General features: G+C 52.7%; 1 protein-coding gene across 2 annotated transcripts; it reads left to right on the forward strand.

Annotated features, from left to right (window-relative positions):
• Positions 1 to 6,627: 6,627 nt before the first annotated feature.
• On the forward strand, positions 6,628 to 55,519 carry LOC139253818 (von Willebrand factor A domain-containing protein 5A-like). Of its 2 annotated transcripts, XM_070873580.1 has the most exons (20): positions 6,629 to 6,881; positions 12,575 to 12,624; positions 15,976 to 16,178; positions 17,663 to 17,885; positions 21,662 to 21,828; positions 22,549 to 22,663; positions 24,653 to 24,822; positions 30,354 to 30,442; positions 33,006 to 33,150; positions 34,950 to 35,029; positions 36,150 to 36,264; positions 37,880 to 38,038; positions 39,550 to 39,653; positions 40,856 to 41,067; positions 44,054 to 44,143; positions 45,843 to 45,971; positions 47,318 to 47,443; positions 51,033 to 51,154; positions 52,716 to 52,842; positions 55,140 to 55,519. In XM_070873580.1, exons 2-20 carry the CDS (start codon positions 12,582 to 12,584, stop codon positions 55,217 to 55,219), a joined length of 2,499 nt encoding a protein of 832 aa, XP_070729681.1. In that variant the 5' UTR covers positions 6,629 to 6,881; positions 12,575 to 12,581; the 3' UTR covers positions 55,220 to 55,519. The 2 variants fall into 2 exon arrangements, with proteins under 2 accessions (XP_070729682.1, XP_070729681.1); XM_070873581.1 differs by lacking the exon at positions 44,054 to 44,143 and having other exon boundaries at positions 6,628 to 6,881.
• The last annotated feature ends 16,420 nt before the right edge of the window (positions 55,520 to 71,939 follow it).

Here is a 71,939-nt window from a genome sequence, read left to right on the forward strand (position 1 = left end):
TCTAAGGGACCAACATTTACTTTAACCACTCTTTTCCTTTTTATATACCTATAGAAACTCTTGCTATCTGTTTTTATATTTTGTGCTCGTTTACTTTCATAGTCTTATCTTCCCTTTCTTAATCATTTTTTTGAGTCATTCTTTGCTGGCTTTTAAAAGCTTCCCAATCTTCTGCCCTCCCACCAGTTTTGGCCACTTTGTATGCCCTTGTTTTTAATTGGATACCGTCCTTTATTTCAAACCTGCCGGGTTCACCCGCTCCCCCTCAAACAGTCCACCCACCCGTCTTCTCCAGATTTGCTCGCACTTCCCTTGCTCTGTCCCCTCCTCACCTCTCCCAAAAACTCTCAGAATCCTTGACTCATCGAACGGTTACAGCACGGGAGGAGGCTATTCGGCCCATCCGAGCCCGTGCCGGCTCCCTGCAAGAGCACCTCAGCCAGTCCCACTCCCCCCGCCCTTTCCCCGTAACCTTGCTAATTTTTTTTTCCTTCAGCTACTTATCCCAACTCCCTTTTGAAAGCCGCGATTGAGTCAGCCTCCACCATCCTCTCAGGCAGCGCATTCCAGATCCTAACCACTCGCTGCGTAAACACAGTTTTCCCTCGTGTCGTCTTTGGTTCTTCTGCCAATCGCCTTAAATCTGTGTCCTCTGGTTCATGACCCTTCCACCAATGGGAACAGTCTCTCTCTATCTACTCTGTCCATACCCCTCATGACTTTAAACACCTCGATCAAATCTCCTCTCGACCTCCTCTGCTCCAAGGAGAACAACCCCAGCTTCTCCAGTCTATCCCACGTCACTGAAGTCCCTCATCCCTGGAACCATTCTCGTAAATCTGTTCTGCGCCCTCTCTAAGGCCTTCACATCCTTCCTAAAGTGCGGTGCCCAGAATTGGACACAATACTCCAGTTGTGGCAAAACCAGTGTTCTATAAAAGGTTCATCGTAACCTCCTTGCTTTTGTACTCTGTGCCTCTATTTATGAAGCCCAGGATCCCGTAAGCTTTGTTAAACCACGTCCCCAACCTGCCCTGCCACCTTCAGAGATTTGTGCCCATATACCCCCCCAGGTTCATGCTCCCCCTTTAGAATTGTATCTTTAGTTCCGACCAAAACATATCAGAGGCAGTCCCTCGGAGTCGAGGAAGACTTGCTCCAACTCTAACAGTGAGTTCTCAGGTGGCTGAACAGTCCAATACAGGAATTACAGTCCCTGTCACAGGTGGGACAGACAGTGGTTGAGGGAAGGGGAGGGTGGGACTGGTTTGCCGCACGCTCCTTCCGCTGCCTGCGCTTGCTTGCTGCACGCTCTTGGCGACGAGACTCGAGGTGCTCAGCGCCCTCCCGGATGCACTTCCTCCACTTAGGGGCGGACTAGTCTTTGGGCCAGGGACTCCCAGGTGTCGGTGGGGATGTTGCACTTTAATCAGGGAGGCTTTGAGGGTGGTCCCTTGTAACGTTTCCTCTGCCCACCTGGGGCTCGCTTGCCGTGTAGGAGTTCCGAGTAGAGCGCTTGCTTTGGGAGTCTCGTGTCGGGGGCATGCGGACAATGTGGCCCCGCCCAACGGAGCTGGTCGAGTGTGTGGTCAGTGCTTCGATGCTGGACCTGAGCGAGGACGCTAACGTTGGTGCGTCTGACCTCCCAGGGAGGACATCACCTCTTGTTTGAATCTCTTCACCCTGGTCACAGTACAGACACGAATTTGCTCCAGATCACCAGCGACGGCCTTTGTGATTGAAAATGAGGGTAAAACACACAGGCAAACACCATCCACTAACACACACACGCATGCCCAGACATACAGGCACACACCAGACACACATATGCAGACCACACGCACACACACCGCATAATCGCAAACCACAGCGCACATGAACAACACCAACTGTGTATTTATATAGCGCCTTTAACGTGAAACATCCCAAGGTGCCTCACAGAAGTGTTATGCGATAAAATATTTGACTCTAAGCCGCATAAGTAGAAATTAGGGCAGGCTTGGTCACAGAGGTAGGTTTTAAGGAGCGTCTTGAGGGAGGAAAGAGAGGCGGAGAGGTTTAGGGAGGGAGTTCCAGAGCTCGGGGCCCAGGCAACAGAAGGCACGGCCACCGATGGTGGAGCGATTATAATCAGGGATGGTCAGGGGGGCAGAATTAGAGGAGTGCAGACATCTCGGGGGGTTGTGGGGCTGGAGGAGATTACAGAGATAGGGAGGGGCGAGGGCCGTGGAGGGATTTGTAAACAAGGATGAGAATTTTGAAATCGAGGTGTTGCTTAACCGGGAGCCAATGTAGGTCAGCGAGCACAGGGGGTGATGGGTGAGCGGGACTGGGTGCGAGTTAGGACACGGGGCAGTGAGCACAGGGGGTGATGGGTGAGCGGGACTGGGTGTGAGTTAGGATACGGGGCAGTGAGCACAGGGGTGATGGGTGAGCGGGACTGGGTGCCAGTTAGGACACGGGGCAGTGAGCACAGGGGGTGATGGGTGAGCGGGACTCGGTGTGAGTTAGGATACGGGGCAGTGAGCACAGGGAGTGATAGGTGAGCGGGACTCGGTGCGAGTTAGGACACGGGGCAGTGAGCACAGGGGGTGAGCGGGACTTGGTGCGAGTTAGGACACGGGGCAGCGAGCACAGGGGGTGAGCGGGACTTGGTGCGAGTTAGGACACGGGGCAGCGAGCACAGGGGGTGATGGGTGAGTGGGACTCGGTGCGAGTTAGGACACGGGGCAGTGAGCACAGGGGGTGATGGGTGAGCGGGACGTGGTGTGATTTAGGACACAGGTCAGTGAGCACACAGGGTGATGGGTGAGCGGGACTTGGTGCGAGTTAGGACACGGGGCAGTGAGCACAGGGGGTGATGGGTGAGCGGGACTTGGTGCGAGTTAGGACACGGGGCAGCGAGCACAGGGGTTGATGGGTGAGTGGGACTTGGTGCGAGTTAGGACACGGGGCAGCGAGCACAGGGGGTGATGGGTGAGCGGGACTTGGTGCGAGTTAGGACACGGGACAGTGAGCACAGGGGGTGATGGGTGAGTGGGACTTGGTGCGAGTTAGGACACGGGGACAGTGAGCACAGGGGCTAATGGGTGAGCGGGACTCGGTGTGAGTTAGGACACGGGGGCAGCCGAGTTTTGGATCACCTCTAGTTTACATAGGGGAGAATGTGGGAGGCCAGCCAGGAGTGCGTTGGAATGGTCAAGTCTTGCGGTAACAAAGGCACGGATGAGGGTTTCAGCAGCGGATGAGCTGAGGCAGGGGGCGGAGACGGGCGATGTTACAGAGGTGGCAATAGGCGGTCTTAGTGATGCTCAGTTATGTGGCCGGAAGCTCATTTCAGGGTCAAATATGACACCAAGGTTGCGAACAGTCTGGTTCAGCCTCAGACAGGAGTTGGGGAGAGGGATGGAGTCAGTGGCTGGGGAACGGAGTTTATGCTGGGAACGCACGCTGCACGTACGCACACACCCCACATATATCCACACCACGTACGCACACACCCCACATATATCCACACCACACATATATCCACACCACGTACACACACACCCCACATATATCCACACCACACACACACAGCACATATATCCACACCACACACACACCCCACATATATCCACACCACACACACACCCCACATATATCCACACCACACACACACACACCCCACATATATCCACACCCCACACACACACACCCCACATATATCCACACCACACACACACAGCACATATATCCACACCACGCACACACACACCCCACATATATCCACACCACACACACACAGCACATATATCCACACCACACACACACCCCACATATATCCACACCACACACACACACACCCCACATATATTCACACCACACACACCCCACATATATCCACACCACACACGCACACACCCCACATATATCCACACCACACACACACCCACCCCACATATATCCACACCACACACACACCCACCCCACATATATCCACACCACACACACCCACCCCACATATATCCACACCACACACACACACACCCCACATATATCCACACCACGCACTCACACACAGCACATATATTCACACCACACACAGCACATATATCCACACCACACACACACAGCACATATATCCACAGCACATATATCCACAGCACACACAGCACATATATCCACACCACACACAGCACATATATCCACACACACACACACCACATATATCCACACACACACACACCACATATATCCACACACACACCACATATATCCACACACACACACACCACATATATCCACACACACACACCCCACATATATCCACACCACACACAGCACATATATCCACAACACACACACACACAGCACATATATCCACACACACAGCACATATATCCACACACACACACACACCACATATATCCACACACACACACCCCACATATATCCACACCACACACAGCACATATATCCACAACACACACACACACAGCACATATATCCACACACAGCACATATATCCACACACACACACCCCACATATATCCACACCACACACACACAGCACATATATCCACACCACACACAGCACATATATCCACACACACAGCACATATATCCACACACACACACAGCACATATATCCACACACACACACAGCACATATATCCACACACACACACAGCACATATATCCACACACACACACAGCACATATATCCACACACACACACAGCACATATATCCACACACACACACCCCACATATATCCACACCACACACACACAGCACATATATCCACAGCACATATATCCACAGCACACACATCCACACCACACACAGCACATATATCCACACACACACACCGCACATATATCCACACCACACACGCACACACCCCACATATATCCACACCACACACACACACACAGCACATATATCCACACCACACACACACACACAGCACATATATCCACACACACACACACACACAGCACATATATCCACACACACACACAGCACATATATCCACACACACACAGCACATATATCCACACACACACACAGCACATATATCCACACACACACACAGCACATATATCCACACACACACACCCAGCACATATATCCACACCACACACAGCACATATATCCACACACACACACAGCACATATATCCACACACACACACCCCACATATATCCACACCACACACACACAGCACATATATCCACAGCACACACAGCACATATATCCACACCACACACAGCACATATATCCACACACACACACCCCACATATATCCACACACACACACCCCACATATATCCACACCACACACAGCACATATATCCACACCACACACGCACACACCCCACATATATCCACACCACACACACACACAGCACATATATCCACACCACACACACACACACACAGCACATATATTCACACCACGCACGCACACACAGCACATATATCCACACCACACACACCCCACATATATCCACACCACGCACGCACACACAGCACATATATCCACACCACACACACACACAGCACATATATTCACACCACACACCCCACATATATCCACACCACACACACACACACAGCACATATATCCACACCACGCACACAGCACATATATCCACACCACACACAGCACATATATCCACACCACGCACAGCACACAGCAGATATATCCACAGCACACACAGCACATATATCCACACCACACACACAGCACATATATCCACAACACACACAGCACATATATCCACACCACACCACGCACACACAGCACATATATCCACACCACACCATGCACACACAGCACATATATCCACACCACACACAGCACATATATCCACACCACACACACACACAGCACATATATTCACACCACACACCCCACATATATCCACACCACACACAGCACATATATCCACACCACGCACAGCACACAGCAGATATATCCACAGCACATATATCCACACCACACACACAGCACATATATCCACAACACACACAGCACATATATCCACACCACACACACACAGCACATATATTCACACCACACACCCCACATATATCCACACCACACACACACACACAGCACATATATCCACAACACACACAGCACATATATCCACACCACACACACACAGCACATATATCCACACCACACCATGCACACACAGCACATATATCCACACCACACCACGCACACACAGCACATATATCCACACCACACCATGCACACACAGCACATATATCCACACCACACCACGCACACACAGCACATATATCCACACCACACCATGCACACACAGCACATATATCCACACCACACACAGCACATATATCCACAGCACATATATCCACACCACACACAGCACATATATCCACAGCACATATATCCACACCACACACAGCACATATATCCACAGCACATATATCCACACCACACACAGCACATATATCCACAGCACATATATCCACACCACACACACCCCACATATATCCACACCACACACACACACACCCCACATATATCCACACCACACACACACACACCAGGCAAGACCCAAGAGGAAGTGACCTAGAAAAATGCATTGAACAGGAAACAGGAAATGGTGAAGAGGCTGTCGTGATGTTATTGTAAATAAAACTGCAGTGATTGAGAGACGTTCCCTACAGTTAAAGAGGCTGCGCCAGGTCAGCTCGGGAGAGAGAGAGGGAGCAGCCCGTGGGGTGCACCAGGCACTGTTTACATTGCAAGGACGGAGGTTGAAACTGTCCGGAGCGACTGGACACAGCGACAGAGTGAGGGAAGAGCGATAGTAAGAGGTGGACAGAGAGGACACGAAAGGAGAGAGAGAGAGAGAGAAGGTAAAACATTCTTTGGTTGAAACCTTTAGGTTTTGAGCTGCGTGTGATTTGCCCAGCCCAGTTACAGAAACACTCCCCGGAGCACAGACACGCCCCAGTTACCAAATGCCTCGTGTGACAGAGTCCCTCATCGGGACAGAGAGCCCCAGCCAGCGACACAGAGACCTCCCCAAGTTACAGAGACCCCCGCAGCTACCGAGACTCCCCTCAGTGGAGCAAGTGCATCCGGGAGGGCGCTGAGCATAGAGAATAGGTGCAGGAGCAGGCCATTCGGCCCCTCGAGCCTGCACCGCCATTCAATGAGTTCATGGCTGAACATTCAACTTCAGGACCCCATTCCTGCTTTCTCGCCATACCCCTTGATCCCCCGAGTAGTAAGGACTACATCTAACTCCTTTTTGAATATATTTAGTGAATTGGCCTCAACTACTTCCTGCGGTAGGGAATTCCACAGGTTCACAACTCTCTGGGTGAAGAAGTTTCTCCGCATCTCGGTCCTAAATGGCTTACCCCTTATCCTCAGACTGTGACCCCTGGTTCTGGACTTCCCCAACATTGGGAACATTCTTCCTGCATCTAACCTGTCTAAACCCGTCAGAATTTTAAACGTTTCTATGAGGTCTCCTCTTATTCTTCTGAACTCCAGTGAATACAAGCCCAGTTGATCCAGTCTTTCTTGATAGGTCAGTCCCGCCATCCTGGGAATCAGTCTGGTGAACCTTCGCTGCACTCCCTCAATAGCAAGAATGTCCTTCCTCAAGTTAGGAGACCAAAACTGTACACAATACTCCAGGTGTGGCCTCACCAAGGCCCTGTACAACTGTAGCAACACCTCCCTGCCCCTGTACTCAAATCCCCTCGCTATGAAGGCCAACATGCCATTTGCTTTCTTAACCGCCTGCTGTACCCGCATGCCAACCTTCAATGACTGATGTACCATGACACCCAGGTCTCGCTGCACCTCCCCTTTTCCTAATCTGTCACCATTCAGATAATAGTCTGTCTCTCTGTTTTTGCCACCAAAGTGGATAACCTCACATCTATCCACATTATACTTCATCTGCCATGCATTTGCCCACTCACCTAACCTATCCAAGTCACTCTGCAGCCTCATAGCATCCTCCTCGCAGCTCACACTGCCACCCAACTGAGTGTCATCCGCAAATTTGGAGATACTACATTTAATCCCCTCGTCTAAATCATTAATGTACAGTGTAAACAGCTGGGGCCCCAGCACAGAACCTTGCGGTACCCCACTAGTCACTGCCTGCCATTCTGAAAAGTACCCGTTTACTCCTACTCTTTGCTTCCTGTCTGACAACCAGTTCTCAATCCACGTCAGCACACTACCCCCAATCCCATGTGCTTTAACTTTGCACATTAATCTCTTGTGTGGGACCTTGTCGAAAGCCTTCTGAAAGTCCAAATATACCACATCCACTGGTTCTCCCTTGTCCACTCTACTGGAAACATCCTCAAAAAATTCCAGAAGATTTGTCAAGCATGATTTCCCTTTCACAAATCCATGCTGATTTGGACCTATAGAAACATAAAAAATAGGTGCAGGAGCAGGCCATTCAGCCCTTCTAGCCTGCACCGCCATTCAATGAGTTCATGGCTGAACATGAAACTTCAGCACCCCATTCCTGCTTTCTCACCATACTCCTTGATCCCCCGAGTAGTAAGGACTTCATCTAACTCTCTTTTGAATATATTTAGTGAATTGGCCTCAACAACTTTCTGTGGTAGAGAATTCCACAGGTTCACCACTCTCTGGGTGAAGAAGTTTCTCCTCATCTCGGTCCTAAATGGCTTACCCCTTATCCTCAGACTGTGACCCCTGGTTCTGGACTTCCCCAACATTGGGAACATTCTTCCTGCATCTAACCTCTCTAAACCCATCAGAATTTTAAACGTTTCCATGAGGTCCCCTCTCATTCTTCTGAACTCCAGTGAATACAAGCCCAGTTGATTTAGTCTTTCTTGATAGGTCAGTCCCGCCATCCCGGGAATCAGTCTGGTGAACCTTCGCTGCACTCCCTCAATAGCAAGAATGTCCTTCCTTGTCACCTCTTTCCAAATGCGCTGCTATGACATCCTTAATAATTGATTCCATCATTTTACCCACTACTGAGGTCAGGCTGACCGGTCTATAATTCCGTTTTCTCTCACCCTCCTTTTTTAAAAAGTGGGGTTATATTGGCTATCCTCCACTCTATAGGAACTGATCCAGAGTCTATGGAATGTTGGAAAATGACTGTCAATGCATCCGCTATTTCCAAGGCCACCTCCTTAAGTATTCTGGGATGCAGTCCATCAGGCCCTGGGGATTTATTGGCCTTCAATCCCATCAATTTCCCCAACACAATTTCCCGACTAATAAGGATTTCCCTCAGTTCCTCCTCCTTACTAGACCCTCTGACCCCTTTTATATCCGGAAGGTTGTTTGTGTCCTCCTTCGTGAATACCGAACCAAAGTACTTGTTCAATTGGTCTGCCATTTCTTTGTTCCCCGTTATGACTTCCCCTGATTCTGACTGCAGGGGACCTACGTTTGTCTTTACTAACCTTTTTCTCTTTACATATCTATAGAAACTTTTGCAGAAAGCAAGCGCAGGCAGCGGAAGGAGCGTGCGGCAAACCAGTCCCACCCTCCCCTTCCCTCAACCACTGTCTGTCCCACCTGTGACAGAGACTGTAATTCCCGTACTGGGCTGTTCAGTCACCTGAGAACTCACTTTCAGAGTGGGAGCAAGTCTTCCTCGACTCCAAGGGACTGCCTATGATGATGAGTTACAGAGAGACCTAGCCCCTCCCCCCCTCCCCTAGATACAGAGACCCCCCCCTCCCCTAGATACAGAGACCCCCCCCTCCCCTAGATACAGAGACCCCCCCTCCCCTAGATACAGAGACCCCCCCCTCCCCTAGATACAGAGACCCCCCCTCCCCTAGATACAGAGACCCCCCCCTCCCCTAGATACAGAGACCCCCCCCTCCCCTAGATACAGAGACCCCCCCCTCCCCTAGATACAGAGACCCCCCCTCCCCTAGATACAGAGACCCCCCCCTCCCCTAGATACAGAGACCCCCCCCTCCCCTAGATACAGAGACCCCCCCCTCCCCTAGATACAGAGACCCCCCCCTCCCCTAGATACAGAGACCCCCCCCTCCCCTAGATACAGAGACCCCCCCCTCCCCTAGATACAGAGACCCCCCCCTCCCCTAGATACAGAGACCCCCCCCTCCCCTAGATACAGAGACCCCCCCCTCCCCTAGATACAGAGACCCCCCCCTCCCCTAGATACAGAGACCCCCCCCTCCCCTAGATACAGAGACCCCCCCCTCCCCTAGATACAGAGACCCCCCCCTCCCCTAGATACAGAGACCCCCCCCTCCCCTAGATACAGAGACCCCCCCCTCCCCTAGATACAGAGACCCCCCCCTCCCCTAGATACAGAGACCCCCCCCTCCCCTAGATACAGAGACCCCCCCCTCCCCTAGATACAGAGACCCCCCCCTCCCCTAGATACAGAGACCCCCCCCTCCCCTAGATACAGAGACCCCCCCCTCCCCTAGATACAGAGACCCCCCCCTCCCCTAGATACAGAGACCCCCCCCTCCCCTAGATACAGAGACCCCCCCCTCCCCTAGATACAGAGACCCCCCCCTCCCCTAGATACAGAGACCCCCCCTCCCCTAGATACAGAGACCCCCCCCTCCCCTAGATACAGAGACCCCCCCCTCCCCTAGATACAGAGACCCCCCCCTCCCCTAGATACAGAGACCCCCCCCTCCCCTAGATACAGAGACCCCCCCCTCCCCTAGATACAGAGACCCCCCCCTCCCCTAGATACAGAGACCCCCCCCCTCCCCTAGATACAGAGACCCCCCCCCTCCCCTAGATACAGAGACCCCCCCCTCCCCTAGATACAGAGACCCCCCCCTCCCCTAGATACAGAGACCCCCCCCTCCCCTAGATACAGAGACCCCCCCCTCCCCTAGATACAGAGACCCCCCCCTCCCCTAGATACAGAGACCCCCCCCTCCCCTAGATACAGAGACCCCCCCCCTCCCCTAGATACAGAGACCCCCCCCTCCCCTAGATACAGAGACCCCCCCCCTCCCCTAGATACAGAGACCCCCCCCCTCCCCTAGATACAGAGACCCCCCCCCTCCCCCTTCTGCCAAAATGGAGAACCTCACATTTTCCCGCATTATACTCCATCTGCCAAATGTTTTCCCACTGACTGAGCCTGTCTATAGCCCTTTGCAGATTTTTTGTGTCCTCCTCATAATTGGCTTTCCCACCCATCTTTGTATCGTCAGCAAACTTGGCCACATTACACTCGGTCCCTTCATCCAAGTCGTTAATGTAGGTTGTAAATAGTTGGGGGCCCAGCACTGATCCCTGCGGCACCCCACTGGTTTCTGGTTGCCAACCGGATGATGACCCACTGAGCCACGGCTGGGGGTGTACGAGCTCTGCACCAACCACACATGGCCCGGGGACAGAAGGTCACGCCTGTAACATGGGAGGCTGATGCCCCGGGGACAGAAGGTCACGCCTGTAACATGGGAGGCTGATGCCCCGGGGACAGAAGGTCACGCCTGTAACATGGGAGGCTGATGCCCCGGGGACAGAAGGTCACGCCTGTAACATGGGAGGCTCTCACCTTTGACCTCTTATTCTGCTGTGGCATTTTGGGGGAATTTCCAGAATGGTGACGATGGAGAGGTTTGAAATTCCTCCACATGATTGCAGTTCCTCCGTCCCTCTGGGCCCTAATGCCCCGAGTGTTCGTTCCAGTATCACAAACCCCAGTGGGCCCCCACACAGCTGGCGTTGGGTCGTTTGTCTGTCACATACGCAGAGGCTGCTGACATCCCGAGCTGGTGAACGCGTCTCGCCCCCCCCAACCGCTCGGTGACTGAGAGCCCCGGCTGGGATGGTGCTGGGCCCCACAGAGCAGGGAGGGCCCAGGGACAGGTGCTCTGCTACCTGGGGCCTGGTACCTGGAGCTTGGTACCTGGGGCCTGGTATTTGGGCCTGGGGCCTGGTATTTGGGCCTGGGGCCTGGTATTTGGGCCTGGTACCTGGAGCTTGGTACCTGGGGCCTGGTATTTGGGTATGGTACCTGGCGCGTGGTATTTGGGCCTGGTATTTGGGTACAATACCTGGGGCCTGCTCCCTAGGACTCTGGTACATGGGTCCTGGTATTTGGGGCCTGTTACCTAGGGCCTGATATCTGAGATCTGGTACCTGAGATCTGCCATCTGGGACCCTGAGGCCTGTTACCTAGGGCCCTGGTACCTGAGGCCTGATATCTTAGGCCTGGTACCTGAGGTTTGCCATCTAGGACCCTGAGGCCTGGTATTTGGGGCTGTTACCTAGGTACTGGTACCTGAGGCCTGGTACCTCAGGCCTGATATCTGAGATCAGCGACCTGGAGCCTGATATTTGAGACCCGAGGGAACTTTCAGTGACCCTCTGCAGTCTCTAAACATGGTCTTTGTCAGCAAGCATTCACGGCTAATACCTCGACGACACAACCTTGCTCCTGGTGTGACAAGGCTCTGAGTGAGTCCGTGGTGGCCAAGCTTTGTGGCTTGCAAAGGTGGGTTATAAACGGGGAGACTGATGGGGAGTGCCCAGATTCAATGCCCACGCTACTCACGTCTTTTTCACATTCCAGCCGCACCATGGAAAGACCCTGTGGACTGTTGACGTTGAAGAACACCCCAGGTAAAGGATCTCCCAGTTACTGGTCGGTGGGCACCAGGCCGGCAACGGGCTGGGCCCATTGGGGTTTTGAGGAGAGCTTACACAAACCAAGCTCATAATCCCTGCAATATCGCCGGTTGTGGGGTCGATTTGATTGAGGTTTTCAGGATTTTGAAAGCAATGGCTACGGGTAGATGGAGAAATACGTTTCTCCAGTGGTGGGGGGGTCGAGAGCAAGGGGGCGTAATCTTCAAATCAGAGCCAGACCATTGAGGAGAGGTCAGGAAACACCTCTTGTCCCAAAGGGTGATAGAAGTGTGGAACACTCCCGGAAAACGCAATAGATCTTAGCTCAATGAGTGATTTTTAAAATCGGAGCTTGATCCATTGTTGCTAGCCAAGGGTATTGGGGGATATCAAGAAAGGAGGGAGAGAGAAAACTGGGAACTACAGGCCAGTTAGCCTGACATCAATCCTCGGGAAATCCATTGTTAAGGAAGTGGTATCGGGGCACTTAGATCATCATAACATGATTCGGCAGAGGCAACATGGTTTTATGAAAGGGAAATTGTGTTTGACACATTTATTCGAGTTTGTTGAGCATGTAACTAGCAGGGTAGATAAAGGGGAACCAGTGGATGTAGTATATTTGGATTCCAACAAGGCATTCGATAAGGTGCCCATGTAAAAGATTATTATTACGCGAGATAAGGGCTCATGGGATTGGAGGTAGTGTATTCGCATGGGTAGAGGATTGGTTAACGGACAGAAAACAGAGAGTAGGGATAAACGGATCATTTTCAGATTGGCAGGCGGTAACTCGTGGAGTGTCGCGAGGATCAGTGCTGGGGCCTCAGCTATTTACAATCTATATCGATGACCTAGATGAAGGGACCGAGTGTAATGTATCCAAGTTTGCTGATGATACAAAGCTCGGTGGGACAGTAAGCTGTGAGGAGAACACAAAGCGTCTACAAAGGGATATAGATAGACTGAGTGAGTGGGCAGTAAGGAGGCAGATGGAGTATAACGTGGGGAAATGTGAGGTTATTCAATTTGGTCGGAAGAATAGAAAAACAGAATGTCTTTTAAATGGTGAGAAACTTTGAAATGTTGGTGTTGAGGGAGATTTGGGGTGTCCCTTGTGCAAGAAACACAGAAAGCGAGCATGCAGGTACAGCAAGCAATGGGGAAGGCACATGGCACATTGTCCTTTACTGCAAGGGGGGATGGAGTATCAGAGTAAGGAGGTCTTGCTACAATCGTACAGGGCCCTGGTGTGACCACACCTGGAGTATTGTGCACAGTTTGGGTCCCCTTATCCAAGGAAGGATATACTTGCCTTGGAGGCGGGGCAACGAAGGTTCACCAGACTGATTCCTGGAACGAGAGGGATTGTCCTATGAGCAGAGATTGTGTAGAACGGGCCGATACTCTCTGGAGTTTAGAAGAATGAGAGGTGATCTCATTGAAACATACAAAATTCTTACAGGGCTTGACAGGGTAGATGCAGGGAGGGTGTTTCCCCCCCGGGCTGGGGAGTCTAGAACCAGGGGTCACAGTCTCAGGATAAGGGCTCGGCCATTTAGGACTGAGATGAGGAGAAACTTCTTCACTCAGAGGGGGGTGAATCTTTGGAATTCTCTGCCCCGGAGCGCTGTGGAGGCTCAGTCTTTGAGTATATTCAAGGCCGAGATCGGTAGATTTTTGAAGTCCAGGGGAATCAAGGGATCGGGCGGGAAAGTGGAGTTGAGGTCGAAGATCAGCCATGATCTTATTGAATGGCAAAGCAGGCTCGAGGGGCCGAATGGCCGACTCCTGCTCCTAATTCTTATGTTCTTGTGAGCCAAGGTGGATGGACAGGTCAGCCCCGATCTCATGAATGGCAGAACAGGCTCGAGGAGCTGAATGGCCTCCTGCTGTTCCTATGTTCCCAATATATCTTGGGCACCACACTTTGGGGAGGATATCAAGGCCTTGGCGAAGGTCCGGAAGAGATTTGCTGCAATCGTACCAGGGATGAGGGACTTCAGTTAGTGCATAGGCTGAAGAAGCTGGGGTTGTGAGGAGGATGCAAAGAGGCTTCAAGGGGATATAGACAGGGTAAGTGAGTGGGCAAGAACATGGCAAATGGAACATAATGTGGAGAGATGTGAAGTTATCCACTTTGGTAAGAAAACTAGAAAAGCAGAGTATTTTTAAATGGTGAGAGATTGGGAAATGTTGGTGTTCAGAGGGACCTGGGTGTCCTTGTACACCAATCACTGAAAGTTAACATGTCGGTACAGCAAGTAATGAAGAAAGCAAATGGTATGTTGGCCTTTATTACAGGAGGATTTGAGTCTAAGAGTAAAGACGCCTTACTGCGATTATATCGGGCCCTGGTGGGACCACACCTGGAGTATTGTGCACAGTTTGGGTCTCCTTACCTAAGGAAGGATATACTTGCCACAGAGGGAGTGCAACGAAGGTTCACCAGACTGATTCCTGGGATGGGGGGATTGTCCTATGAGGAGAGATTGAGTAGACTGGGCCAATATTCTCTAGAGTTTAGAAGAATGAGAGGTGATCTCATTGAAACATACAACGTTCTTACAGGGCTTGACAGGGTAGATGCAGGGAGGGTGTTTCCCCCGGGCTGGGGAGTCTAGAACCAGGGGTCACAGTCTCAGGATAAGGGCTCGGCCATTTAGGACTGAGATGAGGAGAAACTTCTTCACTCAGAGGGGGGTGAATCTTTGGAATTCTCTGCCCCAGAGGGCTGTGGAGGCTCAGTCTTTGAGTATATTCAAGGCCGAGACCGATAGATTTTTAGGGAATCGAGGGATATGGGGACAGTGCAGGAAAGTGGAGTTGAGGTCGAAGATCAGCCAATGGGAGTGAATGGGAAGGGGTTGGGTCCATTGGGATTGTGTACAATGGGAGTGAATGGGAAGGGGTTGGGTCCATTGGGATTGTGTACAGTGGGAGTGAATGGGAAGGGGTTGGGTCCATTGGGATTGTGTACAATGGGAGTGAATGGGAAGGGGTTCGGTCTATTGGGATTGTGTACAATGGGAGTGAATGGGAAGGGGTTGGGTCCATTGGGATTGTGTACAATGGGAGTGAATGGGAAGGTGTTGGGTCCATTGGGATTGTGTACAATGGGAATGAATGGGAAGGGGTTGGGTCCATTTGGATTGTGTACAATGGGAGTGAATGGGAAGGGGTTGGGTCCATTGGGATTGTGTACAATGGGAGTGAATGGGAAGGGGTTGGGTCCATTGGGATTGTGTACAGTAGGAGTGAATGGGAAGGGATTGTGTCTATTGGCCCCCTGTGCTGACTCTCCTCACCGTGCTGTTCTCTTTCCCCCCCCTCCCCTTGTCGTAGTCCCCCTGAGGAAGATCTCGGTGGAGTTGGAGGTGACGGGCTTCGTGGCCGATGTCACTGCGAGCCTCGAGTACAGGAATGAGGAGACCAATCCCGTGGAGGCCGTCTTCGTCTTTCCCATGGACAGCGACGCCGCAGTCTACAACTTCCAGGCCACGGTGGATGGGAAGAGGATTGTGGCCGAGATTAAGGAGAAACAAAAGGTGGGAGATTGGTTGGGGGGGGTGGGGGGGGAGCGAGGGGGGAGGTGCGGTGGGGTGGTGCGGTGGGGTGGTGTCTGAGGCGGTGAGGGGTTTCCTGATGTGTGGGGTGTTCATGAGGTGGGCGGGGTTCCTGAGGTGTGGTGAGGGAGGGGTTCCTGTGGGGGAGTGGGGGTTCCTGAGGTAGGGAGGAGGGGGGGGGTTCCTGAGGTGTGGTGAGGGAGGGGTTCCTGTGGGGGAGTGGGGGCTCCTGAGGTAGGGAGTGGGGGGGGGGGTTCCTGAGGTGTGGTGGGGGAGGGGTTCCTGTGGGGGAGTGGGGGTTCCTGAGGTAGGGAGGGGGGGGAGTTCCTGAGGTGTGATGGGGGAGGGGTTCCTGTGGGGGAGTGGGGGTTCCTGAGGTAGGGAGGGGGGGATGTTCCTGAGGTGTGGTGGGGAAGGGGTTCCTGTGGGGGAGTGGGGGTTCCTGAGGTAGGGAGGGCAGGGGGTTCCTGAGGTGTGATGGGGGAGGGGTTCCTGTGGGGGAGTGGGGGTTCCTGAGGTAGGGAGGGGGGTGGGGTTCCTGAGGTGTGATGGGGGAGGGGTTCCTGTGGGGGAGTGGGGGTTCCTGAGGTGGGGAGGGGGGGATGTTCCTGAGGTGTGGGAGGGGGTGGTTCCTGTGGGGGTTCCTGAGGTGTGGAGGGGGGGGGGGGTCCTGAGGTGTGGGGGAGGGGTGTTCCTGAGGGGGAGTGGGGGTTCCTGAGGTGTGGAGGGGGGGGTGGTCCTGAGGTGTTGGGGGGGGGGGGTTCCTGTGGGGGAGTGGGGGTTCCTGAGGTGTGGAGGGGGGGGGAGTCCTGAGGTGTGGGGGGGGGGTTCCTGTGGGGGTTCCTGAGGTGTGGAGGGGGGGGGGTCCTGAGGTGTGGGGGAGGGGTGTTCCTGAGGGGGAGTGGGGGTTCCTAAGGTGGGGGAGGAGGGTTCCTGAGGTGGGCGGAAGTTCCTGAGGTGGGGGAGGAGGGCTCCTGAGATGCACGGGGGTTTCCTGAGGTGGGAGGAGGGGGGAGAGTTCCTGAAGTGTGGGAGGGGTGGGTTCCTGAGGTGTAGGGGATTCTTGAGTGGGGGGCTAATGTGGTGGGGGGAGGGCGGGGATTATTTATGCAGGGGTTCCTGAGGAGGCAGGCGAGGTTCCTGTTGCGGTGGGGTTTATGAGTTGGGGTTCCAAGTTAGGATTCCTGGAGACTCCAAGAGTTTGTGATCATCTCTTTACTAACCAAGGGTTCCTTCTTCCTCCCTCCCTCCCTTCTCCCCCCTCCCCCTCCTCGCACTTTCCCCCCTCCCTCGCCTCTCCCCTCCCCCTCCCCCTTTTCCCCCTCACCCATCTCCACCCTCTCCCCACCCCCCTCTCCCTCACTTCCCCCCCTCTCCCCCTCACCCCCTCCCTCTCCCCCTCCCTTCCCTCTCCTCTCCCCCATCTTCCCTCCCCACCCCCCCTCTCCCTCCCCCCACCCCGACAGGCCAAGGACGAGTATGACGATGCCATCTCCTCGGGACACCAGGGCTTCCTGCTGGAGGAGGACGCCAGCAGCAGCGATATCTTCACCTGCTCGGTGGGGAACCTTGCCCCCGGTCACAGCGCCAGCGTCTCCTTCTCATTGGTCCAGGAGCTGGCGCTCGAGGCCGACGGTGCTCTGCGCTTCGCCCTGCCCGCTGTTCTCAACCCCCGCTACACGCCGGCAGGTGAGGCTCGGCTCATCGAGTTATACCAGACTGGGAGGGTCACCATCCAACGCACCCGGGGCAGGTACAGGGGGTTAGATACAGAGTAAAGCTCCCTTTACACTGTCCCATCAAACACTCCCAGGGCAGGTACAGCACGGGGTTAGATACAGAGTAAAGCTCCCTCTACACTGTCCCATCAAACACTCCCAGGGCAGGTACAGGGGGTTAGATACAGAGTAAAGCTCCCTCTACACTGCCCCATCAAACACTCCCAGGGCAGGTACAGGGGGTTAGATACAGAGTAAAGCTCCCTCTACACTGTCCCATCAAACACTCCCAGGGCAGGTACAGGGGGTTAGATACAGAGTAAAGCTCCCTCTACACTGTCCCATCAAACACTCCCAGGGCAGGTACAGGGGGTTAGATACAGAGTAAAGCTCCCTCTACACTGTCCCATCAAACACTCCCAGGGCAGGTACAGGGGGTTAGATACAGAGTAAAGCTCCCTCTACACTGTCCCATCAAACACTCCCAGGGCAGGTACAGGGGGTTAGATACAGAGTAAAGCTCCCCCTACACTGTCCCATCAAACACTCCCAGGGCAGGTACAGGAGGTTAGATACAGAGTAAAGCTCCCCCTACACAGTCCCATCAAACACTCCCAGGGCAGGTACAGCACGGAGTTAGATACAGAGTAAAGCTCCCTCTACACTGTCCCATCAAACACTCCCAGGGCAGGTACAGGGGGTTAGATACAGAGTAAAGCTCCCTCTACACTGCCCCATCAAACACTCCCAGGGCAGGTACAGCACGGAGTTAGATACAGAGTAAAGCTCCCTCTACACTGTCCCATCAAACACTCCCAGGGCAGGTACAGGGGGTTAGATACAGAGTAAAGCTCCCCCTACACAGTCCCATCAAACACTCCCAGGGCAGGTACAGGGGGTTAGATACAGAGTAAAGCTCCCTCTACACTGTCCCATCAAACACTCCCAGGGCAGGTACAGCACAGGGTTAGATACAGAGTAAAGCTCCCTCTACACTGTCCCATCAAACACTCCCAGGGCAGGTACAGCACAGGGTTAGATACAGAGTAAAGCTCCCTCAACACTGTCCCATCAAACACTCCCAGGGCAGGTACTGTGTCCCTCTCTGTCTGGGGTGAAAGGTCAAGACATGAGCTTTGCCCCACCGAGCCCCCAGGAATCTGTGTCCTCATTACATGAAAAGTCTCGATTACAGACTCATTGCATCCAGCGCTCACTGGGACCCGTCCTCTATTCTGACACAGTGCGATATATCAGACACTGCTCTTCTCTGGGGTCCGTCCTACTCCAAATAGGAACAGGAGGAGGCCATTCAGCCCGTCGGGCCTGTTACACAGGAGCAGGAGTCGGCCATTCGGCCCCTCGAGCCCGCTCCACCATTCAATAAGATCACGGCTGACCTTCGACCTCGGGTCCACTTTCCTGCACTGTCCCCATATCCCTCGATTCCCTCAATATCCAAAAATCTATCGATCTCTGTCTTGAATATACTCAAAGACTGAGCCTCCACAGCCCTCTGGGGCAGAGAATTCCAAAGATTCACCCCCCTCTGAGTGAAGAAGTTTCTCCTCATCTCAGTCCTAAATGGCCGACCCCTTATCCTGAGACTGTGACCCCTGGTTCCAGACTCCCCAGCCCGGGGGGGAAACACCCTCCCTGCATCTACCCTGTCAAGCCCTGTGAGAACGTTGTATGTTTCAATGAGATCACCTCTCATTCTTCTAAACTCCAGAGAATATCGGCCCAGTCTGCTCAATCTCTCCTCATAGGACAATCCCCCCATCCCAGGAATCAGTCTGGTGAACCTTCGCTGCACTCCCTCTGAGGCCAGTAAGCCCCCTCGCCTGTTCCACCATTCAATCCCATTATGGTTAATCTTTATTTTAACTCCATCTACCCTCTTACAGAAGGCAGGTACTGCAGGTAATTTAATGGCCAGAGTGATCTCCTGGACTAGATTCCATCGCCTGGATGGGTCGGAGAGGAATTTCACAGATTTTTTCCCACAAATTGTCCTGGGTTTGTTTAACCTGGTTTTTTGCCTCTCCCAGGAGATCACACGGTTTGGGATGGGGTGCAGGGTATGTGTTGTGATACACAAGTCATCGCAATTGTGTGGGACAGGCTCCATCAACCAGATGGTCTTTACCTGTCCGTCATTGTCTGTAAACTTCGTAGAACCACGGTTCCGTTACCTTTAATACCCTTGCCCAACAAAAATCGGTCAATCTCAGTCTTGAAATTTTCCGTTGGCCCAGCCCCGCCCGGCCTCAATAGCTTTTTGGAGAGAGTCCCAGATTCCCATGACCCTTTGTGTGAAGAAGCCTTTCCTGACATCACCCCTGAACGGCCTGGCTCGAACTTTAAGGTGATGTCCCCTTGTTCTGGGCTCCCCCCACCAGAGGAAATATTTCTCTGGATCTACCCTATCAAATCCGTTAATCATCCTAAGCGCCTCGAAATGGATCGCCACTTAATCTTTTATACTCTGTCATTGAATATATTTAAGGTGGAGATAGGTGGATTTTTGAGCGATAAGGGAGTGAAGGGTTATGGGGAGCGGGCGGGGAAGTGGAGCTGAGTCCATGATCAGATCAGCCATGATCTTATTGAATGGCGGAGCAGGCTCGAGGGGCCGAATGGCCAACTCCTGCCCCTATTTCTTATGCTCTTCTTCCATGTACTCGAGGGAATACAAGCTCAGTCTAGGCAGCCTCGCCTTGTACGTTAAACCTTTGAGGCCCGGTATCGGGAACCTGGGGCGAAGGACCTTCGGCCCAATGAGCTGAAGGGAAGATGGGGTCAATGCAGGAATGGTCAGGTGATGCCTGAGATGAGGGGGTTGTCTTTTGAAGAAAAGTTGAGCAGGTTGGGCCTCTACTCATTGGAGTTCAAAAGAATGAGAGGTGATCTTATTGAAACGTATAAGATTCTGAGGGGGCTCGACAGGGTAGATGCAGAGAGGATATTTCGACTGATGGGGGAGACTAGAACTAGGGGACCGAGTCTCAGAATAAGGGGCCGCCCATTTAAAACTGAGATGAGGAGGAATTTCTTCTCTGAGGGTTGTAAATCTGTGGAATTCTCTGCCCCAGAGAGCTGTGGAGGCTGGGTCATTGAATATATTTAATGCGGAGATAGACAGATTTTTGAGCGATAAGGAAGTGAAGGGCTATGGGGAGCGGGCGGGGAAGTGGAGCTGAGTCCATGATCTTATTGAATGGCGGAGCAGGCTCGAGGGGCCGAATGGCTGACTCCTGCTCCTATTCCTTATGCTCTTGAGCCAAGCTTGGATTATAACGGATTGTTGATGGACGGGGAGCCCCAGGAAGATACAGCGAGCCGGTTCCAGGTTGAGGGAGGGAGTAATCGCTGTAGGAGATTGTTGATGGACGGGGAGCCCCAGGAAGATACAGCGAGCCGGTTCCAGGTTGAGGGAGGGAGTAATCGCTGTAGGAGATTGTTGATGGACGGGGAGCCCCAGGAAGATGCAGCGAGCCAGTTCCAGGTTGAGGGAGGGAGTAATCGCTGTAGGAGATTGTTGATGGACGGGGAGCCCCAGGAAGATACAGCGAGCCAGTTCCAGGTTGAGGGAGGGAGTAATCGCTGTCAGAGATTGTTGATGGACGGAGAGCCCCAGGAAGATGCAGCGAGCCGGTTCCAGGTTGAGGGAGGAGTAATCGCTGTCGGAGACGGCTAGATCGTGGGAGGACTGGAGTCTAACCCTATCACCTTTAACCCTCCCAGGTGCCCAGGCTCCCAGCGTGACCCACGACCTCCCACGGGTAACTGAGCCGCCCTACACATTGTCTCTCGGGGCCCGGATCCACTGCCCACTCGGGATCTCCCGCGTCCAGTCCAACTGTTCTCTGACCGCTCTGGAGTTCCTGACCCAGGACAAGACATCGGCCAAGGTGAGAGGGTTCAATGCAGGGGCCCAGGGATCGGGAGGTGGGCCGTGGCCACCCAGGTAGCAGAAAGGCCTCACATCACATCAAACCCCTAATGTATGGGCCGGAGCAGGAGAGGGGCCGATTGGTTAACCCAGAAACCATGACTGGTGTCTCTCAGTCCCTCTCCTTCAGGGAGGTATCTGCACACTGACTGGTGTCTCTTAGTCTCCCTCCCTCAGGGTGATATCTGTACACTGACTGGTGTCTCTCAGTCCCCTCTCCCTCAGGGAGATATCTGTACACTGACTGGTGTCTCTCAGTCCCTCTCCCTCAGGGAGATATCTGTACACTGACTGGTGTCTCTCAGTCCCTCTCTCCCTCAGGGTGATATCTGTACACTGACTGGTGTCTCTCAGTCCCTCTCCCTCAGGGAGATATCTGTACACTGACTGGTGTCTCTCAGTCCCCTCTCCCTCAGGGTGATATCTGTACACTGACTGGTGTCTCTCAGTCCCTCTCTCCCTCAGGGAGATATCTGTACACTGACTGGTGTCTCTCAGTCCCTCTCCCTCAGGGAGATATCTGTACACTGACTGGTGTCTCTCAGTCCCCTCTCCCTCAGGGAGATATCTGTACACTGACTGGTGTCTCACAGTCCCTCTCCCTCAGGGAGATATCTGTACACTGACGGGTGCCTCTCGTTCTGGGTCTGATTTGCGGTTTCTGATCCTCTCCCCTCAGCTGTCTATGACGGAAGGACACCGGTTTGATAAGGATGTTGAGCTGCTGGTTTACTACGATAATGTTCACAAACCGAGCGCCATCATCGAAGCCGGGGTAGATACTGCGGCACCAGGTAAACGGGCAAGGGTCGGCCCGATCTGTACATGGTGGTGGGGGGGGGGCAGGGGCAGAGTGGGCAGGGGTGGGGGCTGTATGGGGTGTGACGGGCTTAGGGACCGAGTGTGACGGGCTTAGGGACCGAGTGTGACGGGCTTAGGGACCGGCTGGAGGGAGAGGCTGGGTTAGGGACAAGGTGGTTTTGGGGTGTGCTGGGAGGAGAAGCTGTGTTATAGATGGGCCTGGGTCAGGGGTTATGCTGGGGTCAGGTGAGATGGATGGATAGGCTGGGTTATAGATGGACCTGGGTCAGGGGTTATGCTTGGGTCGGGTGAGATGGATGGATAGGCTGGGTTATAGATGGACCTGGGTCAGGGGTTATACTAGGGTCGGGTGTACGGATGGATAGGGTGTGTTATAGATGGGCCTGGGGCAGGGGTTGTGCTGGGGTTGGGTGAGATGGATGGATAGGCTGGGTTATAGATGGGCCTGGGTCAGGGGTTATGCTAGGGTCGGGTGTACGGATGGATAGGCTGGGTTATAGATGGACCTGGGTCAGGGGTTATACTAGGGTCGGGTGTACGGATGGATAGGGTGTGTTATAGATGGGCCTGGGTCAGGGGTTGTGCTGGGGTTGGGTGAGATGGATGGATAGGCTGGGTTATAGATGGGCCTGGGTCAGGGGTTATGCTGGGGTCGGGTGTACGGATGGATAGGGTGTGTTATAGATGGGCCTGGGTCAGGGGTTGTGCTGGGGTTGGGTGAGATGGATGGATAGGCTGGGTTATAGATGGGCCTGGGTCAGGGGTTGTGCTGGGGTTGGGTGAGATGGATGGATAGGTTGGGTTATAGATGGGCCTGGGTCAGGGGTTATGCTAGGGTCGGGTGTACGGATGGATAGGCTGGGTTATAGATGGGCCTGGGTCAGGGGTTATGCTGGGGTCGGGTGTACGGATGGATAGGCTGGGTTATAGATGGGCCTGGGTCAGGGGTTATACTAGGGTCGGGTGTACGGATGGATAGGCTGGGTTATCGATGGGCCTGGGTCAGGGGTTGTGCTGGGGTCGGGTGTACGGATGGATAGGCTGGGTTATCGATGGGCCTGGGTCAGGGGTTGTGCTGGGGTTGGGTGAGATGGATGGATAGGCTGGGTTATAGATGGACCTGGGTCAGGGGTTATGCTGGGGTCGGGTGTACGGATGGATAGGCTGGGTTATAGATGGACCTGGGTCAGGGGTTATGCTAGGGTCGGGTGTACGGATGGATAGGCTGTGTTATAGATGGGCCTGGGGCAGGGGTTGTGCTGGGGTTGGGTGAGATGGATGGATAGGCTGGGTTATAGATGGACCTGGGTCAGGGGTTATACTAGGGTCGGGTGTACGGATGGATAGGCTGTGTTATAGATGGGCCTGGGTCAGGGGTTGTGCTGGGGTTGGGTGAGATGGATGGATAGGCTGGGTTATAGATGGGCCTGGGTCAGGGGTTGTGCTGGGGTTGGGTGAGATGGATGGATAGGGTGTGTTATAGATGGGCCTGGGTCAGGGGTTATACTAGGGTCGGGTGTACGGATGGATAGGCTGGGTTATCGATGGGCCTGGGTCAGGGGTTGTGCTGGGGTTGGGTGTACGGATGGATAGGCTGGGTTATCGATGGGCCTGGGTCAGGGGTTATACTAGGGTCGGGTGTACGGATGGATAGGGTGTGTTATAGATGGGCCTGGGTCAGGGGTTATGCTGGGGTTGGGTGAGATGGATGGATAGGCTGGGTTATAGATGGGCCTGGGTCAGGGGTTATGCTAGGGTCGGGTGTACGGATGGATAGGCTGGGTTATAGATGGGCCTGGGTCAGGGGTTGTGCTGGGGTCGGGTGTACGGATGGATAGGCTGGGTTATAGATGGGCCTGGGTCAGGGGTTGTGCTGGGGTTGGATAGGCTGGAGAGAGGGAGCCCGTGCTTCGAGGAGCTCCAATTCCGGTCCAGTACAGTCCTGTTTGCTCTTTATTCAGGGACCCTGATGGGAGACCCCACAGTCATGCTCACCTTCTATCCCAGTTTTCCTGAGAAATCCTCCCAGGTTACATCGGGGGAGTTCATCTTCCTCATCGATCGTTCCGGAAGCATGGATTGCCGAATGTCACACTGTGGCAGAGAGACCACCCGTATTCAAAGCGCCCAGGTAATGTGTGTGGGGGAGGGGGGGACTCTGTGTGGGTGAGGGGGGGGGGATCTGTGTTAATTAGCAGCGTAACGGTCACTCACTGTGTAACTGTACAGAGTCACTGTTTATTCAGGGTAAGGGTCACTCACTGTAACTGTACAGAGTCACTGTTTATTCAGGGTAAGGGTCACTCACTGTAACTGTACAGAGTCACTGTTTATTCAGGGTAAGGGTCATTCACTAACTGTACAGAGTCACTGTTTATTCAGGGTAAGGGTCACTCACTAACTGTACAGAGTCACTGTTTATTCAGGGTAAGGGTCACTCACTAACTGTACAGAGTCACTGTTTATTCAGGGTAAGGGTCACTCACTAACTGTACAGAGTCATTGTTTATTCAGGGTAAGGGTCACTCACCATCTGTACAGAGTCACTGTTTATTCAGGGTAAGGGTCACTCACTGTAACTGTACAGAGTCACTGTTTATTCAGGGTAAGGGTCACTCACTAACTGTACAGAGTCATTGTTTATTCAGGGTAAGGGTCACTCACTAACTGTACAGAGTCACTGTTTATTCAGGGTAAGGGGTCACTCACTATAACTGTACAGAGTCACTGTTTATTGAGGGTAAGGGTCACTCACTAACTGTATAGAGTCACTGTTTATTCAGGGTAAGGGTCACTCACTAACTGTATAGAGTCACTGTTTATTCATTGAAACATAGAAACATAGAAAATAGGTGCAGGAGCAGGCCATTCAGCCCTTCTAGCCTGCACCGCCATTCAATGAGTTCATGGCTGAACATGAAACTTCAGTATCCCCTTCCTGCTTTCTCTCCATAACCCTTGATCCCCCGAGTAGTAAGGACTTCATCTAACTCCCTTTTGAATATATTTAGTGAATTGGCCTCAACTACTTTCTGTGGTAGAAAATTCCACAGGTTCAGCACTCTCTGGGTGAAGAAGTTTCTCCTCATCTCGGTCCTAAATGGCTTGCCCCTTATCCTCAGACTGTGACCCCTGGTTCTGGACTTCCCCAACATTGGGAACATTCTTCCTGCATCTAACCTGTCTAAACCCGTCAGAATTTTAAACGTTTCTATGAGGTCCCCTCTCATTCTTCTGAACTCCAGTGAATACAAGCCCAGTTGATCCAGTCTTTCTTGATAGGTCAGTCCCGCCATCCCAGGAATCAGTCTGGTGAACCTTCGCTGCACTCCCTCAATAGCAAGAATGTCCTTCCTCAGGTTAGGAGACCAAAACTGTACACAATACTCCAGGTGTGGCCTCACCAAGGCCCTGTACAACTGTAGCAACACCTCCCTGCCCCTGTATTCAAATCCCCTCGCTATGAAGGCCAACATGCCATTTGCTTTCTTAACCGCCTGCTGTACCTGCATGCTAACCTTCAATGACTGATGTACCATGACACCCAGGTCTCGTTGCACCTTCCCTTTTCCTAATCTGTCACCATTCAGATAATAGTCTGTCTCTCTGTTTTTACCACCAAAGTGGATAACCTCACATTTATCCACATTATACTTCATCTGCCATGCATTTGCCCACTCACCTAACCTATCCAAGTCACTCTGCAGCCTCATAGCATCCTCCTCGCAGCTCACACTGCCACCCAACTTATGTGTCATCCGCAAATTTGGAGATACTGCATTTAATCCCCTCGTCTAAATCATTAATGTACAATGTAAACAGCTGGGGCCCCAGCACAGAACCTTGCGACACCCCACTAGTCACTGCCTGCCATTCTGAAAAGTACCCGTTTACTCCTACTCTTTGCTTCCTGTCTGACAACCAGTTCTCAATCCACGTCAGCACACTACCCACAATCCCATGTGCTCTAACTTTGCACATTAATCTCTTGTGTGGGACCTTGTCGAAAGCCTTCTGAAAGTCCAAATATACCACATCAACATGTTCTCCTTTGTCCACTTTACTGGAAACATCCTCACAAAATTCCAGAAGATTTGTCAAGCATGATTTCCCTTTCACAAATCCATGCTGACTTGGACCTATCATGTCACCATTTTCCAGATGCACTGCTATGACATCCTTAATAATTGATTCCATCATTTTACCCACTACTGAGGTCAGGCTGACCGGTCTATAATTCCCTGTTTTCTCTCTCCCTCCTTTTTTAACAAGTTGGGTTACATTGGCTACCCTCCACTCCATAGGAACTGATCCAGAGTCAATGGAATGTTGGAAAATGACTGTCAATGCATCCGCTATTTCCAAGGCCACCTCCTTAAGTACTCTGGGATGCAGTCCATCAGGCCCTGGGGATTTATCGGCCTTCAATCCCATCAATTTCCCCAACACAATTTCCCGACTAATAAAGAATTCCCTCAGTTCCCCCTCCTTACTAGACCCTCTGACCCCTTTTATATCCGGAAGGTTGTTTGTATCCTCCTTAGTGAATACCGAACCAAAGTACTTGTTCAATTGGTCTGCCATTTCTTTGTTCCCCGTTATGACTTCCCCTGATTCTGACTGCAGGGGACCTACGTTTGTCTTTACTAACCTTTTTCTCTTTACATACCTATAGAAACTTTTGCAATCCACCTTAATGTTCCCTGCAAGCTTCTTCTCGTACTCCATTTTCCCTGCCCTAATCAAACCCTTTGTCCTCCTCTGCTGAGTTCTAAATTTCTCCCAGTCCCCAGGTTCGCTGCTATTTCTGGCCAATTTGTATGCCACTTCCTTGGCTTTAATACTATCCCTGATTTCCCTAGATAGCCACGGTTGAGCCACCTTCCCTTTTTTATTTTTACGCCAGACAGGAATGTACAATTGTTGTAATTCATCCATGCGGTCTCTAAATGTCTGCCATTGCCCATCCACAGTCAACCCCCTAAGTATCATTCGCCAATCTATCCTAGCCAATTCACGCCTCATACCTTCAAAGTTACCCTTCTTTAAGTTCTGGACCATGGTCTCTGAATTTACTGTTTCATTCTCCATCCTAATGCAGAATTCCACCATATTATGGTCACTCTTCCCCAAGGGGCCTCGCACAATGAGATTGCTAATTAATCCTCTCTCATTACACAACACCCAGTCTAAGATGGCCTCCCCCCTAGTTGGTTCCTCAACATATTGGTCTAGAAAACCATCCCTTATGCACTCCAGGAAATCCTCCTCCACCGTATTGCTTCCAGTTTGGCTAGCCCAATCTATGTGCATATTAAAGTCACCCATTATAACTGCTACACCTTTATTGCATGCACCCCTAATTTCCTGTTTGATGCCCTCCCCAACATCCCTATTACTGTTTGGAGGTCTGTACACAACTCCTACTAACGTTTTTTGCCCTTTGGTGTTCTGCAGCTCTACCCATATAGATTCCACATCATCCAAGCTAATGTCTTTCCTAACTATTGTATTAATCTCCTCTTTAACCAGCAATGCTACCCCACCTCCTTTTCCTTTTATTCTATCCTTCCTGAATGTTGAATACCCCTGAATGTTGAGTTCCCAGCCCTGATCATCCTGGAGCCACGTCTCCGTAATCCCAATCACATCATATTTATTAACATCTATTTGCACAATTAATTCATCCACCTTATTGCGGATACTCCTTGCATTAAAACACAAAGCCTTCAGGCTTGTTTTTTTAACACCCTTTGTCCTTTTAGAATTTTGCTGTACAGTGGCCCTTTTTGTTCTTTGCCTTGGGTTTCTCCGCCCTCCACTTTTCCTCATCTCCTTTCTGTCTTTTGCTTTTGCCTCCTTTTTGTTTCTCTCTGTCTCCCTGCATTGGTTCCCATCCCCCTGCCATATTAGTTTAAATCCTCCCCAACAGCACTAGCAAACACTCCCCCTAGGACATTGGTTCCGGTCCTGCCCAGGTGCAGACCGTCCGGTTTGTACTGGTCCCACCTCCCCCAGAACCGGTCCCAATGCCCCAGGAATTTGAATCCCTCCCTGCTGCACCATTGCTCAAGCCACGTATTCATCTGCGCTATCCTGCGATTCCTACTCTGACTATCACGTGGCACTGGTAGCAATCCCGAGATTACTACTTTTGAGGTCCTACTTTTTAATTTAGCTCCTAGCTCCTAAAATTCGTTTCGTAGGACCTCATCCCTTTTTTTACCTATGTCGTTGGTACCAATGTGCACCACAACAACTGGCTGTTCTCCCTCCCATTTCAGAATGTCCTGCACCCGCTCCGAGACATCCTTGACCCTTGCACCAGGGAGGCAACATACCATCCTGGAGTCTCGGTTGCGGCCGCAGAAACGCCTATCTATTCCCCTCACCATTGAATCCCCTATCACTATTGCTGTCTCACTCTTTTTCTTGCCCTCCTGTGCAGCAGAGTAAGGGTAAGGGTCACTCACTAACTGTACAGAGTCACTGTTTATTCAGGGTAAGGGTCACTCACTAACTGTACAGAGTCACTGTTTATTCAGGGTAAGGGTCACTCACTAACTGTACAGAGTCGCTGTTTATTCAGGGTAAGGGTCACTCACTAACTGTACAGAGTCGCTGTTTATTCAGGGTAAGGGTCACTCACTGTGTAACTGTACAGAGTCACTGTTTATTCAGGGTAAGGGGTCACTCACTGTATAACTGTACAGAGTCACTGTTTATTCAGGGTAAGGGTCACTCACTAACTGTACAGAGTCGCTGTTTATTCAGGGTAAGGGTCACTCACTAACTGTACAGAGTCACTGTTTATTCAGGGTAAGGGGTCACTCACTGTATAACTGTACAGAGTCACTGTTTATTCAGGGTAAGGGTCACTCACTAACTGTACAGAGTCACTGTTTATTCAGGGTAATGGTCACTCACTAACTGTATAGAGTCACTGTTTATTCAGGGTAAGGGTCACTCACTAACTGTACAGAGTCATTGTTTATTCAGGGTAAGGGTCACTCACTAACTGTACAGAGTCACTGTTTATTCAGGGTAAGGGTCACTCACTAACTGTACAGAGTCATTGTTTATTCAGGGTAAGGGTCACTCACTAACTGTACAGAGTCACTGTTTATTCAGGGTAAGGGTCACTCACTAACTGTACAGAGTCACTGTTTATTCAGGGTAAGGGTCACTCACTAACTGTACAGAGTCACTGTTTATTCAGGGTAAGGGTCACTCACTGTGTAACTGTACAGAGTCACTGTTTATTCAGGGTAAGGGTCACTCACTTACTGTACAGAGTCACTGTTTATTCAGGGTAAGGGTCACTCACTGTAACTGTACAGAGTCACTGTTTATTCAGGGTAAGGGTCACTCACTGTAACTGTACAGAGTCACTGTTTATTCAGGGTAAGGGTCACTCACTAACTGTACAGAGTCACTGCTTATTCAGGGTAAGGGTCACTCCCTGTAACTGTACAGAATCACTGTTTATTCAGGGTAAGGGTCACTCACTGTGTAACCGATGGGCCTGTCACTGCCCAGGCCTGACTCACAGTCTGGGGCTGGAGCAATGGATAATGTGGGGGACTCCCCTGCAGAGTGGGAGGTTGGGAACATGTGAGCCAGAAGCTGATACTGAGACTAACGGGGCGTTTGCTCCCGCAGGATACCCTGCTCCTTCTCGTGAAGAGCCTGCCCGTGGGATGCTTCTTCAACATTTACGGATTCGGAAGCCGCTTTGACTCCTTCTTCCCGTAAGTGGCAATTTCCGGGGTGTAACGGGAAACCGGGCTTCCGCCCAAGGAGAAGTTCGCACGGGTTGAGAGGTCGCCTGCACGGAGCATGTCCAGATTCTGACCTTTCACCCTTTGGCACCTGGGATGTCAAACCCTGCCCTGGACAGAGGAGGATGAAGGTCCTCTCTCTCTCTGATGGAGGATTGAGTGGGGCAGTGGGGCAAATCCTGACCTTTCCTCACACTGAGTGTAAGGTGTACGTCGCCACCGGTGATTTCCCCCAAGTCCCTCGGCTGTGTAACTGCTTTTTCCCCCTGGTGGTTTCGAATCACCCCTCTTACAACAGTTCTGGACTTCGGAATTATAGTCGTGAACGGTAATATACAGTCGTCAACAGATCCTTTCGGTCTCCACCGTCACAGTGCTTTTATTCAAGTTGAAACACACACCTGCACCCAGTAAAAGCACATCCTGGTAGTTCAACACAAACAAATACAGCCTGGCCCGTCTAAACAGGCCCCTAATGCGAAGTACCCACGTCTAAAACACGCCTGCTCGGATTCAAAATTGCACCACTGAAATCTGTCCAACAGAATGTGCGTACGCTTATGCTCCTTGCAAAAACCTCCCCACTAAAACCCTTAAGGCTTGGTCGGGACACACGACACCCTTTCACACTATGCGGTGGTGTTAAAGATGTGTGGGCTGGGAATAAGTGCTCACCCATTACCCCTCTGGCTGCTTCTCCCGATGAGGCGTGTCTTCAGGTCCAGTCTCAAGGACAGCTTCCCCGTCGAAGTAGCGAGGCTCTCTGGTGTTTCTTCTCTCCGTTCCCAGACGGAGAGCTCAGCCCTTGTGCGTTGGACGAAGCAAGCGGGCGTAGAAGAGGGGAGAGCGAGAGAGAGAGAGAGACACGGCAGCTGTGATATCTTCACAGAGCACAGCACACACGGCTTCCTGACACGCACGCAACTCTCGAGGGAAAAACTGCCTGTTGCTTAATGATTAACTATGCAGCTGCAGTACACAATACGGACACATCCACAGTTTGGAGCTACAAGCATTACAAGCTTGCAGACATTACACCAGCCAAAACTGCCTCGCTCATACTTGCAAAAATGCTTCTTGCATAAGAACCTAAGAATTAGGAACAGGAGTAGGCCATCGAGCCCCTCGAGCCTGCTCCGCCATTCAACAAGACCATGGCTGATCTGGCCGTGGACTCAGCTCCACTTACCCGCCCGCTCCCCGTAACCCTTAATTCCCTTATTGGTTAAAAATCTATCTATCTGTGACTTGAATACGTTCAATGAGCTAGCCTCAACTGCTTCCTTGGGCAGAGAATTCCACAGATTCACAACCCTCTGGGAGAAGAAATTCCTTCTCAACTCGGTTTTAAATTGGCTCCCCCGTATTTTGAGGCTGTGCCCCCCTAGTTCTAGTCTCCCCCACCAGTGGAAACAACCTCTCTGCCTCTATCTTGTCTATCCCTTTCATGATTTTAAATGTTTCTATAAGATCACCCCTCATCCTTCTGAACTCCAACGAGTAAAGACCCAGTCTACTCAATCTATCATCATAAGGTAACCCCCTCATCTCCGGAATCAGCCGAGTGAATCGTCTCTGTACCCCCTCCAAAGCTAGTATATCCTTCCTTAAGTAAGGTGACCAAAACTGCACGCAGTACTCCAGGTGCGGCCTCACCAATACCCTGTACAGTTGCAGCAGGACCTCCCTGCTTTTGTACTCCATCCCTCTCGCAATGAAGACCAACATTCCAGTCGCCTTCCTGATTACCTGCTGCACCTGCAAACTAACTTTTTGGGATTCATGCACAAGGACCCCCAGGTCCCTCTGCACCGCAGCATGTTGTAATTTCTCCCCATTCAAATAATATTCCCTTTTACTGTTTTTTTTTTTTCCCAAGGTGGATGACCTCACACTTTCCGACATTGTATTCCATCTGCCAAACCTTAGCCCATTCGCTTAACCTATCTAAATCTCTTTGCAGCCTCTCTGTGTCCTCTACACAACCCGCTTTCTCACTAATCTTTCTTCTCGCGGCAAAAAGTCCAACTGTCCTTGCCCCTGAGGTTGTGCAACTCAAACGTAAAATCAAGACTCTGGCCCGTTCCTTTGTCAACTGGGCTGTGTACCGCGCGATGTGTGGCTCCCGACGACTCTGTGGTCGAATAGCTATCCTTTGTCTTTCGATGGCCTGAAACCCCGGCCACTTTACTTAATGTCTCACTGATTGGGAGACAAAAGGCCTGTCCAGCAAACATCCCTGTCCATGATTCCTCATCCAGCTGATGTGTATTCCTGAATGTTTTCGCCGAATCTTACAGCTGAGAGCGAGGGTCGGACAGGATGATGGATTTGCCGGGGTGGGGGTGGGGGGGGGGGGAAAGGCATTGGGAGCCAGGCTGACACACTCTGAACCGTAGCGTCCTGGTTACACCGGGTCAAGTGGCTCCACGTGTCATCATCCCGCTCCCACCTCTAACCCGAGCTCTCTCTCTCTCTCCCTCTCCCTCTCCCTCTCCCTCTCCCTCTCTCTCTCTCTCTCCCTCTCGGGCAGGGCGAGTGTCGAGTACAATCAGGAGTCGATGAAGAGCGCGCTGGAGAAACTGAAGGGCATCGAGGCGGACATGGGCGGGACCGAGATCCTCCAGCCCCTCACCGCCATTTACAGCAGGCCGTGTAAACCTGGGCACCCGCGGCAGGTAACGGCTCAGGTGGAATGTGTGCCGGGAGGTAACCGCTGTAAGATTAGGGTCACAGGTCACACACACACACCCCAAAGGGTCTTGGGAGTTTTATAAGGCATTTTATTAAAGGAGCGGCGGTTCAGATGCAGTCAATCACAACACACAATCAGGATACGACCATGACAAGTAGCTGGTACTAGTCCCGATATTTATCCCTCAACCAACATCACCAAAAACAGATTATCTGGTCATTTCTCACATTGATGTTTGTGGGATTTTAATGGTTAAGAACTCGAGCGTATATGTGTGTGTGTGTGTCCGTCCCAGGGTACAGGGGGTGCCTGAGTGTGTGTGTGCCCCCAGGGTATGTGTGTGTCCAGGGTACAGTGTGTGCCTGTGTCTGTGTGTGTGCATGTGCGTGTCTGTGTGTCCATCCCCAGTGTGTGTATGTGTGTGTGTGTGTCCCCAGGGTATGTGTGTGTGTGTGTGTGTGTGTGTTGTGGGGGGGGGAGCAAGGGATGTGAGAATGGCTGTGTGTGTGTGTGTGTCGGGTGTGAGCAACCATGTGAGAGGTCGGGGGTCGGTGGGGTGGGGTCGGTGTGGGTCGGGGGGCGGTGTGTCGGGGGTCGGTGGGGTGTGGGTCGGGGGTCAGTAGGGTAGGGGTCGGGGGGGCCGGGGAGCTGGACTCCAGATGCGGACTCCATGTCCAGACACCAGACAGTGGTGGAGGAAGTTCGAGGGGTCAAAGTGTGAATATTTCTCGGGCCTACACAACCCCTCCCCCTCCCCCTTCCCCGAGTAACCCTCCCTCTGCTCTCCCCTCCCCCTGCTCTCCCTTCCCCCGAGTAACCCTCCCTCTGCTCTCCCCTCCCTCTGCTCTCCCCTCCCCCGAGTAACCCTCCCTCTGATCTCCCCTACCTCCGCTCTCCCCTCCCCCCGAGTAACCCTCCCTCTGCACTCCCCTCCCCCCGAGTAACCCTCCCTCTGCTCTCTCCTCCCCCGAGTAACCCTCCCTCTGCTCTCTCCTCCCCCGAGTAACCCTCCCTCTGCTCTCCCCTCCCCCGAATAACCCTCGCTCCGCTCTCCCCTCCCCCGAGTAACCCTCCCTCTGCTCTCCCCTCCCTCTGCTCTCCCCTCCCCCCGAGTAACCCTCCCTCTGCTCTCCCCTCCCTCTGCCCTCCCCTCCCCCGAGTAACACTCCCTCCGCTCTCCCCTCCCCCACGAGTAACCCTCCCTCCGCTCTCCCCTCCCCCACGAGTAGCCCTCCCTCTGCTCTCCCCTCCCCCGAGTAACACTCCCTCCGCTCTCCCCTCCCCCACGAGTAACCCTCCCTCCGCTCTCCACTCCCCCACGAGTAACCCTCCCTCCGCTCTCCCCTCCCCCACGAGTAACCCTCCCTCTGCTCTCCCCTCCCCCGAGTAACCCTCCCTCCGCTCTCTCCTCCCCCGAGTAACCCTCCCTCCGCTCTCTCCTCCCCCGAGTAACCCTCCCTCCGCTCTCCCCTCCCCCGAGTAACCCTCCCTCCGCTCTCCCCTCCCCCGAGTAACCCTCCCTCCGCTCTCCCCTCCCCCGAGTAACCCTCCCTCCGCTCTCCCCTCCCCCGAGTAACCCTCCCTCCGCTCTCCCCTCCCCCGAGTAACCCTCCCTCCGCTCTCTCCTCCCCCGAGTAACCCTCCCTCTGCTCTCCCCTCCCCCGAGTAACCCTCCCTCTGCTCTCCCCTCCCCCGAGTAACCCTCCCTCTGTTCTCCCCTCCCCCGAGTAACACTCCCTCTGCTCTCCCCTCCCCCGAGTAACCCTCCCTCTGTTCTCACAGCTCTTTGTTTTCACGGACGGCGAGGTGTCGAACACGAAGATGGTCCTCGCCGAAGTTAGAAAGAACGCCCACAGTCACAGGTAACGGGTGGGTGGGGGCTGTGTCCCCGGGGTGGGTGGGGGCTGTGTCCCCGGGGTGGGTGGGGGCTGTGTCCCCGGGGTGGGTGGGGAGCCCTGTGTCCCCGGGGTGGGTGGGGAGCCCTGTGTCCCCGGGGTGGGTGGAGAGCCCTGTGTCCCCGGGGTGGGTGGGGGCTGTGTCCCCGGGGTGGGTGGAGAGCCCTGTGTCCCCAGCACCCCCCCCCCCCCCCACTTCCAGAGCACAGGCGGTGGGCCCTGAATCTCCCAGGGTGCACTTCAGGCGCTGAGCCATCCCACTGGGAGCAGACACGGGGGCGGGGTCATCGCCATTTCCCAACACACGCTCGCAAGGCCGCTCCACCAATGGTGTGTGCGACTCAAAGGCCCAGCCCTCCCCCGACCTTCGCCCTCTGGTCCCAACCTCCCTCCACGACCTCCCCTCACCGACCTTCGCCCCTGACCTCCCTCCTCGACCTTCGCCCCTGACCTCCCTCCTCGACCTTCGCCCCTGACCTCCCTCCTCGACCTTCGCCCCTGACCTCCCTCCCCGACCTTCGCCCTCGGCCTCCCTCCCCGACCTACCTCCCCGACCTTTGCCCCCACGACCTTCCCCCTCTGTCCTTGCCCGCTCCTCACCCTTTCATTCCTCTGTGCTCCCCCAGTGCCTCTCACATTCTCGCCTTGGAGTCAGAAGGCCGTGAGTTCGTGCCCCCACTCCAGAGACTCGAGCCCCCACAATCCGGGGGTGACATTCCGGAGGGAGTGCTGCACTGTCGGAGGGGCCGTCTTTCAGAAGTGGACGGAAATGATCCCAGAGTCACTATTGGAAGAGGAGCGGGGGAGTTATCCCCGGTGCTCAATCAACATCACCAAAACAGATTAACTGCTCATTATCCCATCGCTGTGTGTGGGAGCTTGCTGTGCGCAAATTGGCGTTTCCCACATTACAACAGTGACATCACTTCAAACAGTACTTCATCGGCTGTAAAGCCCACTGGGACGCCCGAAGGGGGTGAAGTGGGCTGTGGAACTGCTCGATATTTATACAAGTGCCTAGCGGTCCGCTCCCACGGGCCTGGCCGTTGCCCTGGCACCTACCAAACGCTTCCCTCCTGTTCTCCAGGTGTTTCTCCTTCGGGATTGGCCAGGGGGCCTCCACAGAGCTCATCAAAGGCATCGCCAAGGCCGGTTCGGGGAGCTACCAGTTCATCACCGGGGAGGAGAGAATGCAGCCAAAGGTACCGAGAGCTGGGACGGTGTGTGGGGGGGGGAGACCCCGAGCCCCCCGGAATGGGGGGAAACGCCGAACCCCCGGACTGGAGGGAACCCCAGAACCTCGAGCCCCCGGACAGGGGGGATCCCCCAACCTACGTACTGGGGGGAACCCCAAGCCCCCTGTACAGAGGCGAACCCCCAACCTACGTACTGGGGGGAACCCCGGAACCCCGGACTGGGGGGAACCCCCAACCTCCGTACTGGGGGGGAAACCCCGAGCCCCCGGACTGGAGGGAACACCAGAACCTCGAGCCCCCGGACTGGAGGGAACCCCAGAACCCAGAGCCCCCGTACTGGGAGGAACCCCGAAACCCCGGACTGGGGGGAACCCCCAACCTACGTACTGGGGGGATCGCCGGACCCCCGGACTGGAGGGAACCCCCAACCTACGTACTGGGGGGAACCCCGAGCCCCGTACTGGGGGGAATCCCGAGCCCCCGTACTGGGAGGAACCCCGAGCCCCCGTACTGAGGAGAACCCCGAGCCCCCGTACTGGGAGGAACCCCGAGCCCCGTACTGGGGAGAACCCCGAGCCCCCGTACTGGGGGGAACCCCGAGCCCCGTACTGGGGAGAACCCCGAGCCCCCGTACTGGGGAGAACCCCGAGCCCCCGTACTGAGGAGAACCCCGAGCCCCCGTACTGGGAGGAACCCCGAGCCCCCGTACTGGGGAGAACCCTGAGCCCCCGTACTGGGGAGAACCCCGAGCCCCCGTACTGAGGAGAACCCCGAGCCCCCGTACTGGGGAGAACCCCGAGCCCCCGTACTGGGAGGAACCCCGAGCCCCCGTACTGAGGAGAACCCCGAGCCCCCGTACTGGGGAGAACCCCGAGCCCCCGTACTGGGAGGAACCCCGAGCCCCCGTACTGAGGAGAACCCCGAGCCCCCGTACTGGGGAGAACCCCGAGCCCCCGTACTGGGAGGAACCCCGAGCCCCCGTACTGAGGGGAACCCCGAGCCCCCGTACTGGGGGGAATCCCGAGCCCCCGTACTGGGGAGAACCCCGAGCCCCTGTACTGAGGGGAACCCCGAGCCCCCGTACTGAGGGAGTGCCACACTGCCGCCTATCGGGTGAGACGTTAAACCCAGGCCCCGCCTGCCCTCTCGTGTGGACAGGAATGATTGCACGGGTTCTATGACGAGAAGTTCTCGTCGGAGAGGTGATCTTATTGAAACGTATCAGATTCTGAGGGGGCTGGAGAGGGTCGATGGGGGAATCTGGAACTAGCGGGGGCATAGTTTCATCATCGGATCAGCCGTGATCTCATTGAATGGTGGAGCAGGCTCGAGGGGCCGAATGGCCGACTCCTGCTCCTATTTGTGATGATGTTTTGTCCTGGGGCCAATATTTATCCCTCAGCCAACGTCACTAAAACCTGACGGTTGATCACGGCGCTGTTTGTGGGATCTTGCTGTTCGTCAATGGGCACGCTGCGTTTCCTGCACTGCCCACAGAGGGCGCACTTCAACAAAGCATCTCATTGGTCGTGCAGCGCTTTGGGAGTTGCCCTTTGGGATGGTGAAAGGCGCTATTGAAATGCAGGCTCTGTCTCTCTCTCTCTCTCTCTCTCCCCTGTAGGTGCTGCAGAGTTTGAAGTTTGCCCTCCAACCAGCCGTGACAGGCCTGGCCATCAGCTGGGCCCTGCCCCCAGGCCTGGAGGCCGTGCTCTTATCCCAGACCCCCTCCGCGGTCTTCAACGGGCAGAGGTCCATCATCTACGCTCAGCTGAAGGGGAAGGTGAGGGACCGGGGGGGTGGGGGTCGGAATTTGGGGGAGTGGAGGGGGGGGTGCTCAGGGTGGGTGGGGGGAGGGGTGGGAGGGTAATTTGGGGCAGGGTGGGTTCGGGGGGGGTGGATTGGGGGGGAGTGGGACGTGGGGAAGGGATGGGGGGAGGGGAGGGGGAGTGGGACGGGGGGAGGGCAGTAAAATGTCTTTGATGCGGGAAAGAAGCCCTACAGTATCTTGGAGGTGGGTCTCACACTCGGGGACCCCTTTTCTAGAGGCGGGGGGGGGGCGGAACTGGGAGTGCAGGGGCTGTGGGTTTTCCCGGGCTGGGAGTGCAGGGGCTGTGGGGGGTTTCCTGGGCTATGAGTGCAGGGGCTGTGGGGTTTCCCAGGCTGGGAGTGCAGGGGCTGTGGGGGGTTTCCTGGGCTATGAGTGCAGGGGCTGTTGGGGGTTTCCCGGGCTGGGAGTGCAGGGGCTGTGGAGGGTTTCCTGGGCTATGAGTGCAGGGGCTGTGGGGTTTCCCAGGCTGGTAGTGCAGGGGCTGTGGGGGGTTTCCTGGGCTATGAGTGCAGGGGCTGTTGGGGGTTTCCCGGGCTGGGAGTGCAGGGGCTGTGGGGGGTTTCCTGGGCTATGAGTGCAGGGGCTGTAGGGGGTTTCCCGGGCTGGGAGTGCAGGGGCTGTGGGGGGTTTCCTGGGCTATGAGTGCAGGGGCTGTGGGGTTTCCCAGGCTGGGAGTGCAGGGGCTGTGGGGGGTTTCCTGGGCTATGAGTGCAGGGGCTGTGGGGGGTTTCCAAGGCTGGGAGTGCAGGGGCTGTGGGGGGTTTCCTGGGCTGGGTACGCAGGGGCTGTGGGGGGTTTCCTGGGCTGGGAGTGCAGGGGCTGTGGGGGGGTTTCCTGGGCTGGGTACGCAGGGGCTGTGGGGGGTTTCCTGGGCTGGGAGTGCAGGGGCTGTGGGGGGTTTCCTGGGCTGGGAGTGCAGGGGCTGTGGGGGGGGTTTCCCGGGCTGGGTACGCAGGGGCTGTGGGGGGTTTCCTGGGCTGGGAGTGCAGGGGCTGTGGGGGGGGTTTCCCGGGCTGGGTACGCAGGGGCTGTGGGGGGTTTCCTGGGCTGGGAGTGCAGGGGCTGTGGGGGGTTTCCTGGGCTGGGAGTGCAGGGGCTGTGGGGGGGTTTCCCGGGCTGGGTACGCAGGGGCTGTGGGGGGGTTTCCTGGGCTGGGTACGCAGTGGCTGTGGGGGGTTTCCTGGGCTGGGAGTGCAGGGGCTGTGCGGGGTTTCCCGGGCTGGGTACGCAGGGGCTGTGGGGGGTTTCCTGGGCTGGGAGTGCAGGGGCTGTGCGGGGTTTCCCGGGCTGGGTACGCAGGGGCTGTGGGGGGTTTCCTGGGCTGGGAGTGCAGGGGCTGTGCGGGGTTTCCCGGGCTGGGTACGCAGGGGATGTGGGGGTTTCCCGGGTGACAGTGCAGGGGCTGCAGTAAAGCGTGATGACCTTTGCCCTATGATGTAACCTGTGTTCTTTACCTCCCTCAGGTTGACCCCAGTCTGGAGGTCGAGGCGTCCCTGAAATATTCACTTGGAGACCAAATCGTCCAAAACAGCGCCAAGTTCGGCCTTCAGGCCGACAAGACCGGGAGGTAACTGGGCCCCAACTCAGCACCTGCTGTACCCAAGCCCCAGGCCCCAATTCAGGGCCCACTCTACCCTGGGGAACCAGGCCCCAATTCAGGTCCCACTCTACCTCATCTCAGCCCTAAATGGCCGACCCCTTATCCTGAGACTGTGTGACCCCTGGTTCTAGACTCCCCAGCCCGGGGGAAACACCCTCCCTGCATCTACCCTGTCAAGCCCTGTCCGAATGTTGTATGTTTCAATGAGATCACCTCTCATTCTTCTAAACTCCAGAGAATATCGACCCAGTCTGCTCAATCTCTCCTCATAGGACAATCCCCCCCATCCCAGGAATCAGTCTGGTGAACCTTCACCGCACTCCCTCGATGGCAAGTACATCCTTCCTTAGGTAAGGAGACCCAAACTGTACACAATACTCCAGGTGTGGTCTCACCAGGGCCTGATATAATCGCAGTAAGACGTCTTTACTCTTAGACTCAAATCCTCCTGTAATAAAGGCCAACATACTTTCTTCATTGCTTGCTGTACCTGCCTGTTAACGTTCAGTGATTGGTGTACAAGGACACCCAGGTCCCTCTGAACACCAACATTTCCCAATCTCTCTCCATTTAAAAATACTCTGTTTTTCTATTTTTCCTACCAAAGTGGATAACTTCACATCTCTCCACATTATATTCCATCTGCCATGTTCTTGCCCACTCACTTACCCTGTCTATATCCCCTTGAAGCCTCTTTGTATCCTCCTCACAACTTACATTCCCACCGAGCTTTGTATCATCAGCAAACTTGGTGTGATACCCCAATACTGGGGGTCCCTGTCAGTGATACCCCAATACTGGGGGTCCCTGTCACTGATACTCCAATACTGGGGGTCCCTGTCAGTGTGATACCCCAATACTGGGGGTCTGTGTCAGTGGGATACTCCAATACTGAGGGTCCCTGTCAGTGTGATGCCCCAATACTGGGGGACCCTGTCAGTGTGATACCCCAATACTGGGGGTCCCTATCAGTGATTCCCCAATACTGGGGGTCCCTGTCGGTGTGATACCCCAATACGGGGGGTCCCTGTCAGTGTGATACCCCAATACTGGGGGTCCCTGTCATTGTGATACCCCAATACTGGAGGTCCTTGTCAGTGTGATACCCCAATACTGGGGGTCCTGATGACACCGAGCCCCTCTCCGAACCTCTCTCTCTGTTCCTTCAGGTCCACCATTCACCACCTGGCAGCAAAGACCATGATCGGGAGCCTGGAGTCGGGCAGCGATCGAGACACGGAGGGTGTGAAAATTCGTATCATTGAGATCAGCACCCAGGCCAATGTCATCTCCTCCCACACAGCCTTCATCGCCATCAACAAAGATCTCAACCAGCCCTTGCAAGGGCCCTTGACCAGGCGTAGTATCCCGCTTTGTTCAGGTACAGTTATTGGGGTTAAGGATCTAATCCTTTAATTAGAATGAATGCCTGACCTTTCACCCTGTGGGACCTGGGGTCAAAGTCCGCCTGAGACTGACAGGGATGGACCTCTCTCTGATGCCGGGGTGGGGTCAGTCACTGACCTTTCACCCTGTGGGGCCTTGGGTCAAAGTCCGCCTGAGACTGACCGGGATGGACCCCCCTCTGATGGCTGGGTGGGGTCAGTCACTGACCTTTCACCCTGTGGGGCCTGGGGTCAAAGTCTGCCTGAGACTGACAGGGATGGACCTCTCTCTGATGCCGGGGTGGGGTCAGTCACTGACCTTTCACCCTGTGGGGCCTGGGGTCAAAGCCCGCCCGAGACTGACAGGGATGGTGCTCCCGGAAGGGCCCCCTTCAAGTGTCAACAGCTGAGGAAGAGGGACAGACACAGGCCCTGGTGAGGGGTGTGTGTGGGCTGGGCGAAGGGTGGGGCGGCGGGGGGGGGAGAGAGGTGCCCCTCTGGTGGTGGAGGGATGGGCGAATGAAGGTTGGCCGAAGGAGCCGGGTTCAAGGGTCGCGACGCCTTGGCTCCAATCGGTCGACTGGTTTCCCCGGTCACCCTATGGCTTTACACAGCACCGCCCCCCCCACAGTGGGCCCTGCAGGTACTGAGGGGAGGGGAGGGTCCCGGCTATGGCGCGTTGGACCCCTGCGGATCGCCAACTCTGGTTGGACCTATTCCTGGAGGCTTCATCACGTGACCTCCAACCACCCTGCCCCCCCCCCCCCCCCCCCCCCCCCACACATTGTACAGGGCCTTGGCGAGACCACACCTGGAGTACCGTAATGTAATTGATATAAAGTAGAGGAAAAGTGCTCGGGGAAACTAATGACCAGATCGCGGTCTTTGAGGTTATGAAAGTGTTCGATTGGGTACGTGTAGAGAGGATGTTCCCAGTTGTGGCGGAGTCCATACACAGGTGCCAGTCACTGTTCGATCCAATGGGGAATTCAGAAGAAACATCTTCACCCAGAGGGCAGTGAGAATGTGCCACTCGCTGCCACAGGGAGAGGTTGAGGTGAATAGTCTAGTTGCATTTAAGGGGAAGCTGGACAAACACACGAGGGAGAAGGGAACAGAGGGTTCTGTTGATGGCTGGTGATGAAGAATGATGGTAAGGAGACAGTAGCAAGGACCTGTTGGGCCGATTGGGCTGTTTCTGCGCGGCAGACGAGATGGAACTCCTGAATTTGGTCACCCGACCCGCCCATCCTTATGGTGGACCCCCTTCGCACGTCAATCGGAAAGTGAAAAGACTCTTTGTTACCCGGCCTACAAGGGCTGTAGTGATACCCGCCCTCCTGTGCGCCTCAGAAACATAGGCCATGTACAGTAGGCACCTCAAGTCGCTGGAGAAATACCACCAGCGCTGTCTCCGCAAGATCCTGCCAATCCCCCGGAAGGACAGACGCACCAACGTCGGCGTCCTCGACCAGGCCCAACATCCCCAGCATCGAAGCACTGACCACACTTGACCAGCTCCGCTGGGCAGGGCCACATTGTCCGCATGGCCCCCAGACACGAGACTCCCAAAGCGAGCGCTCTACTCGGAACTCCGACACGGCAAGCGAGCCCCAGGTGGGCAGAGGAAACGTTACAAGGGACCACCCTCAAAGCCTCCCCTGATAAAGTGCAACATTCCCCCACCGACACCTGGGAACCCCTGGGCCCAAAGGCCAGTCCCGCCCCTAAGTGGAGGAAGTGCATCCGGGAGGGCGCTGAGCACCTCGAGTCTCGTCGCCGAGAGCGCGCAGAAAGCAAGCGCCAGGCAGCGGAAGGAGCGTGCGGCAAACCAGTCCCACCCTCCCCTTCCCTCAACCACTGTCTGTCCCACCTGTGACAGGGACTGTGGCTCCTGTATTGGACCGTTCAGTCACCCGAGAACTCACTGTTAGAGTGGGAGCAAGTCTTCCTCGACTCCGAGGGACTGCCTGTGATGATGATGACAAGAAGATGTGACCCTGCCTCAGCCAAGAACCGGTCCGACTCCCTCACACAGGTGTGCCTAGAGTCAGCGCACAGCACACCAGCCACCAACGTATTCCAGAGGTCCACCGCCTCTCTGGGACCGCCCAACATCTCGCCTTCGATAGACTGGGATGAGATGGGTTTGTCTTCCTGTTGGGTAAAGGGTGTGGAGGGGGGCGATCTGGGACAAAGGTGGCTACGTGGAGCTGCGGTTCGGATCTGAGATTAATGGCGGAACAGGCTCCAACATCAGAACATCAGAAACAGGAGCAGGAGTCGGCCATTCGGCCCCTCGAGCCTGCTCCGCCATTCAATAAGATCACGGCTGATCTGATCATGGGCTCAGCTCCACTTCCCCGCCCGCTCCCCATAACCCTTCACTCCCTTATCGCTCAAAAATCTGTCTATCTCCACCTTAAATATATTCAATGACCCAGCCTCCACAGCTCTCTGGGGCAGAGAATTCCACAGATTTACAACCCTCTGAGAGAAGAAATTCCTCCTCATCTCAGTTTTAAATGGGTGGCCCCTTATTCTGAGACTATGCCCCCTAGTTCCAGTCTCCCCCACGAGGGGAAACATTCTCTCTGCATCCACCTTGTCAAGCCCCCTCATTATCTTATACGTTTCAATAAGATCACCTCTCATTCTTCTGAACTCCAATGAGTAGAGGCCCAACCTGCCCAACCTTTCCTCATAAGTCAACCCCCTCGTCTCAGGAATCGACCGAGTGAACCTTCTCTGAACAGCCTCCAAAGCAAGTATATCCCTCCTTAAATACGGAGACCAAAACGGCACGCAGTACTCCAGGTGTGGCCTCACCAATACCCTGTACAGTTGTAGCAGGACTTCTCTGCTTTTATACTCAATGCCGGGGGCTGGGGTGGGAGAGGGGTGGGAGGGTTTCCTCCTGTTACTACGAAGGAGCGGGATTGGCGGGGATTTTTCCTAATGGCTGTTTCCATTCTTTTATAGGATATCAGCAAATGAGACACACTTCAAGCTTTCCAAAAATGATGATGAGCATGCAAATGTGCCCGTTACCCGCCATCAACAATATTAATGGTGATCAAAGCTTGACGTGTTCTCAGTCTGGGTGACAGCCCAGTACTGTTTGCCTGTGACCTTTCACTCCCCTGTATGTGCGCGCACCCTTCCCCCATTCTCTCTGGGGGGGGTTGCAGGGGAGAGAAATAAAGAATTGTACATTTCTGCAGTGCCTGTCACCACCTCAGGGGGCGCCAGAGCGCTTCACCGCCAATGGAAAACCTCTGAACCGTTACAATGCCCAGTTGGCGCACAGCAAGATCCCACAAACAGCAGTGCGATGAATGAGCAGATCGCCTCTTTAGAGGGATGCTGGTTGAAGGATAAAATATTGGGCCCCGGGACACCGTTTGGGGGGGGGGGGGGGGGTAGAGAGCTCGGTGTCTTCTTCCAAATAGCGGCCCTGGGGTCTTTAAGGTCCACCTGAGGGGGGCAGATCTGCTGGGGGAGGGGGGCACCTCGGATGGTGCAGCATTCCTTCGGTACGGGCACCCCGGGGAGTGTTGGGCCTGGATTGTGAGGGGCTTGAGCCTCTGGAGCTGGGTGGGGGGGTCTCGAACCCACGGACCCTCTGACTGAGAGCGAGTCGCAACCTGGCCACGGCTGACCCAGTGAGCGAGCGAGTGAGCGCTTTGGGGCTTTCCCAACCCGAGGAACATCAGAAACAGGAGCAGGAGTCGGCCATTCGGCCCCTCGAGCCTGCTCCGCCATTCAATACGATCAAGGCTGATCCGATCATGGACTCAGCTCCACTTCCCCGCCCGCTCCCCATAACCCTTCACTCCCTTATCGCTCAAAAATCTGTCTATCTCCGCCTTAAATATATTCAATGACCCAGCCCCCACAGCTCTCTGGGGCAGAGAATTCCACAGATTTACAACCCTCTGAGAGAAGAAATTCCTCCTCATCTCAGTTTTAAATGGGCGGCCCCTTATTCTAATATCCTGCCCTCTAGTTCTAGTCTTCCCCCATTAGTGGAAACATCCTCTCTGCATCCACCTTGTCGAGCCCCCTCGTAATCTGATACGTTTCGATAAGATCACCTCTCATTCTTCTGAATTCCAATGAGTAGAGGCCCAACCTCCTCAACCTTTCCTCATAAGTCAATTCCCAGAATCAACCGAGTGAACCTTCTCTGAACTGCCTCCAAAGCAAGTATATACTTTCGTAAATATGGAAACCAAAACTGCACGCAGTACTCCAGGTGTGGCCTCACCAATACCCTGTATAACTGTAGCAAGACTTCCCTGCTTTTATACTCCATCCCCTTTGCAATAGAGGCCAAGATACCATTGGCCTTCCTGATCACTTGCTGTACCTGCAGACTATCATTTTGTGTTTCATGCACAAGTAACCCCCAGGTCCCTCTGTACTGCGGCACTTTGCAATCTTTCTCCATTTAAATAATAACTTGCTCTTTGATTTTTTTTCTGCCAAAGTGCATGACCTCACACTTTCCAACATTATACTCCATCTGCCAAAATGTTGCCCGCTGACTGAGCCTGAGTCCGCGCTCAGCCGGACATCCGTGGGTCATCCGGCTCCCGCCCTTCCTGCTACCCCCACTCCCCTTTCCCGTCTCCGACAGGCCCGGCCGCTCGGTAGGCCTCGACCCGAGGACCCTGCGCTCCGACTCTCTGAGCGGGTGGGTGGCGTCGCCGCGGAGACGGGAAGGGGAATAGACTCGGCTAACGCTGTCCCGATCGTTTGTCCGCAGCCATGGCCATCAATTCTCAGAGACGTCGCGGTAAACGGTCTCTGGAGCCGAAGCCCAATCTAATAATGAAGCAGTGCGGCTTAGGATTGCTGGCAAGCACCGCCATGGACGAACACACCTGGCAGTCAGGTAAAGACAGACTTACACGCCGCCTTATTTCACCGCCCCAAAGCGTCCCACGGCCAATGTGGTACTTTGCTGAAGTGTGCTCGCTGTTGCATTGTGGGAAACGCGGTTAGCCCATTTGATAATCGCCCCTGAGGCCCCTTGGGATGTTTTACTAGGAGCAGGAGTCGGCCATTCGGCCCCTCGAGCCTGCTCCGCCATTCAATACGATCATGGCTGATCCGATCATGGACTCAGCTCCACTTCCCCGCCCGCTCCCCATAACCCTTCACTCCCTTATCGCTCAAAAATCTGTCTATCTCCACCTTAAATATATTCAATGACCCAGCCCTCCACAGCTCTCTGGGGCAGAGAATTCCACAGATTTACAACCCTCCGAGAGAAGAAATTCCTCCTCATCTCAGTTTTAAATGGGCGGCCCCTTCTTCTAAGACCATGCCCCCTAGTTCTAGTCTCCCCCATCAGTGGAAACATCCTCTCTGCATCCACCTTGTCGAGCCCCCCTCATAATCTTATACGTTGCGATAAGATCACCTCTCATTCTTCCAAACTCCAATGAGTAGAGGCCCAACCTCCTCAACCTTTCCTCATAAGTCAACCCCCTCATCCCCGGAATCAACCGAGTGAACCGTCTCTGAACTGCCTCCAAAACAAGTATATCCTTTCGTAAATATGGAAACCAAAACTGCACGCAGTATTCCAGGTGTGACCTCACCGATACCCTGTATAACTGGAGCAAGACTTCCCTGCTTTTAGAAACATAGGAAATAGGTGCAGGAGTAGGCCATTCGGCCCTTCGAGCCTGCACCACCATTCAATATGATCATGGCTGATCATGCAACTTTTATACTCCATCTCCTTTGCAATAAAGGCCAAGATACCATTGGCCTTCCTGATCACTTGCTGTACCTGCACACTAACCTTTTGTGTTTCATGCACAAGGACCCCCAAGTCCCGCTGTACTGCAGCACTTTGCAATCTTTCTCCATTTAAATAATAACTTGCTCTTTGATTTTTTTTTTCTGCCAAAGTGCATGACCTCACACATTCCGACGTTATACTCCATCTGACAAATTCTTGCCCACTCACTGAACCTGAGTCCGCGCTCAGCCGGACATCCGCGGGTCATCCGGCTCCCGCCCTTCCTGCTAACCCCCCCCCCCCCCCCCGTCTCCGCGGCGACGGCACCGACAGGCTCGGCCGCTGGGTAGGCCTCGAACCGAGGGCCCTGTGCTCCGACTCTCTGAATGTTTGGGGGGCATCGCCGTGGAGACGGGAGGGGTGGGTAGGCGGGGGTGGGGGGGTGAAGGGAAGTCTCGGCTAACACTGTCCCGATCGTTTCTCCGCAGACATGGGCATCGATTGTGCGGGAGAACTTGGCAGTGAACTGACTCTGGAGGAGCAGTCCGCTCTATTAACGACGGAGTCCGGATCTGTGGAAAGCGACTTGTTGGACGAGGACACCCGGCAGTCAGGTAAAGACAGACTTACACGCCGCCTCAGTTCACCGCCCCAAAGCGTCCCACGGCCAATGTGGTACCCAGCTTGAAGTGTGCTCGCTGTTGCATTGTGGGAAACGCGGGAAGCCCATTTGATAATCGCCCGTGAGGCCCTTTGGGACGTTTTAACGATGAGAACATAAGAAATAGGGACAGGAGTCGGCCATTCGCCCCTCTCGAGCCTGCTCCGCCATGCAACAAGATCATGGCTGATCCGATCATGGACTCAGCTCCACTTCCCCGCCCGCTCCCCATAATCCCTTATCCCCTCACCGGTTAAGAAGGTGATCTTATTGGAACATATAAGATTCTGAGGGGGCTCGACAGGGTGGATGCAGAGAGGATGTTTCCCCTCGTGGGGGGAGCTAGAACTAGGGGGCATAGTTTAAGAATAAGGGGCCGCCCATTCAAAACTGAGATGAGGAGGAATTTCTTCTCTGAGGGTTGTAAATCTGTGGAATTCTCTGCCCCAGAGAGCTGTGGAGGCTGGGACATTGAATATATTTAAGGTGGAGATAGACAGATGTTTGAGCGATAAGGGAGTGAAGGGTTATGGGGAGCGGGCGGGGAAGTGGAGCTGAGTCCATGATCGGATCAGCCATGATCTTATTGAATGGCGGAGCAGGCTCGAGGGGCCGAATGGCCGACTCCTGCTCCTATTTCTTATGATGGAGTGATCAAATTAAGCGCAAGAGAGGCAGAAAAGGTTATAGAGCTGGAGGAGGTTACAGAGATAGGGAGGGGGTGAGGCCACGAAGGGTTTGAACATGAGGATGAGAATTTTGAAGTGAAGGCGTTGTGGGACCGGGGGCCAATGTAGATTCAGCGAGCACAAGGGGAGATAGAAACATAGAAAATAGGTGCAGGAGTAGGCCATTCGGCCCTTCGAGCCTGCACCACCATTCAATAAGATCATGGCTGATCATTCCTTCAGTACCCCTTTCCTGCTTTCTCTCCATACCCCTTGATCCCTTTAGCCGTAAGGGCCACATCTAACTCCCTCTTGAATATATTTAGTGAATTGGCCTCAACAACTCTCTGCGGTAGGGAATTCCACAGGTTCACCACTCTCTGAGTGAAGAAGTTTCTCCTCATCTCGGTCCTAAATGGCTTACCTCTTATCCTTAGACTATGTACGCTGGTTCTGGACTTCCCCAACATCGGGAACATTCTTGCTGCATCTAACCTGTCCCGTCCCGTCAGAATTTTATCTGTTTCAATGAGATCCCCTCTTATTCTTCTAAATTCTAGTGAATATAAGCCTAGTCGATCCAGTCTTTCTTCATATGTCAGTCCTGTCATCCCGGGAATCAGTCTGGTGAACCTTCGCTGCACTCCCTCAATAGCAAGAACGTCCTTCCTCCAATTAGGAGACCAACACTGAACACAATATTCCAGGTGAGGCCTCACCAAGGCCCTGTACAACTGCAGTAAGACCTCCCTGCTCCTATACTCAAATCCTCTCGCTATGAAGGCCAACATGCCATTTGCCTTCTTCACCGCCTGCTGTACCTGCATGCCAACCTTCAATGACTGATGAACCATGACACCCAGATCTCGTTGCACCTCCCCTTTTCCTAATCTGCCACCATTCAGATAATAATCTGCCTTCCTGTTTTTACCACCAAAGTGGATAACCTCACATTTATCCACATTATACCACATCTGCCATGTATTTGCCCACTCACCTAACCTATCCAAGTCACCCTGCAGCCTCTTAGCATCCCCCTCACAGCTCACACCGCCACATAGCTTAGTGTCATCTGCAAACTTGGAGATATTGCATTCAATTCCTTCGTCTAAATCATTAATGTATATTGTAAATAGCTGGGGTCCCAGCACTGAACCCTGCGGCACTCCACTAGTCACTGCCTGCCGTTCTGAAAAGGACCCGTTTATTCCGACTCTCTGCTTCCTGTCTGCCAACCAGTTCTCTATCCACGTCAGCACATTACCCCCAATACCATGTGCTTTAATTTTGCACACTAATCTCTTGTGTGGGACCTTGTCAAAAGCCTTTTGAAAGTCCAAATACACCACATCCACTGGTTCTCCCTTGTCCACTCTACTAGTTACATCCTCAAAAAATTCTAGAAGATTTGTCAAGCATGATTTCCCTTTCATAAATCCATGCTGACTTGGACCGATCCTGTCACTGCTTTCCAAATGCGTTGCTAATACATCTTTAATAATTGATTCCAACATTTTCCCCACTACTGATGTCAGACTGACCGGTCTAAAATTCCGTTTTCTCTCTCCCTCCTTTTCTAAAAAGTGGTGTTACATTAGCTACCCTCCAATCCATAGGAATTGATCCAGAGTCTATGGACTGTTGGAAAATGATCACCAATGCATCCACTATTTCTAGTGCCACTTCCTTAAGTACTCTGGGATGCAGACTAGCAGGCCCTAGGGATTTATCGGCCTTCAATCCCATCAATTTCCCCAACACAATTTGCTGACTAATAAGGATTTCCTTTAGTTCCTTCTCACGAGACCCTCGGTCCCCTAGTATTTCCGGAAGGTTATTTGTGTCTTCCTTCGTGAAGACAGAACCAAAGTATTTGTTCAATTGGTCTGCCATTTCCTTGTTCCCCATTATAAATTCACCTGAATCTGACTGCAAGGGACCTACATCAGTCTTCACTAATCGTTTTCTCTTCACCTATCTGTAGAAGCTTTTGCAGTCAGTTTTTATGCTCCCTGCAAGCTTACTCCCATACTCTTATTTCCCCCTTCCTAATTAAACCCTTAGTCCTCCTCTGCTGAATTCTAAATTTCTCCCACTCCTCAGGTTTGCTGCTTTTTTTTGACCAATTTATATGCCTCTTCCTTGGATTTAACAGCATCCCTAATTTTCCTTGTAAGCCAGGGCTGAGCCACATTACCCGTTTTAGACAGGGATGTACAATTGTTGAAGTTCATCCATTGCCAATCCACCGTTAACCCTTTAAGGATCATTCGCCAGTCTATCCTAGCCAATTCACGTCTCACACCATTGAAGTTACCCTTCTTTAATTTCAGGACCCTAGTCTCTGAATTAACTGTGTCACTCTCCATCATAGTGAAGAATTTACCATACTATGGTCAGTCTTCCCCAAGGGGCCTCGCGCAACAAGATTGCCAATGAATCCTCTCTCATTACACAAGACCCAGTCTAGGATGGCCAGCTCTCTGGTTGGGTGAGCGGGACTTGGTGCGAGTTGGGACACGGGGCAAAACAGAGTTTTGGACGAGCAGAAGTTTACCGAGGGGGCGGGAGGGGGTAAGTTGGGCGGCCGGCCTGGTGCGCGTTGGAATGGTCTAGTCTGGGGGTTTTGGCAGCAGGTGGGCTGAGGGTTATGGAAGGGGGAAGCTGGCGGTCTCGGCGACGGGGTCAGAAGCTGGGCTCGGGGGTCCGGTGGGCCGAGGTTCTCGAGATTTGTTTACCCACAGAATGGAGCCTTTAGGAAAGGGGCCTTTCGAGGGGCTGCACGGAGGCCCATTCTGTCGCCCCCGATTCACGATGGTCTCTTCTCTCTCCGCACCACCCACCCCCCCCTCCCCCGACTTCCCCTCCCGGCAGAGCCTCCGGTGATGAAGCTGATTTCCCTGCAGAACGCAAATGGATCTTGGAGTCTGGGCGGCGGACTGGAGCCACTGCTAGGCCTGAGGCCTAACGAGATCGGACGCACCATCCCCCGCCAGGTGAGGCCTCAGCACGAGCCCAGCTTCTCGATTGGCGTCAAGGGGAAGGGGAAGGAAAGGGCCCCCCACCCAGAGACGGTCAAACCCAGGGCCCTGCCTGGCCCCCTCAGGTGGATGGACGCAGGAGGTCCCCACGCTCACTATTGCAAGAGGAGCAGGGTAGTGGGGGCGGGAGTTCTCCCTGGTGTCCCGGCCCAATATTTATCCCTCAGAAAATAGCACTGAAAGAAAACCACACCGTCTTGTGTTAGGAGTACATAAGAGCCAGGAGCAGGCCACCGGGCCCCTCGAGCCTGCTCCGCCATTCAGTCTTTAACTCCACCCCGACAGGCTAGACGGGGCCTCGGTTTAACGTCTCACCCGAAAGACGGCACCTCCGACAGTGCGGCACTCCCTCAGGACGGGCACTGGGGAGCGTGGGCCCTGGGCTATGAGAGTGCGACCCTCTGACTCGGAGGGGAGAGCGGTAGCCACGGGGCCCCAGGGCTGACTCCAGAACGACACACACGTTGAAACAAAGATCGGGGCAGATTCCTTGCCCCCTCCCGATTTTCCCCCTCCCCATCACACCCCCCTCCCCATCACACCCCCCTCCCCATCACACCCCCCTCCCCATCACACCCCCCTCCCCATCACACCCCCCTCCCCATCACACCCCCCTCCCCATCACACCCCCCTCCCCATCACACCCCCCTCCCCATCACACCCCCCTCCCCATCACACCCCCCTCCCCATCACACCCCCCTCCCCATCACACCCCCCTCCCCATCACACCCCCCTCCCCATCACACCCCCCTCCCCATCACACCCCCCTCCCCATCACACCCCCCTCCCCATCACACCCCCCTCCCCATCACACCCCCCTCCCACTCCCCATCACTCCCCCCCCACTCCCCCCCCCACTCCCCATCACCCCCCCCCCCACTCCCCATCACCCCCCCCCACTCCCCATCACCCCCCCCCTCACTCCCCATCACCCCCCCCCCCCACTCCCCATCACCCCCCCCCCCACTCCCCATCACCCCCCCCCCCCACTCCCCATCACCACCCCCCCCCCCCCACTCCCCATCACCCCCCCCCCCCACTCCCCATCACCCCCCCCCCCCCCACTCCCCATCACCCCCCAGATTCCCCCTCCACCCTCACCCCTCCCCACCCCAATACGACCTGGAATACCTGGTCATTGCCATGTGGCTGTCACAGCCCGTGCCCCAAAGCCTGGCCCCATGGGCGAGGACAGAGCACACAACAGGGCCACAAAATGAATCAATGGGACAGTGTAGAGTGAGCTTTACTCTGTATCTAACCCCCTGTACCTGCCCTGGGAGTGTTTGATGGGACAGTGTAGAGGGAACTTTACTCTGTATCTAACCCGTGCTGTACCTGCCCTGGGAGTGTTTGATGGGACAGTGTAGAGTGAGCTTTACTCTGTATTTAACCCCGTGCTGTACCTCCCCTGTCCATCTTTAACGTACTATATCTGACTGTGCTATATGTCTGTGTCTGGTTTAACCCTGATCTCCTGCTCTCTCTCACTGCTGCTTCTCTCTGTCCCTTTAAGGACATTGATCAGACTCTGTGGGTCACGGTGCTGGTGGTGATTTGGCTTCATGCCTTTGGTGCCGACACGAAGGATGAGTGGGAGCTTTTGGTGGACAAATCGGTGTCCTGGATCAAGGCCAATGCAGGTGAGGGCGAAGGTCACATCAGAGGTCAGGGGGCAGTGGTCAACACAAGAAGATCTCTGAGCAATCAACCCAAAGTCTCTCAGTCCCTCTCCCTCAGGGTGATATCTGTACACTGACTGGTGTCTCTCAGTCCCCTCTCCCTCAGGGTGATATCTGTACACTGACTGGTGTCTCTCAGTCCCTTCTCCCTCAGGGAGATATCTGTACACCGACTGGTGTCTCTCAGTCCCTCTCCCTCAGGGAGATATCTGTACACTGACTGATGTCTCTCAGTCTTTCTCCCTCAGGGAGATATCTGTACACTGACTGGTGTCTCTCAGTCTTTCTCCCTCAGGGAGATATCTGTACACTGACTGGTGTCTCTCAGTCCCTCTCCCTCAGGGAGATATCTGTACACTGACTGGTGTCTCTCAGTCCCTCTCCCTCAGGGAGATATCTGTACACTGACTGGTGTCTCTCAGTCCCTCTCCCTCAGGGAGATATCTGTACACTGACTGGTGTCTCTCAGTCCCTCTCCCTCAGGGAGATATCTGTTCACTGACTGGTGTCTCTCAGTCCCTCTCCCTCAGGGAGATATCTGTACACTGACTGGTGTCTCTCAGTCCCTCTCCCTCAGGGAGATATCTGTACACTGATTGGTGTCTCTCAGTCCCCTCTCCCTCAGGGAGATATCTGTACACTGACTGGTGTCTCTCAGTCCTCCTCCCTCAGGGAGATATCTGGACACTGACTGCTGTCTCTCAGTCCCTCTCCCTCAGAGAGATACCTGTACACTGACTGGTGTCTCTCAGTCCCCTCTCTCTCAGGGAGATATCTGTACACTGACTGGTGTCTCTCAGTCCTCCTCCCTCAGGGAGATATATGTACACGGACTGGTGTCTCTCAGTCCCTCTCCCTCAGGGAGATATCTGTACACTGACTGATGTCTCTCAGTCTTTCTCCCTCAGGGAGATATCTGTACACTGACTGGTGTCTCTCAGTCTTTCTCCCTCAGGGAGATATCTGTACACTGACTGGTGTCTCTCAGTCCCTCTCCCTCAGGGAGATATCTGTACACTGACTGGTGTCTCTCAGTCCCTCTCCCTCAGGGAGATATCTGTACACTGACTGGTGTCTCTCAGTCCCTCTCCCTCAGGGAGATATCTGTACACTGACTGGTGTCTCTCAGTCCCTCTCCCTCAGGGAGATATCTGTTCACTGACTGGTGTCTCTCAGTCCCATCTCCCTCAGGGAGATATCTGTACACTGATTGGTGTCTCTCAGTCCCCTCTCCCTCGGGGAGATATCTGTACACTTGACTGGTGTCTCTCAGTCCCATCTCCCTCAGGGAGATATCTGGACACTGGTGTCTCTCAGTCCCTCTCCCTCAGAGAGATACCTGTACACTGACTGGTGTCTCTCAGTCCCCTCTCCCTCAGGGAGATATCTGTACACTGACTGGTGTCTCTCAGTCCTCCTCCCTCAGGGAGATATCTGTACACTGACTGGTGTCTCTCAGTCCCATCTCCCTCAGGGAGATATCTGTACACTGATTGGTGTCTCTCAGTCCCCTCTCCCTCGGGGAGATATCTGTACACTTGACTGGTGTCTCTCAGTCCCATCTCCCTCAGGGAGATATCTGTACACTGGTGTCTCTCAGTCCCCTCTCCCTCAGGAGATATCTGTACACTTGACTGGTGTCTCTCAGTCCCCTCTCCCTCAGGGAGATATCTGTACACTGACTGGTGTCTCTCAGTCCCTCTCCCTCCGGGAGAAATCTGTACACTGACTGGTGTCTCTCAGTCCCTCTCCCTCAGGGAGATATCTGTACACTGACTGGTGTCTCTCAGTCCCTCTCTCTCAGGGAGATATCTGTACACTGACTGGTGTCTGTCAGTCCCCTCTCCCTCGGAGATATCTGTACACTGACTGGTGTCTCTCAGTCCCTCTCTCTCAGGGAGATATCTGTACACTGACTGGTGTCTCTCAGTCCCTCTCTCTCAGGGAGATATCTGTACACTGACTGGTGTCTCTCAGTCCCCTCTCCCTCAGGGAGATATCTGTACACTGACTGGTGTCTCTCAGTCCCCCTCCCTCAGGGAGATATCTGTACACTGACTGATGTCTCTCAGCCCCTCTCCCTCAGGGAGATATCTGTACACTGACTGGTGTCTCTCAGTCCCCTCTCCCTCAGGGAGATATCTGGACATTGACTGGTGTCTCTCAGTCCCTCTCTCTCTCAGGGAGATATCTGTACACTGACTGGTGTGTCTCTATCCTACATTAACCATTATTTTAATTCTCGTTTCCCACTCCAGGCCCAGACCTCGGAGGATGTGTGAAAGCTGGAAACGACCTGTTGAAAACTTCGGTCGATCCACACATGTTTGGACTGTGAAGGAACTTTGAAAGTATAAGAAAAAGGATCAAATTAATACTTACGATTTGATTTAACAACCATAGCTTGTCCTTGGTGTAAAAGGACGGATTCTTGCTCACTCTCTCTCTCTCTCTCTCTCTCTCTCTCTCTCTCCATTTCTGCTGGTTCTTGGTCTTAAGGTTCTCAAAAGTACTGCTAAAAAATTTGATTCTTGGAACATTTGAGATGTTTTGTAAATTGAAGAAATATATCGTTATTTCAATGCTTTGTGTAATCATCCGACTTTCAAATAAATTATACTGCTCGATTTAACCTGAATGTTTTTGGGTCTGACTGTGTGGTAATTGTCAGCATTCAAGATAGACGAGGGTGCAGTGAAGGGTGTGGGTTATATCAGTGTTACAGTGAGGGGTGTGGGGTATATCAGTGTTACAATGAGGGATGTGGGGTATATCAGTGTTACAGTGTGGGGTATATCAGTGTTACAGTGAGGGGTGTAGGGTATATCAGTGTTACAGTGAGGAGTGTGGGTTATATCAGTGTTACAGTGAGGGGTGTGGGGTATATCAGTGTTACAGTGAGGGGTGTGGGGTATATCAGTGTTACAGTGAGGGGTGTGGGGTATATCAATGTTACAGTGAGGGGTGTGGGGTATATCAGCGTTACAGTGAGGGGTGTGGGGTATATCAGTGTTACAGTGAGGGATGTGGGGTATTTCAGTGTGTTACAGTGAGGGGTGTGGTGTATATCAGTGTTACAGTGAGGGATGTGGTGTATTTCAGTCTGTTGCAGTGAGTGGTGTGGGTTATATCAGTGTTACAGTGAGGGGTGTGGGGTATATCAGTGTTACAGTGAAGGGTGTGGGGTATATCAGTGTTACAGTGAGGGGTGTGGGGTATATCAGTGTTACAGTGAGGGGTGTGGGGTATATCAGTGTTACAGTGAGGAGTGTGAGTTATATCAGTGTTACAGTGAGGGGTGTGGGGTATATCAGTGTTACAGTGAGGGGTGTGGGGTATATCAGTGTTACAGTGAGGGGTGTGGGGTATATCAGTGTTACAGTGAGGAGTGTGGGTTATATCAGTGTTACAGTGAGGGGTGTGGGGTATATCAGTGTTACAGTGAGGGGTGTGGGGTATATCAGTGTTACATTGAGGGGTGTGGGGTATATCAGTGTTACAGTGCGGGATGTGAGGTGTATCCGTGTTACAGTGAGGGGTGTGGGGTATATCAATGTTACAGTGAGGAGTGTAGGATATATCAGTGTTACAGTGAGGGGTGTAGGATATATCAGTGTTACAGTGAGGGGTGTGGGGTATATCTGTGTTACAGTGAGGGGTGTGGGGTATATCAGTGTTACAGTGAGGGGTGTGGGGTATATCAGTGTTACAGTGAGGGGTGTGGGGTATATCAGTGTTACAGTGAGGGGTGTGGGGTATATCAATGTTACAGTGAGGAGTGTAGGATATATCAGTGTTACAGTGAGGGGTGTAGGATATATCAGTGTTACAGTGAGGGGTGTGGGGTATATCTGTGTTACAGTGAGGGGTGTGGGGTATATCAGTGTTACAGTGAGGGGTGTGGGGTATATCAGTGTTACAGTGAGGGGTGTGGGGTATATCAGTGTTACAGTGAGGTGTGTGCCTGTTTTCTTCCTGCGTATAGGCCCACGTATGGGGCTGTTTGTGAAGATGTTCCTCCCTGGGGCCACGTGAGCCAACCTCTGGCGAAGGGCGATTCCTATTCTGCTTTAATGGGGATTCCATTGATGTACGGAATGCCCATAAACGTATTAGACTTCACCTGATAAATACGACTTCACAACAATTAAAATAAATGATCTCGTGTTCAAAATTAATTCAAATAGCCTTTAATTAAACACCGAAAATAAAGATTGAGTTTATTGTTGAAGAAATGTAAACATTTTCAAACCGGACAAAAATGAACCAATCTGATTTTAATTATTTTTACGTGCATTTTAGCCTTCATTTCAACCCTGAGGCTGGTAACAGAAGGCCTCACACCTGCATTTACCGGTGCTGTCGTTGGGGCAAATAGCCCAACCCTGGTCCAGCGGAATTAAACAGCGGCGGGGTACGACCGGTCACGGAGCACGCTGACCGATCGCAAGTTCCGGGTTTCCGTGTCCGCGCATCGCCCGCGGGAACCCGGAGCTTATGACGCACGTGCGCCCGCTGTCGGCACCCCCCCTGCTGTGGGACCCTGTAAACTCCCTCGCGACATCCGTGGCGACCGGCCCGTGGGTTGATTTGAGTCGAGCGCAGCGTGAAGTGGTCGCCTCACAATGTCAAGACGCGAGACTTGTGTCCGTGGCCAGAACAAGCCACGTTGGGTACGGCTAATTAAGCGCGGCAGGTTTTTCTGAAGTTGTTTTACATCTGGAGCAAACAAGCAATACTTAACAAAGGCGATGGTCGACAGTCTGCTCCTTGAAACCTCGGCGATAGCCCACTGAGTAACTTCCAATCGTCCTGTGTTTGTGCCTCCTTCAGGGTTCAGTTGCTGCTTCTCTTGTACATTTGTTCCCTTGCACACACATCGCCATCATTATCATAGGCCGTCTCTCGAAACGAGGATGACTTGCTTCCATGTTCGCAGATGTTTCAATGAATATTCCAGGTCCTGAACTACATCCTGAAGGGTGGAAGATGTCTGTGGGTGGGTTTGTTTAACGTGGGGTGACCCGTTGCACACCAGCCCACCACACGGGGCTTGACAGAGCCAGGTCTCGGTCCAGGGGCAAGGGTTAACCAGGACGACCGGAGACCAGCTCTGCTGCACGGACCCAGTGCGCCCACACAGTGTGGGCTGGGCCCCGTGCTGCCCCTGGGGCCCTCGGCTCTCCTGGGCCCCGAACTCTCGCCTCTCCTGGGGCCCGATCACGTCCCTCTACAATCTCTCGCCGCTCCTTCGCCCCCCAGCCTGACCTCGCCGCTCCTGCTGTGTCTGCCCAACGCTCCAATCACCGACCTGGACCTTGATGACGTCACTCTTCACTGCCGTCGCCCTCCTGCACCAGCTCGCGCTGTGCCTCGCCGCGGGTACACCTCCACGCTGCTCCCCAAGGCCGCTCACCGCTCCTGTGACGGCCCCCGACCTTCTGCGACCTTCCCCACACGCGCGCGCACGCACGCACGCACGTGATAGCTTGCCATTTCAATACTCTCGCTATTAACTCGAGCCTTTGACCTTCAACACCTTGGATTTTATCGGCTTTTCTGTTTCCGGGGTTAAAAATGGAAGCGGGGGGGGCTCGGGAAAGTTAGCAGCCGGGAATAGTCAGCGCTACAGCAAGGAATTTTAGGCCCTGGATAAGGGGGGCGCGCGTGAATGGAGGTGCTGGCCAACTTGCAAGGCACAAAAAATGGGAAACATAGAAAATAGGAGCAGGAGTAGGCCATTCGGCCCCTCGAGCCTGCACCGCCATTCAATATGATCATGGCTGATCCTCTATCTCAACACCATATTCCCGCTTTTCTCCCCATACCTCTTAATGCCTTTTATGTCTAGAAATCTATCTATCTCCCTCTTCAATATATTCATTGACTTGGCCTCCACAGCCTTCTGTGGTAGAGAATTCCACAGGTTCACCACCCTCTGGGTGAAAACATTTCTCCTCATCTCGGTCCTAAATTTCCTACCCCGTATCCTGAGACTGTGTGACCCCTTGTTCTAGACTTCCCAGCCCCGGGGGAACATCCTCCCCGCATCCAGTCTGTCCAACCCCGTCAGAACTTTATACGTTTCAATGAGATCCCCTCTCATTCTTCTAAACTCGAGTGAACACAGGCCCAGTCGGCCCAATCTCTCCTCATACGACAGTCCTGCCATCCCAGGAACCAGTCTGGTGAACCTTCGCTGCACTCCCTCTATGGCAAGTATATCCTTTCTTAGGTCATCATCATCGGTGTAATGTCTGTAAGCTTGTAACGTTTGTAGCTCCACACTGTGGATGTGGACCTATTGTGTAGTGCAAGTGCAGGGTTAATAATAAACAGAACCAGGCAGATTTCCAGAGGCTTCCGAGAGAGCTGCCTGCCATGTTCGGAGTTGTGTGTGCTGTGCTCTGTGAATATATCACTTTTGGGGGTGAGATGGGATTTTTTTCGGATGATTTAAAGCTTAAATTTTGTTGGTGAAGGATTCAGCCAGCCGACAGAGAGACTTTGGAAGTTTCTGTCTTTGGAGAAAAAGCTACAAAAATCTGAGGTAAAATACAGCACACGGCGTGAACAGCTAGAGATTAAAATGGCAGGTGTAATCGGACATTTCGGGGAATATAGACACCACCGGGAACGTATTAAAACGTATGTGGATCGGCTAGAAATGTATTTCACTGCAAATAACATAATCGAATGCAGACAATGCAGTCCAGAACCGGGCTGTGTTGGAACGTAAGAAAGCGATCTTCTTATCGGAGGCAGGTCCGGCATTGTACGAAACCCTTGTAAATCTGCTTGTGCCTGCCGAGCCAAAGGACACAACGCTTAAAGAGATTTTAATGAAGCTGGAGCAACACTATAACCCCAAACCGTTAGAAATTGCTGAAAGCTATCGTTTCGGGATTCGGAATCAAAAGGCTGATGAAAGTATCGGTGATTACAAGGTTGCATTAAAAAAGCTATCGCTGCACTGTAATTTTGGAAACTTTCAAAACCGAGCATTACGGGATCGTTTTGTTTGTGGGGTGAAAAATGATGCGATCAGAAGGAAGTTATTGACGACGGATGACTTGACTTTTGAGATTGCTTGTCAGACAGCGAGGTCGATGGGCATAGCCGAACAATATTCCCGAGAATTAAATAATGATTACGGTCGTCAGTCAATCGAGGTAAATCACCTGCAGGTTCAAAGTAAAAGATGGTGGGGGCCCAAAGTCTCAGAAACTGGAAATTCTAACAGAGCGTCGAAGTCGTGCTATAGGTGCCTGGAACAACATATTGCTCAAAGTTGTCCATACGTGAAGGCAGAGTGTTTCTTCTGCAGAAAGAACTGACATCTTGCAAAGGCATGCCGACTGAAGGGTGAACCAGCTTCCAAAGCTATGAGTCCAGCGTTCAAAGCTATGATTAGAAATCCCAAGAGACTACATAGCATGGATGAACAACAACAGGACGAGGAGATGTTAGAGTTACACGTCATCAGGAGCACGAGGTTAACGGACAGCGATTCGGAAAGCATCAAAATCCACATAGATGTTGCGGGATTCAAGATACCAATGGAAATTGACACGGGTGCATCCGTGAGTGTAGTACCGGAGTCACTGTACCTCCACAAATTGCATGATTTTCAACTGGAGAAATCCAAGATAGAGCTGCGAGGCTACTCGGGAGAGAAAGTTCCTGTGGGAGGTCGTATCACCGTACCGGTGAAATATAAAGATCAATTTCAGAACTTGACTCTAATAGTAGTGAAAGGAGACAAGTCTGCCTGACTAGGAAGAAATTGGTTGAGCTCACTGAAGCTGGATTGGAGTAAGATTTTCTGTGTGGAAGCGAGATTTTCATCAACAGATGAGGTTATCAAGCAGTATCGAAGGTGTTCTGTGAATCGGGCAGTCCGATCCTAGGTTTCAAGGTGCGTGTCAGGGTACAGAAGGACGCTAGATCGGTTTACTACAAGCCACGTTCCATACCATATGCACTCAAGGAGAAAGCTGAGCAAGAACTCAAAAGACTAGAGACTGAGAACATTATTTGTAAGATAGATCGATGTAATTGGGCTACACCCATTGTTGTTGTACCTAAGTCCGATGGTAAGGTAAGATTGTGTGGTGATTATAAAGTAACCGTAAACCAGGTTCCAGAGGGTAATGTCCCCAATACATTGCCGAATATAGAAGATTTGTTCACAACACTGACAGGTGGTCAGATCTTCTCAAAACTGGATCTTACAGCTTGAACTAGACGAGGAGTCCAAGTCATGTTTGACTATAAATACTCATCTAGGCCTATATCAATTTAATAGGCTGCCGTTTGGAGTGCCTTCCGCCCCTGCCATATTCCAAGGGGTGATGAACCAGATTTTGCAAGGTATTGAAGGGGTAGTATGTTATTTGGATGACATACTAATTTCAGCACCAAATAGGCAAATTCATAATAACATATTGAATGAAGTCCTCAAATGGCTAGAGAAGCACAGAGTACGAGTGTCTGCTCGTAAGTGTGAGTTATTTAAAAACTCAGTGGAGTACTTAGGGTACAGAGTAGACAAAGATGGTTTCCATCCAACCATGGAAAAATTGGATGCAATTAGAAATGCACCCACTCCCAGGAATGTCACTGAACTTCGTTCATTCTTGGGTTTTTTGAACTATTATGGGAAGTTCCTACCAAATTTAGCTACAGTATTACATCCACTGAATGAACTTTTGAAAAAACAGGTCCATTGGAAGTGGTCAAAAGAATGCGATACAGCATTCAAGGAGTGTAAAAGCAAATTGGTAGAGAGCACCATGTTAGTTCACTATGACATATCTAAGGAGATTAAGCTAGCATGTGATGCCTCTCCGTATGGAGTTGGGGCAGTGATCTCTCATGTATCACGTAGTGGGGAGGAGAGACCAATTGCTTTTGCTTCACACACTCTCAGTGCCAGTGAGAGTAATTCGGAGCAAATTGAAAGGGAAGCCTTGGCATTAATTTTTGGGGTCAAGAAGTTTCACAAATACTTGTATGGTCGTAAGTTTACCATTGTTGCGGACAATAAGCCCATAACAGCAATCCTCCATCCAAAGTCCCCAGTTCCAACATTAGCTGCAGCCCGAATGCAGAGATGGGCTTTGATTTTGTCAGCGTATACATATGGTATTGAATACAGAGGATCAGCTGATCACAGTAATGCTGATGCAATGTCTAGATTGCCTTCCCCATCACAAGTTACACCCGATAGGGAAGAAGTGTTTTATTTTTCATACATTGCCAGTCACAGCTGAAGAGATTGGTAGAGCAATCAAACGTGACCCAGTGATGTCAAAGGTGTATGAGTATATTGCAAATGGATGGCCAAACCAGGTAACAGACAAAGATACACATCCATTCTTCATTCGTAGGAATGAATTATCAGTAGATAAAGATTGTATCATGTGGGGTGCAAGATTGGTTATACCAAATAAATTCAGGTCCAAATTATTAGGAGACCTCCATGACCAGATCTGGAAATGTGCTTGACCAAGAGTTTTGCACGCAGTTATTTATGGTGGCCAGATCTTGATAAAGAGATAGAGTACATCATGAGTCAGTGTACGACATGTCAATCGGTAAGCAAGCAACCACCACCAATACCATTACAGCCATGGAAATGGCCTCCCAGGGCATTAATTTTTGGGGTCAAGAAGTTTCACAAATACTTGTATGGTCGTAAGTTTACCATCGTTACGGACCATAAGCCCCTAACAGCAATCCTCCATCCAAAGTCCCCAGTTCCAACATTAGCTGCAGCCCGAATGCAGAGATGGGCTTTCATTTTGTCAGCATATACATATGGTATTGAATACAGAAAGGCTACATATTGATTTTGCTGAGTTAGAAGGACAACAATTGTTCATTGTGATTGATAGCCATTCGAAGTGGGTTGAGGTGTTCCCAATGTGGAAAATAACAAGTAAAACATTGGACATTTTACGAAAATTATTTTCTTCATTTGGCCTCCCGGAAGAGATTGTTTCGGATAATGGACCACAATTTCGTTCAGAAGAATTTGCACAATTCACGAGCAAAAATGGTGTGAAACATACCAAGGTTCCACCATACCATCCTGCTTCGAATGGTGCAGCAGAGCGCACTGTACAAATTGTAAAACGTGCCCTCATAAAACAAATGTTAGATCCAAATCCAAGGAAATGACAGTTGTCATTGGATCACAAATGGGCTAATTTTTTGACTACATATCGAAATACTCCTCATACTCCAGCAGAGTTGTTTCTCAAGCAACAGCCACGAACCAGATTCTCGTTGTTAAAGCCAAATTTGGCACAGTCCGTCGAATAGACACAATTAAGACAGAAAGAGAATCATGATAGAGGTAGAGTAAAAGAGAGAAGTGTGAAATTAAACCAGAAGGTGAGAGTGAAGAACCATCACCATAAATGGTTAAAGTGGTTACCAGGAAGAGTGGTGAAGATATGTGGTCCTCGCACATATTTGGTAAAGATGTTTGATAATGGACAGGTTAGGTTTGTTCATATTGATCATATTTTACCTACAGACATGGAAGGAGTTGAAGGTGGGAATAATTCAATTATTTCCGACTCATCAGATAGTTTTGATACACCAGCAGCAAATCCTAAATCCAATGTACTGGAAACAAATCCAGGAGAGAATCAGAATGAAAGTCTGAGTCCGAGTCAGGAAAACAAAGAGCCTGAAGTTAGAGTGAGTTCAAATGAAAATCAAGGAAATTCCGTGGAGGAAAACGTTCTTCAGGATAAGCCTCGAATGAGTTTAGATTCGACACCATGTTTGGAAGGTTCTGTTCGAGAGCGAAGGTATCCTCTTTGAAACAGAAAACAAGTGGTAAAGTTAAATTTGTAAATATGGAAAAAAATAAGTTTATATCCTCTGTTATGTATAAACATGAAAGTTATGTATGATGTTTCTTATAATAACTTCTTCATTAAGGAGGGAGAAGTGTAATGTCTGTAAGCTTGTAATGTTTGTAGCTCCACACTGTGGATGTGGACGTATTGTGTACTGCAAGTGCAGGGTTAATAATAAACAGAACCAGGCAGATTTCCGGAGGCTTCTGAGAGAGCTGCCTGCCATGTTAGGAGCTGTGTGTGCTGTGCTCTGTGAATATATCACAATAGGCAGTCCCTCGGAATCGAGGAGGACTTGCTTGCACTCCCAAAGTGAGTTCTTTGATGGCTGAACAGTCCGATACGAGACGCACAGACCCTGCTACAGGTGGGACAGACATTTGTCGGGGGAAGGGGTCGGTGAGGCTGGTTTGCCGCACGCTCCTTCCGCTGCCTGCGCTTGAACCCTTCGTGCTCTTTGCGTTGAGACTCGAAGAGCTCAACGCCCTCCCGGGTGGACTTTCTCCACCTCGGGCGGTCTGCGGCCAGGGTCTCCCAGGTGTCAAAGGAGACCAAAACAGCACACAGTACTCCAGGTGCGGTCTCACCAAGGCCCTGTATAACCGCAGTAAGACATCCTCGCTCCTGTCCTCAAATCCTCTTGCAATGAAGGCCAACGTACCATTTGCCTTCCTAACTGCTGGCTGCTCCTGCATGTTTGCTTTCAGTGACTGGTGTACAAGGACACCCAGGTCCCTCTGTACGTTGACACTCGTGGACTACAGTGCCGGAACGTGCGGTGCTCCGAGAGCGACCTTGGAAAAAAAACCCACACAAACATTCCCAAAACAGTGCCCTCGCCACCACAATACAAATCGCGAAAGACAACGAAAAGGTCAACCAATCGCACTGATCTGCGGAGCACTTGACCACCTTCGCTGCCACGGCTGTCATGGTTTCCCCAGGCAGTCATTGCGGGGCGCGATTACCAGGCGTACGGGTCGGGCTCCAGTCCAACCTCGGACGGTGTCGCAGCGAGAGGTGCCACACATCCAGCGCAGCTCGCCTCTGGGGTGCTGCTGAGCGCCAGCGCAAAACCCCGCCCACGGATCGCGAGCGGTCGCGGGAAACCTCGCCGCCCCATCTCACGGCGCTCCGGAGCGAACCGCGGTGCGCAAAAAAAAAAACCCCGGAAAATCCAGCCCCTTATCTGGTATTTTTGCCAACGGAATATCACCCGCTAAGAACTTCTTTGTAAAGAATCTCGTATGATTTACGCTTTAGCGATAATGAGTGCGTTGTAGACTTTTGTTTTATTTTGTGGCTCATTAATATCCTGGCCTTGAACATCCTGGGCACTATCATAACATCAATGTTACGCTCATAATAAAGGATGAAACTGAGCGCTGTGTACAATGAGCAAGTGTGACCTTTGCTCCTTTGTTGCGACTCCAGAGTGCAGGTACCTCGAGGGTGGCCTGCTTATATACCGTGCTCCCAAGGGATGCTGGGATCCCCTGGGACTCCAACAGGTCAGCCCTCTGGTGGTGGTGTGATGCAGGTTACAAAGGGTTAAATACATAACAATCATCATCATAAGCAGTCCCTCGGAATCGAGGAAGCATAGAAACATAGAAAATAGGTGCAGGAGTAGGCCATTCGGCCCTTCGAGCCTGCACCGCCATTCAATGAGTTCATGGCTGAACATGCAACTTCAGTACCCCATTCCTGCTTTCTCGCCATACCCCTTGATCCCCCGAGTAGTAAGGGCTACATCTAACTCCTTCTTGAATATATTTAGTGAATTGGCCTCAACAACTTTCTGTGGTAGAGAATTCCACAGGTTCACCACTCTCTGGGTGAAGAAGTTTCTCCTCATCTCGGTCCTAAATGGCTTACCCCTTATCCTTCGACTGTGACCCCTGGTTCTGGACTTCCCCAACATTGGGAACATTCTTCCTGCATCTAACCTGTCTGAACCCATCAGAATTTTAAACGTTTCTATAAGATCCCCTCTCATTCTTCTGAACTCCAGTGAATACAAGCCCAGTTGATCCAGTCTTTCTTGATATGTCAGTCCCGCCATCCCGGGAATCAGTCTGGTGAACCTTCGCTGCACTCCCTCAATAGCAAGAACGTCCTTCCTCAAGTTAGGAGACCAAAACTGTACACAATACTCCAGGTGTGGCCTCACCAAGGCCCTGTACAACTGTAGTAACACCTCTCTGCCCCTGTACTCAAATCCCCTCGCTATGAAGGCAAACATGCCATTTGCTTTCTTAACCGCCTGCTGTACCTGCATGCCAACCTTCAATGACTGATGTACCATGACACCCAGGTCTCGTTGCACCTCCCCTTTTCTGAATCTGTCACCATTCAGATAATAGTCTGTCTCTCTGTTTTTACCACCAAAGTGGATAGCCTCACAAGACTTGCTTCCACTCTAAAAGTGAGTTCTCAGGTAACTGAACAGTCCAATACGGGAATTACAGTCTCTGTCACAGATGGGACAGACAGTGGTTGAGGGAAGGGGAGGGTGGGACTGGTTTGTCGCACGCTCCTTCCGCTGCCTGCGCTTGCTTTCTGCACGTTCTCGGCGACGAGACTCGAGGTGCTCAGCGCCCTCCCGGATGCACTTCCTCCACTTAGGGCGGACTGGTCTTTGGCCAGGGACTCCCAGGTGTCGGTGAGGATGTATTTTATCAAGGGAGGCTTTGAGGGTGGTCCCTTGTAATGTTTCCTCTGCCCACCTGGGGCTCGCTTGCCGTGTCGGAGTTCCAAGTAGAGTGCTTGCTTTGGGAGTCTCGTGTCGGGGGCATGCGGACAATGTGGCCCTGCCCAGCGGAGCTGGTCGAGTGTGGTCAGTGCTTCGATACTGGGGATGTTGGCCTGGTCGAGGACGCTAACGTTGGTGCGTCTGTCCTCCCAGGGGGATTTGCAGGATCTTGCGGAGACACCGCTGGTGGTATTTCTCCAGCAATTCGAGGTGTCTGCTGTAGATGGTCCACGTCGCTATCATAACAAAGCTACATCAGTTGCAATGGTCAGCATAATATTGGCTCGATTTACCATCATGCTTTGCTTCACACCTTTTACCACAGTTAGCTAAGCTCACACGCATTTTAGTTAATTTTATCATATAATCGTTGTACAAAAACACTCTCACAACCTGGAGGTAGGTTTTATCCCGCAACAGTGTGGATTGCGAGAATGAGTTTGCCTCACAGGTTGCGTGTTGCCCTGACTCGGGTTTTGTCGTGAATGGGAGGGGAGGGGCATGCTGCTGGAAGTGTTGCCATGGAGCAGCCAATCAGGAGATCCCTCTGGCGACGTCAGGCTCAATGTCCATCTGTGCTGTGCATGTCTCCCCACTTGTGACTCACGAGCTTCTGGTTCAACAATAATGTTTTTTCTATATATCTGCGCCCGAGTCCGGCTGCTGTCCCCAACTCGTCAGTCTTTGGCAAATCGGGCAAGGCAGAGAGACAGAGGTGTGGAAATTACGACCTCCCTGGGCCCGTACGAAGTTTCTACAGACCTGGGAAGGCGTCGGAAAGGCTGGCTTTCAGCGGGCAAAACTTTTTAAAAAATCGGGAAAATATTTTATTTTTGTAAGACGTAATAACTTTAATTTCAATTAATTTTAAATATGCGTGGTCTGCTTTTTATTTTTTATTATTTTGTGTGACTGCGTTTGTTCCCATTAATAGCACTGAGAACCGGTAGATACGCGAGTCTCAGTGCTATTAATGGGAACCTGTGAAATACTTCCCTGATTGGCTGAACACCTTGCAACCACGTCTCTGTAATGGCTATCAGATCATACCCATTTGTATCTATTTGTGCCGTCAACGCATCTCCTGCGTCGGAACCCTCTGGGTGGAAGCGCGCTTCGCAACGCAGAACGAGAAAGCCTCCCCCATCGGAATTCAGGGCGCCTCCTAGACCACCGGGTACATTCGCAAAACATCTCCAGCGAGGAGGCAATTGCCCGCGGGAAGACCCCCAGAGGAATTTGTGCCCCAGATTCTCAGCCGTAGAACAGGGCAACAGCTTTGGTACCCCGCCCCCCCCCTTTAAAAACACTTTGGGCGGGATCTTCAGCTATTCTGTTTTCGGGGCGAAAATGGAGGTGGGGTGGGCAAGTTAGTGGCCGGGAATAGGGTGCACTTTGGTAAGGAAGTTTTGGCATCTGGGCCATGCCTCAGGGGGTGCAGCGCGAATGGAGGCGTTGTACACTGAACATCCGTAAGACAAAGGTCCTCCACCAACCTGACCCTGCCACACAGCACTGACCCCCCCCCCAGTCATCAAGATCCACAGCACGGCCCTGGACAATGTGGACCACTTCCCTTCTCTCGGGAGCCTCTTATCAGCAAGGGCAGACATCGCCGACGAGGTCCAACACCGCCTTCAGTGCGCCAGCCAAGCCTTTGGCCACCTGAGGAAGAGAGAGTTCGAAGACCAGGCCCTCAAATCCACCACCAAGCTCATGGTCTACAGGGCTGTAGTGATACCCGCCCTCCTGTATGGCTCAGAGATGTGGACCATACACAGTAGACACCTCAAGTCGCTGGAGAAATACCACCAATGATGTCTCCCCAAGATCCTGCAAATCCCCTGGGAGGACAGACGCACCAACGTTAGCGTCCTCGACCAGGCCAACATCCCCAGTATCGAAGCACTGACCACACACTTGACCAGCTCCGCTGGGCGGGGCCACATTGTTCGTATGCCCGACACAAGACTCCCAAAGCAAGCGCTCTACTTGGAACTCCTTCACGGCAAGCAAGCCCCAGGTGGGCAGAGGAAACGTGACAAGGGACCACCCTCAAAGCCTCCCTGATAAAGTGCAACATCCCCACCGACATCTGGGAGTCCCTGGCCCAAAGACCAGTCCGCCCTAAGTGGAGGAAGGGCATCCGGGAGGGCGCTGAGCACCTCGAGTCTCGTTGCCGAGAGCGTGCAGAAATCAAGCGCAGGCAGCGGAAGGAGCGTGCGGCAAACCAGACTCCCCACCCTCCCCTTCCCTCAACCACTGTCTGTCCCACCTGTGACAGAGACTGTAATTCCCGTATTGGACTGTTCAGTCACTTTTAGAGTGGGAGCAAGTCTTCCTCGATTCGAGGGACGGCCTGTGATGATGATTTATCGAGATAGTTATCTATATTTCTGCATGTGTATTCCTCTCATATAGCTGCAACTGATCTATCTATCTATCTAAATATCTATCTATCTATCTATCTATCTATCTATCTATCTAAATATATTTCCGTCCGACCATCCACCGATTATTGGTTTTCAAGCTGAAATGTGTGTTGTCAGGCGCGGCCGAGGGCAGCCGCAGGGCCTTGGCATGTGACGTGACGTCACGGGGAAAGCGGTCTACCCCGCTGACGGTGTCACATGACCCGTCCTCCCCACAAACCCGGAAGTGGCGACCAAAAGTTGGGAGTCGTAAGTTTGAGCAACAGTGGTGGGAAAGTGATAGCAAAGAAGTTTCTACAAGTCTGGGACTGGGATCCCAAAGCCTCCAGCTCTGAAGTGCTGCAAGGAAGGAAGACGAAGAGGAGTTGGGAGGGGGGAAATTAATTGTTGCCATTAATTTTATTTTCTGCCAGTAACTTCCTGGTTGAAGAAAAGATGACCACTTTGGGCAAGTGGTTTGGAATTAAAGGTGCGTACCCCCCTCTCCCTGCTTCTTAAAGGGGCACATCTTTCTGTGTTATTGACAGGCGGTGGGAGTGACTCAGCTGGGTGAGGGTTTGGGGGTGGGGGTGGGGTTTATAAATGGCCTGTGGGCACCGGGGGAGAGAGAAGGGGGGGGCAATGCCTGGGATGGGTTTTTGAAACTGTGGTGGTAGAAAAATCCCTTCCCTTCCCCTTCCCCTTCCTCTCGAGGGGCACAACTAGTCCTCCAACCCCCACCCCCACCCCACCCGTCACAACCAAAACTTATCAGAAAGCCTCAAAACTGGGCGATAGACAGATTTTTGGGCGATAAGGGAGTCAAGGGTTATGGGGAGCGGGCGGGGAAGTGGAGCTGAGCCCATGATTGGATCAGCCGTGATATTGAATGGCGGAGCAGGCTCGAGGGGCCGAATGGCCGACGACTCCTATTTCTTGCGTAAAATCGCGAGGGGTTTCGACAGAGTGGGTCGAGAGAAACTGTTTCCCCATTGGCGGAAGGGTGGAGAGCCAGTGGACACGGGTTTAAGATGATTAGAAAAACCAAAGGCGAAAGGTTTTTTTTTTTAAACGCAGCAAGTGGTTAGGACCCGGACTGCACGGCCTGAGAGGGTGGTGGAGGCAGACTCAATCGCGGCTTTCAAAAGAGAATTGGATTAGTACCCGAAGGAAAAAAAAATTAGCTCCGGGGAAAGGGCGGGGGTGTGGGGAGTGGCTGAGGTGCTCTTGCAGAGAGCCGGCACGGGCTCGATGGGCCGAATGGTCGCCTCCTGTGCTGGGACCGTCCTATGATTGTTTTTGAAGTAAGTTAAGGGCAGCGGCGAGCTCGGTGGTGGGATTGGCTCGGTGAATACCCCTGGTGGGATTGGCTCGGTGTGTCCTTTTTTTCTGTCGGAGAATCGAGTTCTGAGCAAGCGACAGAGACTTGGCACGTGATTGTTCTCGGGATGAGGGCATCACTGGCAATGTTGGCATTTATTACCCTTCTCTAATTGCCCCCTGAGTAGGTGGCACTGGGTGACCACCTTGAATCGGTTTGGATTCAGAGGATATAGGGCACAGAAACAGGCCATTTGGCCCAACCAGTCCATGCCGGCGTTTATGCTCCACTCGAGCCTCCTCCCGTCTTTCCTCATCTAAATCTATCAGCATAACCCTCTATTCCCTTCTCCCTCATATGTTTATCTAGCCTCCCCTTAAAAGCATCGATACTATTCGCCTCAACCCCTCCCTGTGGCAGCGCGTTCCACATTCTCACCGCTCTCTGGGTAAAGAAGATCCTCCTGAATTCCCCATTAGATTTCTGGGTGACGATCTTATATTAATGGCCTCTAGTTATCCTCTTCCCCACAAGTGGAAACATTCTCTCTGTATCCACTCTATCAAAACCTTCCATAATTTTAAAGACCTCTATTAGGTCACCCCTCAGCCTTTGTATCAAGAGAAAGCAGACCCAGCTTGTTCGTTTCCTGATATGTACACCCTCGCATTTCTGGTATTATCCTTGTAAATCTTCCCTGCACCCTCTCCAGTGCCTCTATATCCTTTTTACACTATGGCGACCAGAACTGTACTCAGTGCTCCAAGTGTGGTCTCACCAAGGTTCGATACAGGTTTAGCATAACTCCCCTACTTTTCAATTCTACACCTCCGGACATAGACCCGAGTGTTTGCTTTGCTTTTTTATGGCCTTGTTAACCCGTGTCGCGACCGATACAACTGGGTGGCTTGCTCAGTTGCTTCAGGGAGCAGTTTAAGAGTCGGCCCCGTTGATGTGTGGGACTGGAGTCGGGAAAAGGCCAGGGCTGGGTAAGAATGGCAGGTTTTGCTCCCCTAAAGGGGGCGTTAATGAACTGGTTGGGGTTTTTCTCAAACGACAGTGAGACAAATTGACCGTTTACTGTTACAGATACCAGCGTTTTTGTTTTAATTTGAAGATATTTTTTTGAACTGAAGGCAGGGTCCTGTTCCAGTGATCTTGGACCGAGAGAGATTTTGGGATGGGGGGGGGGGAGGGATTGTCCTATGAGGAGAGATTGAGGCCTATATTCCCTAGAGTTTAGACGAATGAGAGGCGATCTCTTGAAACGTATAACATTTTCAGAGGGCTTGACACGGTAGATGCAGGGAGGGTGTTTCCCCCCCCCCCGGGGCTGGGGAGTCTAGAACCAGGGTGTTCACACAGTCTCAGAATAAGGGCTCGGCCATTTAGGACTGAGCTGAGAAAGAAAGGCAGACTTGCATTTATATAGCGCCTTTCACGACCACCGCACGTCTCAAAGCGCTTTGCGGCCAATGAAGTACTTTTGGCGTGTGGTCGCTGTTGTAATGTGGGAAACGCCAATTTGTGCACAGCAAGCTCCCACACACAGCGACGTGACGATGACCAGATCAGGTGGTGTGGGGCTCCAGGAGGTAGTGATCGAGGGGCCTCGGCCCATGCTCTTGTCCAACGGGTTCGAGGCACTTGTGTGTGGACGAGAGCAAGGACTGCAGAGAGGATGGGCAAACTGA

Source organism: Pristiophorus japonicus, unplaced genomic scaffold (assembly GCF_044704955.1).
Source record: "Pristiophorus japonicus isolate sPriJap1 unplaced genomic scaffold, sPriJap1.hap1 HAP1_SCAFFOLD_515, whole genome shotgun sequence".
NCBI classification, from domain to species: Eukaryota; Metazoa; Chordata; class Chondrichthyes; family Pristiophoridae; genus Pristiophorus; species Pristiophorus japonicus.

Bases quoted from the DNA above. Each gene is read 5' to 3' on its own strand.
- LOC139253818 (XM_070873580.1), top strand. From the start codon at position 12,582: ATGGAAAGACCCTGTGGACTGTTGACGTTGAAGAACACCCCAG. The intron at 35,030-36,149 runs GTAACGGGTGGG...CCTGTTCTCCAG, and splicing joins AAGAACGCCCACAGTCACAG to GTGTTTCTCCTTCGGGATTG. The intron at 52,843-55,139 runs GTGAGGGCGAAG...TTCCCACTCCAG, and splicing joins CTGGATCAAGGCCAATGCAG to GCCCAGACCTCGGAGGATGT.